This window comes from Miscanthus floridulus, chromosome 3 (genome assembly GCF_019320115.1).
Source record: "Miscanthus floridulus cultivar M001 chromosome 3, ASM1932011v1, whole genome shotgun sequence".
Lineage (NCBI taxonomy): Eukaryota > Viridiplantae > Streptophyta > Magnoliopsida > Poales > Poaceae > Miscanthus > Miscanthus floridulus.
Window position 1 is genome coordinate 143,220,926 of NC_089582.1, and position 54,630 is coordinate 143,275,555.

Consider the following 54,630-nt stretch of genomic DNA (forward strand, 5'->3'; position numbering starts at 1 on the left):
TACTTTGCATCCTCTTTTATTATAACCTATTCATCTAGGTAAGCACCTGTACTATAGCAATCACAGGTTTAACCGTTAACATCCAGTTACCGATTTAGCTTTAGCATGTCCATACCATCCAGATAACCATCATTGTTCCATAATAATTACTACGATGCCGTAGCTCGAGTCAAGTGCTCACTATCCAGGAGCGATGGCGATTCGAATCGATTCCTAACCAGCTGGTGATTTATTCCTCACACAAACCACACCCACCGATCAAGTGAGCTACAGATCACCAATGACACTTTTTAGGTAGCCGTGGGACAATCTGGAGCCGCAGTACCCAGGGACCGCCCGACTGCTAGGAATCAGGTCACACCTGCCCTTGGGCTCACACTTCGCGCCCCTGTCATACCCCCATCAGCACCAATATGCGCACTCGTGTAGATCCCGGCCCGAAATGTGCCACTAGCTTCGCGGTCGAAAGGTACTTTATTTGGCCAGCTAAATGTGAGGCATGCGTTCAACATGACAAGAGGGACGAGCAACGATCGGTCCTTAATCGACACAGACAGAAACTAACAGCACCCCAGAACCCTGTCTGGTTGCCTCCAACTTTCCCGCCCGGTCTCCAGTTTTCCATCACATATGGTTAATTCCAGGATATTATTCTTTCCATAGCAAATTTCTTCCAGTAACCACCTATAATGTAGGTGATCGGGTATCACCGATCGCTACCGATCTAAGCAAGGCTAAGCAGTTATTCGATCCTGACCTAAAAGGGAAAAGGTAATAAGGTGGGCAAGGATAGTAATAAATGCATCAATGGTTTCAATCAACTCCTACAACTTAATGCAACAATATATCAACTCATATATATAGAAAGAATTGCTTTTATAAAGTAGGAGACTTAAAATGCTCCGGGGCTTGCCTCGTTCGAACGAACTAGGTTGGTGATCCACGCACTCCGGCAAGTCCTCTCCTTGCTCCTCTTCCTCTGGCACCTCCTGTGCCTGGACTTCTTGTGGATCTGCCCCGGTCTGCTCTTCCTGAACTGCTACTAGCAACTCCTCCTGTGATCCTGTATGATGCAGATGTATAAGTGCTAATGCATAGGTGCATCGGAGAGATGACCTGTAATGATCATGATATATGCAATGTAGACGAACATGTTTAACTGAATTGTACATAGTAGTAGCAACGCTCTTCTACAAGGTAGTCAACATCATCCAAGAACATGTACTATTATCTACTACGAAAACCACTGTACTAACATGCCAAATCACCACGACAACTAAGATGCTTTAAAGATACACCAAATTGAACATTATTAACTAACTCGCATTAAAGAAGATATTTTTATTTTATTTTAAACTCGGGCTACAACAGCAACATACATTTCTGGTGTTCATAAAAATCTGAGAAAATTACAGTAGTCTAGTACTACTCTAAGTAGACTACCATAAAATTTTCATGGCATTTGGATAACTAAAATAGCCTACACAAAAATGACAAGGCATAAATGCTTAAAAGGGCATAAATAGGAAACCTTAGTTAAAAGTGTCAAACAACATATTTCATATTTTTCCTAGTATCATTCTAGCATAAGAATAGCACTCACCAAATTTTACCTTTACTGGATCTATAGAAAAATTATGAAAATTCACACAAGTATTAATCAATGATAAAAGTAAAATCTCTAACTCAAAAACCATACATGCAATGACTCTCAAATTTTACCAGAGCTTCTACTAAGCAAGACTAGCATACCCACAAAATTTCATAATTTTTGGACCACAGAAACTCAAGATAAAATTCAAACAAGTTTGCATGCATCTAAAAATACATTTCAAGTTCCTATTTAATTCATCCAAAAATTATACTATAAGTGCTGATGTTATATTTTTCTTAAATACTAGACTCCACTCAGATCCTAATAAAATTGGACTCACTCAAATTGGATCTACCAAACTTGAGATACAATTTTTACAAAATGCATTCAAAAACTGAACAAATGAGCTATCCTATTGGGTCTGAGTCACTGACGGTCGGGACCCACACGTCAGCGACAAGAAAACAGGGGATGGCTCACTCGACGGCGCGGCAACGGCAAAACTCACCGGCGGTGGCCTCTCCAGCGAAACCAAAGGCACCAGCGTGCTCTACGCGCTGAGACGACTCGATTGGAGCTACCGGCAAGGCCTAAGATCTAGCGGAGGTGGCTCGTCGCCGGTGATGGCGGCACGACAGTGCTCTGGTGCAAGGCGCCAACGACGGTGAGCTCCCAATGTCACTACCGAGCCGGGTACAAGCTACACGGGGTCACCACAGAGCTAACTACGTAGAGAAAGGAAGACAAGAAGGGCTCGGTGGGGGTTGACCGCGGCGAGGTCCGCTCCGGCGAGGTGCGGCCATGGAAACGGTGGCGGAAAAACGGCCAATGTGCCCTTACCGAAACCCAAACGGTGCAGCCTAGGGGTGGAGGAGGTAGAGGAGAACACGGCGGCATGGTGATGAAGATGTAGTGAGCGATTTTGCGACGGCGAGCAAGAGCGAGCTCGCCGGAGTTGCTGCGGCTGCTGCTGCGGAGCTGCGAGTGAGCGGAGAAGGCGAATGAAAATGAAAAACGAGCGGGTGAACGGGTAGGGCAGGCGCGCGGGGGATTAAGGCGAGGCCAGCGGCGCTAGAACGGCCGCTGCGCGTGGCCTGCACGAGCAGAAGACCGGCGATGCGCGGCATCCAGGCGGCGGTGTTCTTCTAAACCGGTCGGGTACTGTAGCCACGATTCAGTGACAAAGAGCTGACTGACAGCGCCAATTTGTGATGCTCTATCTCCTAATCCGTTGATACTTAGCGAAAACAGTATAAATGAAAGTTATAGCTCTAAGTACCAGCTACAAATTATGTTAAAGGACCAAGACCTAGATCTCACTGGATCACAAGTTATATCAAGCCAAAGTGGAGTACATGAAACTGGAATTTGATTTCTGACTTAGAAAATTCTAAGTGTTGAATCAGCCCCACAAATCTGACTTGTGGGACCATTTAGAGCATGTTGTGCACATTTTCATGAGTTGGTCATAAAACAACTTTTGATCCTTATAAAATTCGCTACAACTTTGCTTTAGGTTGCTCAGACATGCATAGACTCTAAGTTATACTTTTTAAACAGTCAAACTAAAGAGTTTAGGAGCCAAAACAAGTCAAACCACTATTTGAAAACTTAATTAGGCAAAATGGTCAACATGAACATTGTTCCTAATGACTTTATAAGCCTAGCTAAGGAGTTTGAAAATATATTTAGCCATACCACACATTGGTCACACAAGAATCAAGCATAGAATGCACTGAAACGATGAAAAACAATTGAAATGTTACATTTGTTTCATAGTCATGTTTCACATGTTTCACGTGATATAAGCTCATGAATGGATGAATGATGCTCATGTTCATGGAATGCAAGTGCAATTATGTAAGCATAACACCAGGGGTGTTATAGTTTTGTTCTTCCTTATCATAGAGACTTGCGTAAGAAATTGATGCGTTTAGAACAAGGAGATAAATCTGTACAAGATTACTATGGTGAGCTCCAAAAGGGATTGATGCGCTGTAGTGTTGTAGAGGGAAACGAAGATGCCATTTGTCATTTTTATTCTGGTTTGAGGCGTGACATTCAGGACATTATTGATTATAAAGAATTTAACACTGTCAACCAGTTGTTTCAGTTTGCTATGCTTGCAGAAAAGGAATTGCAGGGGCGTGAACAGCAGGGCAAGAGCAAGGTTAGCACCAGCACATACACGCCACGCTCGGCACCATCTTCGGGGCTGACCAAGCCAACCACTTTTCGGACGCCTCCACCAGCGAGCAAGTGACCAACAGCCTCTGGAGTTTCCGCTACACCTAAGACACCTCCCGCACGACCTTCAGATTCAGGTAAAAATTCTTTGCAGGTGCCTACCAAGAGTTCCTCATCCGTTGCATCGACGAGACGCACTTCGGGTATTCAGTGCCACCGCTGCCATGGCATTGGCCATGTGCAGAAGGACTGCCCAAGTCAGCGGGCATATATTGCTACAGAAGATGGTTACATCAGCACCTCTGACATTGAGGATGAAGAAGACCAAGATGCAGATGAGGAGGATGGCGAAGTCCTTGGTGACGAGGCCATGACGTCCTATAGGAGCATTATTGTACAGCGGGTGCTCAGCTCACAAGTCCAGCAACCTGAGAAGCTACAACGTCATAACTTGTTCTAGATTTTCTTCGTCATCAGCGACCGTCGAGCACGTGTCATTATTGATGGAGGTAGCTGCAACAATTTGGTGAGTTCTGATTTGGTCAAGAAGCTTAGCTTGACCACACGCCCACACCCACGTCCATATCATATTCAGTGGCTAAATGATTCTGGTAAAGCAAAGGTAACACAAACTTGCATAGTTTCATTTTCTATTGGTTCTTATGCTGATTCTGTTGATTGAGATGTGGTACCTATGCAAGCTTGTTCACTTTTATTGGGTCGTCCTTGGGAACATGATAATGATGCTACACACCATGGTAGAAGTAATAAATACACTTTTGTGCATAAAGGAAAGAAAATTACTTTGGTACCTTTGACCCCTGCTCAAATTGTACAAGCTGATAGAGAACGCACTGCTAGTTTGAATGATGTTCAATCTGAAATTTAGCAAGTTGCTAATTCTATTTTCCCACCTAAAAAGGATAAGTCTACATCTATTTCTAAGGCTGAGGGGATTAAATTGAAGGGTGGTGTTATGCTTGCAACAAAATGTGACTTTGCTGAAATTTCTGATGATGATATTTGCTATGCTTTGGTATGCAAACGAGCTATGTTTTCACTTGATGATATTATTAGCTCGGTACCTCCTGCTATCACTAACCTTTTATAGGAGTATGAGGACATTTTTCTAGCTGAGATACCCTCGGGGCTGCCACCTATGAGAGGGATAGAGCATCAAATCGATTTGATTCCGGGAGCGACCTTGCCCAACCGAGCTGCATATCGAACCAATCCTAAGGAGACTAAGGAAATTCAGCATCAAGTCCAAGACCTTTTGGACCATGGGTATGTACGTGAAAGCCTTAGTCCTTGTGCCGTTTCTGTACTTTTGGTTCCTAAGAAAGATGGAAGTTGGCGTATGTGTGTTGATTATAGAGCCATCAATAATATTACTATTCGGTATCGTCATCCTATTCCTAGGCTAGACGACATGCTTGATGAGTTGTGTGGTTCTATAATTTTTACTAAGATTGACTTGCGAAGTGGCTACCACCAGATTAGAATGAAACTTGGAGATGAATGGAAAACTGCATTTAAAACCAAATTCAGGTTGTATGAGTGGTTAGTTATGCCTTTTGGTCTGACAAATGCACCTAGCACTTTCATGCGCTTAATGAATGAGGTTTTAAGAGTTTTTATTGGTCATTTTGTGGTAGTTTACTTTGATGATATATTGATTTATAGCAAGTCTTTTGATGAACATATGGATCACTTACGTGCCGTTTTTAATGCCTTACGTGATGCACGTTTATTTGGTAACCTTGAGAAGTGCATCTTTTGCACGGATCGAGTTTCTTTTCTTGGCTATGTTGTAACTCCACAGGGAATTGAGGTGGACGAGATGAAAATTGAAGCCATAAAGAGCTGGCCGGTTCCCCAAACCGTCACACAGGTGAGGAGTTTTCTTGGTCTTGCAGGATTCTACCGCCGCTTCATCAAAGATTTCAGCACCATTGCTGCCCCATTGCATGAGTTGACGAAGAAAGGAGTGGTGTTTCATTGGGGAGAGGCACATGAGGAGTCCTTTGACACTTTGAAGGACAAGCTTACACATGCACCATTGCTGCAACTTCCAAATTTTGGTAAGACTTTTGAGCTAGAATGTGATGCTAGTGGAGTTGGCATTGGTGGTGTTTTGATGCAAGATGGTAAACCTGTTGCTTACTTTAGTGAAAAATTACATGGTTATATTCTTATTTATTCCACGTATGATAAAGAATTGTATGCACTTGTCCATTCTTTAGAGATGTGGCATCATTATTTGTGGCCTAAAGAATTTGTTATTCATTCTGATCATGAATCGCTTAAGTATCTTCGCTCTCAAAATAATCTGAATCGTAGGCATGCTAAATGGGTTGAATTTATTGAGTCTTTTCCTTATATTATCAAACACAAGAAATGGAAGGATAATGTGATTGCTGATGCTTTGTCTAGAAGATATACATTGCTGTCTCAACTTGATTGCCGAATTTTTGGTCTTCAATCCATTAAAGAACAATATGCCCTTGATCCTGATTTTAAGGATGTGTTGCTTAATTGTAGAGAGGGACGCACATGGAATAAGTTTATGATCAGTGATGGGTTTTTGTTTAGAGCTAACCGCCTATGCATTCCAATTGGTTCCGTTCGTCTTTTGTTATTGCAGGAGGCACATGGAGGCGGATTGATAGGACATTTTGATGCCAAGAAGACAGAGGAGGTGCTGTCCACACACTTCTTTTGGCCTAGGATGAGGTGTGATGTGGAGTGGTACGTGGCTCGGTGTGCCACATGTCAAAAAGCTAAGTCGCGATTGAACCCACATGGTTTGTATATGCCTCTTCCAGTTCCTTCTACTCCTTGGGCAGATATATCTATGGATTTTGTGTTGGGATTGCCAAGGACTAAGAGGGGGAGGGATAGTATTTTTGTGGTGGTTGATCGTTTTTCTAAGATGGCACATTTTATTCCTTGTCATAAGAGCGACGATGCTATTCATATTGCTGACCTTTTCTTTCAAGAAATTGTTCGCTTGCATGGTATGCCTTCTACTATTGTTTCAGATCGTGATGCAAAATTCTTGAGTCATTTTTGGCGCACGTTGTGGAATAAATTGGGGACCAAGCTGCTGTTTTCTACAACATGTCATCCCCAAACTGATGGGCAAACTGAGGTTGTGAATCGAACATTATCCACCATGTTGAGAGCCATTTTGAAGCGCAATTTGAAGATGTGGGAAGAGTGTTTGCCGCATGTGGAGTTTGCATATAACAGGGCGGAACATTCCACTACCAAGGTAAGTCCTTTTCAGGTAGTGTATGGTTTTAACCCCCGTGCTCCTATTGATCTTTTGCCTTTACCTACCACTGAGAGAATACATAGTGATGCTAGAGAGCGTGCTGATTTTATTCGTAATTTGCATTAAACAACTAAAGCAAATATTGAAAGCATGAATGAAAAGTATAGAATTGCTGGTAGTAAAGGTAGAAAAGATATTAAACTTGAACCGGGTGATTTGGTTTGGTTACATTTAAGAAAAGATAGATTTCCTAAGCTACGTAAGTCTAAATTAATGCCAAGAGCAGCTGGTCCTTATAAGATTATTGAGAAAATAAATGATAATGCATACAAACTAGAGTTGCCACCCGAGTTCGGGGTTAGTCCCACATTTAACATTGTAGATTTGAAACCTTATTTGGGAGAAGAAGATGAGCTTGAGTCGAGGACGACTCCAATTCAAGAGGGGGAGGATGATGAGGACATCACTCCTTTGGATGTACCAGCTGATCCTCCAATCGTCATGCAAGGTCCAATGACCCGGGCTCGAATGCGTCAACTCAATTTACAGGTGAGCTCGTTCTTAAGCGATCCTTTTCATACTTTTGAGAATAGACTACTACCTAATGATGTTATCTTGCTTAGGAACATTGGAGAGGGTCAAGAGGGACTAAGAGGACATGGAGGAGGTGATGATGACCAGCAAGGACGTCCAACACAAGCCGGAGGCCCAGTCCAACACGAATTCGAGTCTACCTCGGCCTCCAGGACCAGTCTGTCTTAAACTGGTCGTCCAAGACGCATCCGGACTCAGTTTTCGATGATCCACATATGGATGGAAAGCTAATTTGATAAGGAAGCCAATCCAAGTGGTTTCACATCAAAAGCTGTTCGGAATCAACGGGAATCGTCGAAATAAGTCAGCGTCCAGAATCTGCCAGGGTGCTGCGACACCGTCTTTTGGTCTGTTGGACCATGTATCGAGTTTGGGCCCATTAGGGGCGCTGAAGGGTCGAGATGGCGGACTAGAGGGGGGGGTGAATAGTCTTTTCTAAAATTAATCGCGTCGGCTAACCGATATAAGTGCGGAATAAAAACAATCGGTCTAGCCAAGACTACACCCCTCTATATATGTTCACTAGCACCTTGCAAAGATACTAATTATGCAACTAAGGTGCCGGGCTAGCTAGAGCTCTCCTAACCAATTCTAGGAGCAAGGTCACACAAACCTATGCCACTAGTACTTTAAGCAACAAGGGAGCTCCTACACATGCTAGTAAGCAAAAGCACAAAGCCAACTAAGCTCACTAGCAAAGCTCAATAACAAGGCAACCAATGCCTAATTAGAGAGCGCACATACTTAGCTACACAAACTAAGCAATGTGACTAACAAGGTTACTAAAACCAAATTAGCCACTCAAGGGAGCTACTTCTATGCTACACAAGCTAGAAGGTAACTAGTGAGCTACACAAGCTAACTAATTACAAGAGCAACTACACAAGCACAATGTATGTGAAAGTAATTACAAGCTTGTGAAAGGGGGTTGCAAACCAACGGGAAGAACAAAGTTGACACGATGATTTTTCTCCCGAGGTTCACGTGTTTGCCAACACGCTAGTCCCCGTTGAGACAAGCTTCAAGGTTGCCGCCGGTCCTCTTGCTAGTGGTGACTCACAAGTCACACTCTCCCACGTGGAGTGCTTACCACAAGCTCTAGCACTTGACCCGGCCGGACCACTTGTCGCCCTTCGCGTCTCGCTTTACTAGAGTTGCTCTTCACGGCTCCCGTGGGGCGAGCACAATGCCCCTCACAAAGCTCTTCTCCGGAGCACCGCACAAACTTCTTGCGGGCTTCGACGGAGACCACCACCAAGCCGTTTAGGAGGTGGCAACCTCCAAGAGTAACAAGCACCACCGGCTTGCAACTCGATCACCTAGTGCCACTCGATGCAACCTCACGATGCAATCGCACTAGAATCGCTCACTCACACAATCGAATGATCACTATCAAGTATATGTGTGATGGAGGGCTCCCAAGCACTCACAAGCATGGACACTAAGTCCCTTGAGGTGCTCAACACCAGCCATGGCCGAGGGCCACTTCTATTTATAGCCCCAAGGGCTAAACTAGCCGTTACCCCTTCACTGGGCAACGGTCGGGACGACCGGACGCTCCGGTCGAGTTGACCGGACGCTGGACCTCAGCGTCCGGTCGCTCGCAGATGACCACGTGTCCCGATTCCAACGGTCACTTGACCTGACCGGACGCAGCAGCTTCAATTGACCGGACGCTGGACCCTCAGCGTCCGGTCGTTTCCAGTAAGCTCCCGAGCATGACCGGACGCGTCCGGTCGAACGTGATCGGACGTAGCCTAGCGTCCGGTGCTTAACCCTAAGCGCTGTGCCGACCGACAGCCTGACCGGACGAACTACTTCAGCGTCCGGTCGTTTCGGACTCAGCGTCCGGTCACTGTCCAGCTACTGCTACACTCCACGTCAGCACAACCGGACGCAGCCTGCCAGCGTCCGATGCATTCAGATCCAGCGTCCGGTCAGTTGACCGACGCCAGCATCTTCTCCATTCTCTTCACCCTTGCTCAAGTGTGCTAACCACAAGAATTTGCATCCGGCGCAATAGAAAATAGGCATCCCATTTTCCCGAAAGCGCCTTTGTAAATGTGCCAACACCACCAAGTGTACACCATCATGTGTATGTGTATTAGCATTTTCACAATCATTTCCCAAAGGATGTTAGCCACTCAACTTGCCACGCCACTCGATCCTAGCGACAATGCAAAGTTAGATCACTCGAGTGGCACTAGATGACCGATATGCAAACAAGTTTGCTCCTCTTGATAGTACGGCCATCTATCCTAAACCCGGTCATAAACTTCTCTACACACCTATGACCGGTGAAATGAAATGCCCTAGGTTATACCTTTGCCTTGCGCATTCCATTCCATCTCCTTCAATGTCGATGCAACACATGCACCAACACGATCAACAATGATATGATCCACTTCATATCATCACATGATCATATTGGTTCATCGATCTTGACTCCACTTGCTCTTCACCGTTGCCATCGTCCATCGGCGCCAAGTCTTGCTCAAGCTTCACCGCCACGCGGTCCATCACTCCAAAGCCTTCGACTTGCCCTTCACGCTTGCAACCGGTCCATCAAGCCAAGTCATGTCTTGATCTTCTCCACCTTGATCACATGACTCAATGTCATGTCTCATGTACAATAAGCTCCTTCATCATCACATGTGTGAGCTTTGCAACATCTCCAAGCCATTTTCACCTTCATGGCATATGTTGCTCACACACATGTACCTGTGGACTAATCACCTGTGTATCTCACATGAACACAATTAGTCCACCTAGGTTGTCACTCAATTACCAAAACCAACAAGGACCTTTCAGGCGCGTCCAGGGGTCTTGCACGACCCTAGAGTCTTCATAAATAGCCGCCACCCCTCCATTAGGGTTTGGGTTTTGCTTAGATTATTCTATCAAGAACAGTTTCGCCGTTCATCGGTTTGTGAGACCCCAACTCGTGAGATTAACCATACATCTACAATTTGGTTGCGATCTTTCTTGTTCTTGCTTGTGTTCTTCGTTGCGCAGGCAGGGATTAGCCTTCTTGGCAAGGTCAACCTGGTTCGTGACTCAGTTGATAACCAGAGGAGCTGTGGTGCTAAGATTGCAGGGTTTGATCTTTCGATCTGAAGCCGGATCGGTGTGTCATTCTCCGCCACAACGATAGTTACCATCACCTGACGGAAGATCGGGATCCCCGTTCCCATTAAGGCCTTTGGCCGACACATCCTCAACGTCGTTTTTCCACCGTAGTACCGACCGCCGACCAACATCCTGAAATACTCCCAGGAAACGAACCCCGGACTGTGGCTCGAGGATTATCAGCTTGCTTGCCAAGCCAGTGGAGCGGATAATGACGATTTCATTATCCACAACCTTCCATTGTTCCTGACCGATTCGGCGTGAACGTGGTTGGAACACCTTCTGCCCTACAAAATCTAAAGTTGGGCGGATCTAAAAGAGATCTTTGTGGAAAACTTCCAGGGCACATACGCGCGTTCTAGGAACCCATGTGATCTCAAAAACTACCGACAGAAGGCCAGGGAAACTCTTCATGGGTATATCTGGCTCTTCTCCTAGCAGTGCAACGAGCTGCCTAAAGTTGCCGACGTCGACGTCATATGAGCCTTCCTGTCTAGGACCACCTACAAGTCTCTGGTTCACAAGCTAGGATGTAAGGGCCTACAGATCACCAAGGAGCTCCTCGACATCGCCACCAGCCATGTCTTAGGTGAGGAGGCGGTCGGAGCGATCTTTGACCGCCTCAAGGGCAAGGCAAAGCGGGACGAGGATGTTGGCAAAGGCGCCTCTAGCCGTCCTAGCAAGAAGAAGAACAAGCAGCGGCACGAGGGCTCGCTCGTGGTCGCCGCCGACCACAAGGGGGGTCGAAAGCCCGCCAAGGGCACCTCGAACCACTTCGAGAAGCTGCTCGAAGGACCATGTCCGAACCATGCTTTCCCCATCAAACATCTATACAAGGAATGCGGTCTCATAAAGCAGTTCTTGTCCGAAGGCTCCAACAAGGGGGAGCATAGGAAGGACCCCAAGCCATCCATAGATGACACCAAGGGGAAGGATGGTGACTTTCCGATGCTAGATGGCTGCCTCATGATCTTTGGAGGGTCAGCGGCCTATGACTCCAAGCGCCGCCAGAAGCTCGCGTGCCATGAGGTCTATACGACCGATCCGGTCGTGCCTACCTTCCTCTAATGGTTGGAGTCTGCTATAACCTTTGATCGGACCGACAACCCGAAAAGTGTCCCGCAGCCGAGATGATATCCGCTCGTGGTTGACCCAATCATTGGCACGAAGCGGCTCACCAAGGCACTGATGGATGGAGGCAGCGGCCTCAACATCATGTACGCCAAGACGCTCGACGCCATGGGCATCGACCGATCGCATATCCGACCAACTAGAGCACCTTTCCACGGCATCGTGCCTAAAAAGCAGGTCGTACCACTCAAGGATCTACCCAATTATAGGACAGAGACCCTTACCTTCGAGGTGGTCAGGTTCCATGGAACCTACCACGCTATCCTGGGACGTATATGCTACACGAAGTTCATGGTCGTCCCCAACTACACCTATCTAAAGCTAAAGATGCTGGGTCCATGTGGGGTCATCACTATTGGCACCTCCTTCCAGCATGTCTACGAGTGCGAGGTCGAGTGCTGCGAGCACGCTGTGGCAATTGTCGCCTCCAAAGAGCTCACGGCCATCAGGAAAGAGGTCGCTGAAGAAGCACTTGACCCCAAGCGGTCGGCTAGGTCTTTTGAACCTGTAGAGGGTGCTAAGGAGGTCCTCATAGACCCCAGTGGCTCCAAGGGCAAAGTGGTACGCATTGGCACCACGCTTTCCTCTGAATAGGAAAGCGCGCTCGTCGACTTTCTCCACGCCAATAGAGACATCTTTGCGTGGAAACCCATAGACATGCTAGGCATTCCTAGAGAAGTCACCGAGCACACCTTGAAGATCAAGCCAGGCTCCAAGCCAGTGAAGCAGCGCCTGCGTCGCATCGACAAGGAGAAACACAGGGCAATCGGTGAGGAGATTGCGAAGCTTTTGGTGGTCGGGTTCATCAAGGAAGTATACCACCTCGGGTGCTTAGCCAATCCTGTTCTTGTACATAAAAAGAGTGGGAAATGAAGAATATGTGCTGACTACACGGGTCTCAACAAAGCGTGTCCAACGGATCTATTTTCTTTGCCACGCATAGACCAAGTAGTTGACTCAACCTCAGGGTGCGAAACCCTTTGCTTCCTTGATGCATACTCCGGGTACCATCAAATCACGATGAAAGAGTCTGACCAACTCGTGATATCTTTCATCACCCCATTCGGATTGTTCTGCTACGTCACAATGCTGTTCGGTCTAAAAAACGCGAGGGCTACGTACCAACATTGCATGATCAAGTGTTTTGGGGACCTCATCGGGTGAACCGTTGAGGCCTACATGGATGACATCGTGGTCAAATCCAAATGGGCTGACTAGGTCATAGCCGACCTAGAACAGACCTATGCAAAACTCCAAGCAAATAGCATCAAGTTCAACCCCAAGAAGTGTGTTTTCAAGGTCCCAAGGGGTATGCTGCTAGGTTTTATAGTTTTTTAGCATGGCATCGAAGCCAACCCAGAGAAGATCTCAGCCATCATGAGGATGGGCCCGATTGAAAGGTCCTAATATGGCTAGATGGGAGGTGAATAGCCTATTTAAAATTCTACAAATCAACTAGAGCAATTTGATTAGTATGACAAATAGCGAAATGCAAACTTGCTCAGCTCTACAAGGGTTGCAAGCCACCTATCCAATAATTCTAGTTGCAATGATTACTAGGCACACAACTTATAATGTTACTACTCACTAAGAGCTCTCAATCTTGCTACTCTAAAGAGCTCCACTAGATGAACTTAAAATAACAAAGCAAGCTCTCAATTCTAATTACACTAAAGAGCTTGCCACAACTAGTTTGTAAGAATACAAATGAGTGAGTAGGGTGATTATACCACCGTGTAGAGAAGTGAACCAATCACAAGATGAATACTAAATCAATCACCGGAAGAATACCAAAGGGCAAGAGACAACCAATTTTTCTCCCGAGGTTCACGTGCTTGCCGGTGCGCTAGTCCCCGTTGTGTCGACCAACACTTGGTGGTTCGGTGGCTAAGAGGTGTTGCACGAATCTCATCCACACAATTGGACACCGCAAGAACCTACCCACAAGTGAGGTAACTCAATGACACGAGCAATCCACTAGAGTTACCTTTCGGCGCTTCACCGGGGAAGGTACAAATCCCCTCATAATCACCGGAGATGGCCACAAACAATTACCAACTCGTGCCAATCCTCCCCCGCTGCACCAAGCCATCTAGGTGGTGGCAACCACCAAGAGCAACAAGTGAATCCCGCAGCAAAACACGAACACCAAATGCCTCTAGATGCAATCACTCAAGCAATGCACTTGGATTCTCTCCCAATCTCACAATAATGATGAAACAATGATGGAGATGAGTGGGAGGGCTTTGGCTAAGCTCAAAAGGCTGCTATGTCAATGCAAATGGCCAAGAGGGTGAGCTTGAGCCGGCCATGGGGCTTAAATAGAAGCCCCCATGAAATAGATTCATTGTACCCCTTTACTAGGCACAACACGGGGTGACCGGACGCTCCGGTTAGTTCGACCGAACGCAGGACCCCAGTGTCCGGTCGCCCGATGCTTGCCATGTGTCAACGGCTTCAAACGCCGATCGCCCGATCTCAACGATCAAGTGATGACCAGAAGCGTCAGTTAGAAAGTGACCGGACGCAGGACCCCAGCGTTCGATCGTTTCCAGTAAGGTTCCAAACGCAAAATTTCACGACCGGACGTGTCCGGTCATGCTCGACTGGACTCACCCGACGTCCAGTCACTCAACGTTTCCTCTGTGTGCCTCTCGTCACCGTACGTCAGTACTGACTGGACGCACCCTGCCAGCGTCCAGTCACTCTTCGCGCTAGCGTCCGATCACAAGACCGAGATGCGTGCTCACTGCTGCTACTGACCGAACTCTGAACCCAGCATCCGGTCACTACACCACCAGCGTCCGGTCACTCTGTGAACCCCTATCTTTTCTCTCTAGGGTGCCGGTGAAGTTTCTAACCCTTGCTCAAATGTGCCAACCACCAAGTATATCACCTTATGCACATGTGTTAGCATATTTTCACAAGCATTTTCAAGGGTGTTAGCACTCCACTAGATCCTAAATGCATATGTAATGAGTTAGAGCATCTAGTGGCACTTTGATAACCGCATTTCAATATGAGTTTTACCCCTCTTAATAGTACGGCTATCTAACCTAAATGTGATCACACTCGCTAAGTGTCTTGATCACCAAAACAAAATGGCTCCTACTATTTATATATTTGCTTTGAGCCTTTTGTTTTTCTCTTTCTTCTTTTCAAGTTCAAGCATTTGATCATCACCATGCCATCACCATCGTCATGATCTTCGCCATTGCTTCATCACTTGGAGTAGTGCTACCTATCTCATAATCACTTTGATAAACCAGGTTAGCACTTAGGATTTCATCAATTAACCAAAACCAAACTAGAGCTTTCACTGATTCAGAACATAAAGGGGGTACAGTGAGTTATAGGGTGCCTCGCCATGCTCAGCCACTTTGTCTCATGCCTCGGTGAACAAGGTCTCCTCCTCTATCAGATCCTAAAGAAGGCCGACCATTTCGAATGGATGCCCGAGGCCTAGGAGGCACTTGACACGGTCAAGCAACTTCTGACGAAGGCCCCGATCCTGGTCCCCCCGACCGACGGGAACCGCTTCTACTCTACATCATGGCCACCATGCAAGTGGTCAGCTCCGCCCTAGTGGTATAGCAAGAAGAAGAGGGACACGCCATCAAAGTGTTGCGTCCCGTATACTACATTAGCGAGGTCTTGTCTAATTTCAAGACCCGCTACCCCCAGATCTAGAAGCTCTTATATGCCATCCTCATCGCCAAAAGGAAGTTGCATCACTACTTCAAGTCGCATCCAGTGACGGTCATGATGTCCTTCCCTCTCGGCGAGGTCATCCAAAACCAGGATGCCATAGGAAGAATCACAAAGTGGGAACTCAAGCTGATGGGTCAAGGCATTTTGTGTGCCCCTCGGATGGCCATAAGTCCTAAGTGTTGGCTGATTTCATTGCAGAGTGGACCGAGGTCCAAATGCCACCAGCAGTCATCGACCAAGAGTATTGGACGATGTACTTTGATGGATCGCTGATGAAGAAAGGCACCAGCGTGGGGCTGATCTTCATTTCACCCCTTAGGGTACGCATGAGGTAGATGGTTCGCCTCTATTTACCCTCCTCCAACAATGTGGCCGAGTATGAGGCACCCATCAACGGCTTGCGCATCACCATTGAGCTAGGTACCCGACGGCTCGACGTCCGAGGTGACTCCTAGATGGCCATTGACCAAGTCATGAAGGAATCAAGCTGCCATAATGCCAAGATGGCTACATATTACCAAGAGATTCGCCAGCTAAAGGACAAGTTCGATGGTCTCGAGCTCAATCACATCCCAAGGCATCTCAATGAGGCGGCTGACGCGCTAGCGAAAATGGTGTTCGACCGAGAGCCGGTGCCGGCAAGTGTCTTCGCTAGCGATCAGTACAAGCCCTCGGTCCGCTACGAGGAGCCAGAACAAGCCAGTGATGGAACGCCTGCCCTAAGCTCAGGAGCTAACCAGCCATTGGCTCCATCAGACCCCAAAGTCATGGAGCTTGACGAGGATCCAGCGATAGAGCCTGACCCTTGGGCCAACTAGAGGATGCCTTACCTCGACTACCTCCTCCATGAGGCGCTGCCGATGGACAAAACAGAGGCTCAGCGGCTAGCGTGTCATTCCAAGTCATTTGTCCTTATTGAGGGCGAGCTTTATAGGTAAAGCCACACTGAGATCCTACAGCACTATATCCCCATCAAATAAGGGAAGCGGTTGCTGAGTGACATCTACGGTGGGGTCTGTGGTCACCATGCCGTGCCTAGAACCCTAGTTAGAAATGTGTTCTGACAAGGCTTCTACTGGTCGACCGCGATAGCCGACGCTGAACATATTGTGCGCACCTATGAAGGGTGTCAATAATATGCTTGGTAGACCCACTTGCCGGCCCAAGCACTCTAGACAATCCTCATCATGTGGTCGTTCATGGTCTGGGGGCTTGATCTGGTTGGGCCTCTCAAGAGGGCACCCTAAGGCTATACGCACTTGGTTTTCACCATAGACAAGTTTATAAAGTGGGTAGAGGCTCGACTGATCTCCGTGAACAAGTCCGAGCAAGCCATGCTGTTCTTCTTTGACATCGTCCATCGCTTTGGAGTCCCGAACTCCATTATCATGAACAACGACACGTAGTTCACTAGAAAGATGTTCCTCTGATTTTGCAATGAATACCACATCCATGTTGATTGGGTTGTCGTGGCGCACCCCTACACGAATGGGCACGTCGAGCGCGTGAATGGCATGGTCCTACAAGGCCTCAAGCCTAGAATCTTCAACCGGTTTAACAAGTTTGGTGGACGATGGGTCGTGGAACTTCCCACATTGCTCTAGAGCCTGTGGATGACCCCTAGCTAGGCCACCGGCTACACGCAATTTTTCATGGTCTATGATTCCAAGGCTATCCTCCTAACTTAGCTCGATTATGGAGCACCAAGGGTCAAGGCGTACGACGAATAGGGAGCCGAGGCATCCCTCGAGGATGTCATGGACCAGCTAGATGAAGCACGTGATGTTGCCCTCCTCCGCTTGGCCAGGTACCAGCAAGCGTTACGCCGGTACCACAACCATCGAGTGTGGGGCCGGGCCTTCAACGTTGGGGACCTGGTGCTCCACCTCATCTAGAGCAACAGGAACAGCCACAAACTCTCATTTTGCCTTCCCAAATGGGCCATGACCCGTCACATGTAAAAGGGATACAGAGCTAAAAACGCTCCTACGGCCCGTCTAGGCCCAGGAGTTCGAAGGTTGGCCCACCGACGGGTTCGACAAACCATTCTAGGCACCTTTAGAGTGAGGGGTGGAAAGGGATGGGCCCGCTAGTGGCTCGAACCTAGGCGCACGAGCGTCGTGGGCATCCCATCCATGTTCGAGTCTCGGCTAGATACGATCCATGGGTTTTCCTCAAAGAAAGGCAGAGAGCCCTCGGGACCGGTCGAACAAACCTAAGAACTATATGGATTGACCACTGAGAATCTGGAGTTGGTCACCAAGCTGACCCAAGCCGGATCCCCATGAACGGGATGCCGGGGCCCCACTCGGACTAGTCCATTAACCGCTCACCGAGCACCATGATTCGTCCATAGAGGAAAATCATGACAGGCTCGACCCCTCCATTTTTATCAGAAAAAGCACTTAAGGGAAGATAATCGCAAAGACGAGCCGATCCTCGACTAGACCCCTGCTACGGGTAGGGGCTCGAGGAAAGTTGGACTCGCACGAAGACCAAACGCGCGGTCACAGAACGACAGACCCCCGTAGGGGTCGAAATCAGGAAATACCTTTTTTGACCCACCAAATCTAACGGCTATATCCCCGAGGGGTCCGATCTCGACAAAAGGGAATCATCGTCCCCAGGTCACGCTGTGGGTGACAAAAGAAGGCCAAGGCCCTCAGGATCCTCCCGTTCAAAAAAGCCTTCAAAGGAGTATTCTACTCCTCCACAGGCTCGAGGGCTACTATCGGGGACCAATACTAGGGTACCCAAAGAGGAGGAGCTAATGGTCATCAATATTGATTCATCCGAGCTATCAAGACCGCGACTAAAGCTCCAACCAACCCCTAGGCGCGTGGGCTCTGCCTTGCCCAACCTCTAAGGAAGGGCTTCGCCTCGCTCGTCCTCTGAGGGAAGGCTCCGCCTCGCCCGACCCCAAGGCCACAGGCTCTGCCTCATTCAGCCTCTAGGGGTGGGCTCCACCTTGCTCGACCTCAAGGCCATGATCTCTGCCTCGTCCAACCTTGAGGCCACGATCTCCACCTCGCCTGACCCCGAGGCCATAATTTCCACCTCGCCCGGCCCTGTGGGCGCGGGCTCCATCTCGTCCGACCCCTTAGGTTCGCACTCTGTCTCGCCCAACGGAGACCCATACCACCGCCAACGAGTCCAGGTCATAGCGTATGGGCCTGGGTCAAGACTATGACATCAGGGAAGAAACTGGCATGCCATGATGGGTCATACTAGAGGGTTCACATCAAGAATAGCGTCGGACGTGCCGGTGCTATTCTGCCTAACCCTCGTACAAACAGTGACAGGAGCGTCAGTTCACCATAACATCCGCTAGGATAGGATGGAACGCCATGACCGACAGACGGCGTCTGTGCATGGTGCCAGTGATGGATAGGGCCGTGATGTGGAGTTGTCCCTGTTGACATCTACAGGGTCAGTGGGACCCGCATAAAAGAGAAGAAGGACTCGGTGATCCTGAAAGCTTTCCTCTCTCTCTCGTTCTTCTTCTTTTCCTCCGTCGTAACCCGTGTTTTCCTTTGGCCTATAAAAGAGAAAGTAGGGTGTCCCCTGAAAAGGGGCCGCTCCGATTAAAACCGATCAATCAAGATCGACACAAGAAGCACGACACGAGCACTCGGCTGAGCAGCAATCGAGCTCAAGCACCCGTTCACTCCCTTCACCAGAGACTTGGGAGCATTTCCCTCTCTCGTCTGTTTGTACCCCATACTACAAACTTTTAGTGCTAGTAACACGAGCAGCAGCGACGAACTGGACGTAGGGACTTTCTGCCCAAACCAGTATAAACCTCTTGTGCTCTAAGCACGACATCCGAGCCCGACACGCAATAATACAAATTTACTCGTCGGTGGTAACTCGAGACATCGATAGTAGGTTTTACTATGCTCTAAACTATTTTCCTCGGGTCTAATAGGGCTAGCGCCCGGACGGCTAGACGCAGCTACGACGCCTACACTTGCGGCGCATCAGATGCCTCCGTGCTCGCACAGATCCTACGCCAGCGATCATGTCCAGCAGCCCGCGACCCATCTCGCGCCAGCGCCAGCGTCAGGCCACACGCGACCCATCTCGCGCCTGAAACCCATCCTGGTTGCGCCCCCGTGTCAAGGCCGCCACGCTCCTCCCCTCTCACCACGACGCCATCCCCCGCCATGCCCCTATCCTCCGCCGCACCCCTTCTCCGTCCTAATGTGTCATCTCCTCTGCAACATCCGTCCAACAGTTGCACATATGCATTATACTCTTGAAATATACCTTTATAGTCATTGCAATATCCAGATGAAACGGTTGCAACATGCATATGAAAACAGCTAAAACATTTGGAATATACATTTGCAACATACGTCTGAAACAGCTGAAACATGTGGAACATACATTTGAAACATACTCTCTCTGTCCCTAAACGTTTGTCGCTACGATTTGCGTGCCAATAACTTTGACTCGATTTATAGAAAATACGTGCAACATTTCTATCTTCAAATAAAATTATTAAAAAACTAGATTTAAATATCTATCCAATGATACTAATTATATATCATAAATATTAATATTTTTTAATATATATTTAGTCAAAGTTGTTTCTCGGAAAATGAAAACGACAGACATTTAGGGACGGAGGGAGTACGTGTGTAGCTATTGTAACATATGCAACGCCAGATCATTTTGTAACATCCAGATAAAACACATGAAACATACAGATGAAACACATGAAACATACATCTAAAACACGTGAAACATACGATTACAAAAGGCTCGTCGACGTGGAGTTCGATGCCACGTAGTGACGCGGAGGGCGGTGCTAGTCTAGGCGTGAGGCACGGGCCTCGGCAGTGGTCGCATCAAGTGGATGATGCGCGTGGCTACGAAGGGCGGCACTAGACCGGGCGAGAGGCGCGATTCCGAGCACGAGGCCCGGTGAAGGCGGCGAATCCGTGTCGGTGGGTCGCACGACGGGAGGGAACGAGCTCGTGGGTATGAGCCAGCGACCCGAGCGGGAGCAGCAAGGCGGACCGGGCCGTCGAGCATTATCGTTACCACTTTTGGACGGAGGGAGTACCTCCCAAGAGCGACGCTATCTTGACACAAATCTTCCCAATCTGTTTGTCTATTTCTTCACATCCACATCAGGGAATAACGAAAGTTGGATGAGTACGACCTCCGACGTACCTGGTCAGTCTTCTCCCCACAAACAAAAAACGTTTTAAACGTACATAAAATTCCAACCGAGGAGGAGCTGCAAAGATGCCTGCACCACTACAAATTCATATGGCTGCCAATGCTCTGTCTCTAGCTCATCCCATTTTCATGGCTTATTCATTCATTCATTTATTTACAAGGGTGCCGACGTGCCGTAGCGTATTATATCTTTGGAGTTTAGCCTAAAGGAAAGGGACAATTGTTCAGACTATAGTAATAACTAATAAGCGTGGCAGGAATTGGCAGCGGATTTCGGATGAGATTTGCAGCTGGTTTTTCTCACGCTGGGCTGCTATGATCCCAAACCTCGGGTGATCTCTGTCCACCGATCTGCTTCGCGAATCAGGATAGCTACGCGACACTGCTGCGATGGAATCATTGAGGGCTTCAGATGAGCCGTGTGCAGGTTATGAGTCACAACTTCAGGTCTTGTTTAGTTCTAAAAAGTTTTCTTAAAAAATACTACAATAGTTATCATATCGAATCTTGCGATACGTGTATGGAGTATTAAATGTAGACGGAAAAAAAAACTAATTGCACAGTTTGGTGGGAAATCGCGAGACGAACGTTTTGAGCCTAATTAGTCCATGATTGAACACTAATTGCTAAATAAAAACGAAAATGCTACCGTAGCCAAATTCCCCAATTTCACGGAACTAAACGCAGCCTTAGAACAAGGATTTACCTTTTCAGAAACTCCGTCTGAACTCAACTTTTGCTATAACAAAGGAACAATCTCTGACAATCTTCAGCTCACGAGTCACACCTTCAGAAACAAAGGATCTCCCTTTTCAGAAACTGCATATATACGACGCACGTTCAACTTGAGCCTTGGATTTGCCTCGAATGCAAAGTTTAGTTCCCAAAATTTTACAAAATTTTTCAAAATTCTTCGTCACATTGAATCTTTGAACGTATGTATGAAGCATTAAATATAAATAAAAAATAAAACTAATTACACAGTTTAGACGAAATTCACGAGACGAATCTTTTAAGCCTAATTAGACTATGATTGGACACTAATTATCAAATAACAACGAAAGTGCTACCGTACCATTTAAAAAATTGCCGAACTAAACAAGGCCAAAATTCCCGCGAAATCCGTGCGTCACACACACGACAAATGCTGACGAGTGGTGTCTGGTCGAGTGGCGGCAGGCTCTGACGGAAACTTAAATGCGGTACCTAGCTACTCTCTTGATTTCAAATTATAAGTCATTCTATCTCTTTTAAATATATTATTTATAATATATATTTAAATATAATATATATATAAGTAGATACTTAGTAACATGAATGTATCTGGAAAAATACTCCTTCCTTTCTAAATAATAAGACATTTTACATTTTCTAGATATATTGTATTTGTTATATACATAGACATACACTATGTCTAAATACATTATAAAAATAATATATCTAGAAAAACCCAAAATATTTTATAATTCGGAACGGATTTAGTAAGAAGTTACAATGAGTAGCCAAGATGGCACATCCTGCGCCAGCCACCTGCATGTGTGCATCGTCCTGATCGATCATGGCTCCAGCACAAATAGCACGGTCCACTGCACCGGCCTACGAAGGCTACAATTATTACTCTCTCTATTTAAAAATACAATTGTAAAATTTATGCAAGTTAAGCTAGTTTAGATGATTAAATTTATTAACACTTATGTCTTTAACTAGATGTATAGATATATTTTATAATCAATTTACTAACATTTATTTTATATCATAAATATGGGAGTGTCTAGTTATCTATCGATATATTTTATGTGGAAAAATCTATCAGATTTTGTAGTATATGTGATGTTTATATTGTATACATTGGAAGTTTTATGATGTATTTTGTGATGTTCATATGGTATACAAGTGATGTTCTATAAAATCTGACAGATTTAGTACCAAAAAAATCTGTCAACAGATAAAATAGCACGTATTATGCATGTAATGTTTATATAGTATAAATGCAATGTTCTATGATGTATTTTGTGATGTTCACATGATATACAAGTGGTGTTCTACAAAATTTGACAGATTTAGTACCAGAAAATCTGTCGACAGATAAATAGCAAAATTTCATAAATATTAATATTTTTATATAACTTTATTTAACAAAACCTTAAATATTTTTTAAAGAAAAAATAAATCATTTACTCTAGAAAAGTGAAAAAAGTGAGAACTGATCAATCAAGTAAGACTGTCTCCAACGAGACCATCCAAACGCAAAAATAGGTGATTCACAGTGTTTTGGGTACCAGAAACGAGCTCCAACAGAACACCCAATCGAAGGACGCATTTTGCGTACGAGCCAGATCGAAAGGCAAATAAGCGTCTCACTAGAGAGAGGACGCAAATGTGTGGCACCGTAGTGGTGGGCCCGCGGCGAGGCGCGGCCGGCGCTTCCTGGCGAGCCGGTCAGAGATGCTTGTCTTCGGTCGGATATGCTCGCCGCCGCCTAGATCCGGCCACCAGCGGCGGATCCGGCCATCACGAGCGCAGATCCGGCCATCAGCGGCGGATCCGGCCACCACAGTCACGGATCCGGTTGTGGAGGAGCGCCGCCTGGAGGGCCGCCGCCGCTGCTTGGTTGTGGAGGAGGGGCCGCACGCGAGAGAGAGGGAGGGAGGGAGAGGGAGGCGCCACGCGGCCGCGCCGTGCTCTCGCGCCGTGGTGGAGAAAGAGCGCCACCCGGTGCTCTCCATCCCGGGCGCGTCGTGCTCCGCGCGCCGTGCTGGAGAAGGAGCGCCGCCGACGTGGAGAAGGAGCGCCGCCGTGCTTCGTGCTCCGACCGGCGCGCGCCGTGGAGGGGAGGGGAGAGGGCGTCGGGCTAGGGGAGCCGCTGGGATGGGGAGGGAAAGGGAGGGGACGGTGCGGCGCTGGATGGAGGGGAGGGGAGAGGACGTCGGGCTGGGGGCAAGGGGGCGGAGAGACCGAGGGAAGGGGGATTTACGTTGCTTGTCTGTTGGAGATTCCAAATTTTAGGTAGAGATTTGTTATTGTGCATGACCTAAATCAAAGAATATGTGTCGTATTTAGGTGTTATTGTTGAGACATGGCCCCGTTCGCTTGTCTTAAAGTTTGGCTTGTTCGGCTTATTTTTTTCAGCCGGAACAGTATTTTGCTCTCACAACAATTCAGCCGAAACAGTGTTTTTCAGTCAGTTTCAACCAAAGTTCAGACCAGCGAACGGGGCCACTAGTGTAAAGAACCGAACGGAGGATGGTGTAGCTGCTAGCTATAGCTCGCGCACTACCACGTCCACGGTACCACCTGTGCGGGTCAGGGTGGGGTGGGACCCGCCCAGGCACGACCAGCCACTGCCGAGTGGGCCCCTCCACGCCTCTTGATTGCTTCTGCAGTTCCAACAGTGTTCAGATTTTCAGAAGCGCTGCTCACCTGACCCCCTCCACCTCCAGATGCGTTGCGATGCGCTTTAAAGGGACGGACGGAGCGGGATCGCCCGGCTGGCTGCCTCCTTTCTCCCACCTCCTCTCTATCCATCCATCTGCTGCCGTCCCCCTCCCCGCTGCGTGCGAGAGGCGCGCCACGAGAACGGCGCCCGAGATCGCTTGTCCCGTCCGCGGCACCTCCGCTCCTCCCACGGTGAGAATTCCGCGTGCTCGGTTGCCTTACCTGGCTGGTGGTGGTATGGTGCGGCCCGCGGCGGCGGGGCTGCCGTGTATTTTAATTTGCCTGCGCGGCAGCTCCGGCTGGGCCCCCTCAATTGGCTCCCGAGTCCCGAGTCCGGAAGATTCCTTGCTTTACCGGCGGAATTCGGGCTCGTCCTGACGGTTTATCCGCTGGATTTGAGAGGGGTTGTGAGTGAGGTGATCGGGGTCATCTCGGGCCCAAAGGTGGCGGCTTTACTTCGATTAGTCCCTGAACCTCTCGGGCTCTTGTGAATTCCTTGCTCGCTCGTTTGCAATCAGTGCCTGGTGCTTAATTGGGCATGGGGTACTGCAGAATTGGGATTCGGTACTCTGCGTGGCTGCCCGGGCTGCTGGTTGCGCCTGATTGTGACGTTTATCCTGCACCTGCACAGGGTTGACTAGTAGGCACGATAATGATTGGAAGCAGCCGCCCGCCTTTGTCTTGTTTTCTTTCTTCTATGTTCTCTCTACAGGTTGGATTGAAAGACAGATGCTTTGGACTTTGAAGGCTGGGTGCTAGTTCCGTTCATATTGGTTGAGATTTCAATAGTAAGACTAAGAACGTACTTGTGGTCAGGCTTGCTTTGGTAGGGGCTAAGACATCAGACATGTGCTAGTGCTTCTGTCGCTGTGGTCGCTAGTGCTTTCTTACCTGTGAATTAGGTTCTTGTCCTACTAATCTGAATATAAGCTTTTCATCGATTATTTTTGCTCAGACCAATTTCTATCATGTATAAGTCTCCGTCCTCCTTTTTTCCTCCTTTTGCTTTACTTGATGCTATTGTTCGGTGGGTTGTCATTTCTCAATAAAATACTGAACAATGATTGCCTTAGCATGTTCGAAGAATATGGTCGATGGGTGTCGCCTATCTAGGTGACTGCTGATAAGTGTGTTCCTGATTCTTGTTTGACTTTACTTTCAATGAACTCAGGTCCACGCATAGTATGCTGTTACTTCACCCTGTTGTCCTGTTATGAACATTCTAGTTTCCTTTCACAGTGTATCCAAGCACCTTTACTTGGGAAAGTCAGAGCTGCCTGCATAGTTAGGGGGTGTTTGGTTTCCTGGACTAAATTTTAGTCCATGTCACATCGGACGTTCGGATGCTATTTAGGAGAACTAAATATGAGTTAATTATAAAACTAATTACATAGATGGAGGCTAATTTACGAGACGAATTTATTAAGCCTAATTAATCCGCCATTAGCGCATATTTACTGTAGCACAACATTGTCAAATCATGGACTAATTAGGCTTAAAAAATTCGTCTCGCAAATTAGCCACAATCTGTGCAATTAGTTATTTTTTTCGTCTATATTTAATACTTCATGCATGTGTCCAAACATCCGATGGGACAGGGACTAAAATTTTCCTGTAGTAACCAAACACCCCCTTAGTCCGCTCCTTGGGATTTGATAAGTTCATATTGATGCCTTGACGGTCTTGCCACATTGCTCCTCCTTATTTTAAAACGGATTGCCACGTTGCCTTGCGTCTGGAGTCTGGTAAAGTGTGTGCCTTGCTAATATTCATCCATTTTCTTATCCTTGTGATTCGGGTTTTTGGAATATGGTTGTTTGTTGCAGTCGTTTTTCCATGTCTTAGGATTTTGTAGGTTTATATAGATGGTCTGCCTGCCACATCGCTCTGTTTTAACCAAAAAAAAAAGTCCCACTGCTTTGTATCTAGTAAAGTGTGTGACTTGCTAATGTTTATCCATCTATTGATCTTTGTTATTCAGGTTTCTGGAGGATAATTCTTTGCTGTTTAGCGTTCCTCAAAAGTAAAAAGGATAAATGGGATCAGAAGGACCTTCAGTTGTCACTGTCCATGTTACTGGATTTAAGAAATTCCATGGGGTTGCTGAGAACCCAACTGAGAAAATTGTGACCAATCTTAATTCTTTCTTGGAAAAGCGAGGGTTGCCAAAAAATCTTGTCCTCGGAAGCTGCACAGTTCTCGAAACAGCAGGGCAGGGGGCACTTCCCACATTATATAATGTTTTAGAGTCTGCTATTGCAGACAGAGGAATTGGGTCCTCGGCGCAGGGACAAGTAATTTGGGTGAGTGCTCAGTGCTAACCATATTCTTGATTTGATAGTGTGGTCTAGGATCACGTTAGATGAATCAGTATTCCTAACTTTTAGCTAAAATATCTGTTTCTGTTTTCCATGTCTTTATTCTCTCAAACTAGGAGATTAGTGTTCAAACTATCCAAGTTCATATAGCAAGTTCTTTCATGCATTGCCGAATGGAACCATGAATTCTGTAGTATTTAATGGTTATATAATGTATTATTGAATTACTTTTGAAGAGTATATATTTCTTTTTTGTACTTTATTAAAGGAACTTACCAATTGAGGAAAAGAACACCCACCATTTGCGTCATCAAGTATCATTTAAAGCATCATTGTTGGGCACTCATCAATGTCGATGCATATTGCTACTTGATATGTTTTGTCTTATGTTGAAGGCCTAATTTACAATTCACAAGAATTTTACCCTCTTATTTGACCATGTGATAAGATGGTCATCTTACAGCATTAAAAATATTGAGGAAAAGTAAAGCTTCTGAAATGATGATTGGAAACTGATGCTTCTGTTGGCTTTTCACAAGAATTAGTTTCATTGTGGATTGTCATGCTTTCTTCTCTGAAAATATATATATTTTTTAAATATAGTTTGTATTCAGTGCCACTGGAATTGATTCTATCATGGAATATATTTCAGATCCACTTTGGGGTAAACAGTGGCGCAACAAGGTTTGCCCTTGAGAACCAAGCTGTTAATGAGGCCACCTTCCGGTGTCCAGATGAGCTAGGATGGAAACCTCAGGTTGCTTTGTTGTCCAATGCATGTTATTGTTATCTACACTTGCAAATAAACCTTGTCGATGCATTTTGATCATCTTCTTTTGTTCCTGTGCAGAGGGTCCCTATTGTGCCCTCTGATGGAAGCATCTCCCGGACGAGAGTGGTAAAGATTTGATATGTTTGATTTGATGGGTGTTTGTTGAATTTATCTGTGCAGTCTTACTTCGTTTAATGTCTTGTCATATCTAATTCTGTATCTGGAATCTGTTTTCTGTGCGCAATATTTCCTTTCAAAGGTGTGCGAAGTAGATAACCAGATTTTCTTGATTTATTTGGTTGTACCCACCCAAAAATTCATTGATATGCAGGAATATTGTAATTTATCCCTTCCTATTATTTCTATTTGAATCCAAGCATCAATCTGTGAGAAATTAACAAATACTATGATAAACAACCTGGTAGATTTGCCATGGTTATCTATAGAGCATAGAAGACCTAGTCCCCAACAATATCACAATGGCTTCAATGTCTTCTCTATATCATCTTGTTCTGTTCTCCCCCGCCCTGATTTGTATTCTTCAAAGTTCTCTTTTTATTTATATGAATATATATTAATCGGTAGGGACTTGCCCCTCCTTTTTCATTAAAAGAACAAATAATCTGCTAGAGCTACTGATTTTACCTGTGCACCAAAATGTTGTTTATTGTACCAAACAACAACCTGCCAGAGCTGGATTTTACATGCACACACTTAACCCTTTAGGCTTTTTGATTGATCTTTCCCGTTGAAGCATTGCTGATCTTGATATTAATCACCCTTTTCATGACCAACCAGACCACCCTGCCAGTGAATGAATTGACCAAGTCGCTCCGGAAGATAGGCTACGATGTGGTGCCTTCCGACGATGCCGGTCGGTTTGTATGCAACTATGTGTACTACCACTCTCTTCGGTTCGCGGAGCAACACGGCATCAAATCTCTGTTCGTGCATGTGCCCCTCTTCTTGATGATCGACGAGGAGGTCCAGATGCACTTTGCCGCTTCCCTCCTCGAAGTCCTCGCTTCCTCCTCCAACTAGGAACAGCAGTTCTAAGGTGCGTCTGCTCAGCGACCGGTCCAGTTCATTGCTGTAGGACAGAAGAGCAGAGTGAGTGTAACACTGTGCTGTCCGGGCTGGTTTCCTGCTTGCAGATCAGCATTTGGATTCCTATCTCAAGGATGGATGTAAAGCTGGATGCAGACTGAATAAGGTGGTGTGGTCATTGGCGATAGATGTTGATCTTGCTCCAGAGGGTGGTGTGTTTGGGGAAAAAAAAGGGAATTGCTGCATAGTCAGACAGTAGGTGTATGTTCTTGTGGCCAATTGTGGCTTGTATGCCATCAATCAAGCGCTGTAAGCATGCCTGAAAAAAATTGGTGACCTGGATTTCAATAAGATTGAGTCGTTGGGGGCAGACGCATTGCATTACATGATTTACATGTGACGCGTTAGAAATCATGTATGCTGATGCAGATAAATATGCTGAACACAAATTGTTTGCATCGGCTAGTCTGACGGCTTTCAGCCAGATAAATATGCTGACGCACTAATTGTTGCTGGGTAATACGCTTCTGCATTTGACATGCTATGAACTGATGACCATTCGATTAACATCTTCTGCCCAATGTGCCTGGATTGGTAGATGTGTGCTTCTTGTACTGGCACTTGAGCTGGGCTGGGCTAATGGATAGGCCTGCTTGGCGTTGGTCTGAGACTTGAGAAAGAAGCAGAACATTGCATCGCAGTAGAAATGGCATTGAGGGATGATCCATAGATTGAATAGTGATAAAAAGAATACTGAGGTTTCTTCTAGCAAAGGGGTTAGAAAGTGACTTTCAGCTGATTGGGACCGAAAATGTTGTTTGCACAAGAGACAAGTGCTGATGCCTGCAACAGCAACATCCTTTATAGATGTTGTGTCGGCCTGGAGTATGCTGAGCTAATGAAATAGTACAGACTGACCAAGTCGTTCTCCAAAGTTAAGAGATTAACAAAATCCCCACTCCAAAGAAGAGCTAAATAAACTAATCTGAAGATCAGTTCCTGTGCAACCTTTCTGTGATTTGCTTAAATGCCATAGGAGTGGAACATAAGCTTATACAATTATTCTTGTGGCCTTTAAAAAAAATATTCTTGTGGCGCACGGCACAGACAAAAGTCAAAGTTTGAGATAGGAAACATGAATGAGTGAAGAACTCTTGACATTTTTCATAACCACTATAGTCACTTGAGCAAGACATACATATCTTAAATTGAGAGTTCTTTATGAAATTGCATGTACGGAGTAGGAGAGAAGAGAAGAGATGTAGTATATATAAATGCCATATGAAAGGAGATCAACAAAGCAGACAACAAATGAGAATTATTTGTGAAATTTCTTAATATGCAGGTAAGCAAATGTTAGCAGCAGAGAGACACAAGCTGAACGCCCAGCAGGCAGCAGCCAGTTCCATCTTCAATATGCAATAATAGTATAATAATACCATATGAAAGGGCAAAAGAGGTGAACAAAGTAGACACAGACATGAGAGTCATCAGGTCCAGTTCACTTTGCTGAAAAGTCATATCTAAAAAATACTGTTCATTGATTGGTTACGAATGAAAAATACTGTTCGTTTGCTGAAATAGTACGGCTCATGAGACCAGCGAACAGGCCTAAGCAGCAGACCAACGCCCTGTTCGTTTGGGCTTGTTTGGCTTATAAATCGTACTTTTTCAGCCAACGAACAGTATTTTTCTCTCACAGCAAATTAGCCAAACAAAGCTCGTCGGTTTCGATTACAGGCCCCAGACAACGAGATTGCATTGCATGACTACAACTCTAGAAGCGGGCAGAACCAAACGCTGAGCACAGCTCGTCCTCCGATCTGGGCACGGCGGCAGCGGCGGCGACTGAAGATGACGACGATGCTCCCACATCGCCTTCGTTGGTCGGGACCTTCTGCTCCCCATCTGGGGTCTCCCGCACGATCCTACCCCTCGCCAGGCAGTACGAGATGCGTCGCCCTGGCACTGCCCTCCTGCTCATCCCGCAGGCCCGATCCATGGCCACCCAGAAGGACCGGAGCTCCTGGATCAGCTCCCGTTCCCTCTGACCCATGCGGGCGTAGCGCCACGCCGCCGCCTCCGTATCAACATCCAGCTGCTCTGCAATACTCCAAACCTCCCTATTGCTGAACGGATAGCGCTTGTTCGTTACCTTGGAACCCTCGATGGTCTCGCGCTCTGCTTCCTCCGTCCCAGCCCTCGACGTCCGTCCGAAAAAGACAGTAAAATTCTGAGTTTTGATCGACTAGTAATAAGTTTATAGTAGGATATCATTATTAATATTTATTTATGACTCTATAGATAGATATCTTATGAGTTAGAGTTCTATTTATTTATTTATATATATATATATATATATATATATATAAGTTAAATTTCAAAACTTATTGTGATCATATATCAGTTAGTTAGGTTTCTTATGGTGGAACCTGTCCATCCGGATTTAAGTCTTCGACTTAGCACAGGTACTCGTATTTTCCAGGATTTAACGACGCTACTATATAATTCTAAAAAACATCTAAACTTATTAGAACACCTAACGAAAGATGTAAATTCAAGAGGTTCGTCGACCCTTTTTTTATTTCCTATAATGCCCCGTTCCCCTCCAAGTCCACATGCTCCTCCCATGGCTGAGAGCATCTCCAAGAAGACTCTCCATATCCTTGCTAAATGCTAGAAATAGAGATTTTTGTGAAAAACTATCACCCAACAACTTTTCTAAATAATTATGCAAATATAGTCATCTTCTATTCCGGATTTTTCGCTAGCCAAAAATAGAAGACGAGAATGACTCTCTAGAGTGCGCATGAGATATAGAAAAACGGTTGGAAAGTGAAAAGATATAGCAAACGATTTTTATGCAAATGGCTCTCCAAATGATAATTTAGAGAGTGAGATTTAGAAAGGCTCTTGGAGATGCTCCACCTCCTATTTGGACTATGAAAACATTAAAAAGTAAAACACAAATATTACTAAACATGCATTGGGTAGGAATTCAGATTCTTATAAATATAATTTAGGTTTAGAATCTTTCAAGAAACATATTCAGAAGATAAATCAAAACCATGGTATGAGACCGGTTGGCTAGTTTTTTTTTTTCTAAAAAGTTGTATAAATTAAAATATGTTTGGAAAAAATCAAGATTCAAACCAGTGGCCTCTAGTCTCACATGACCTTTCTCTACCATCACACTATTTATTATGTTACATATTTTTCTCAAACATACAAGAGAATTACATATCATTTCACTAAGGCCTGTTTAGATCCTTGGAATCTAATAAATTATAATTTAGACACATATTAATTAAGCTAACATGGTTGTATATGGAATATATTTATATATTTTTTTTCTTAATCACGTAAAAGGTTTGCGCGTCTTTGTATTAAGGTAGAGAAAAAATTCAATACAACACGCCTTTGAGGGCTTAGGGGATCACTAAAGATTTACATAGAAGCTCAGTAAATATATATGAAATATATTTATATATTATTATTAGCCATGAAAGAGATATGCTTATATGTTTTATTTCTATTATAAGAAAGCAAGTTGAAGAGATTGCTATAAGTTGCAGAGTAGAAATATAACATGATGGTCTATAGAATCAATTTGCATCTCTCCATCCTATGAATTTAAGATAGGATTATATGTAAACTTTGAAAAATTGTGGAATCTCAAATTCTATGTCAAATAGCCTAATTCATCAAGTAGATTTCAATTCTTTTAAAATGAAGGGATTTAAACAACCCCTAATGAAACGAACTAGGATTTTAGAAATGAAATTTCGACTCTCTTGCCTCTCTGTGATAGTTCCAGGATACCCCAGGTATCACCGGCGTCCACTTTTTAGATGAATACAAAGTCATACAACACATCAGAGTACAAAAATTTAGCTTATTACAGTAATCTAGTTACAAGCCCTCTGGACTAAAATCAAACAAAACACCGGAACTCTAATCATATCAGCGAAGCTTGACGAGTCTTCAATCCACATGCATCCTTGAGAATAGATCCGCAAACCAGCTATCATTCACCACACCACTACGAGACAAGAAATCTACACACCACTAGATGTGTGCAGGTCATGATCAGCACCGAATGAGCTTTGGTGGAAAAGAAAAAATAAAAGGATCTGTTGATCCTAATAGTTTGGCTGTAGTTGCATCCTTAACACATGCATAATTGCATCAAAAGTAATAATATCTTCTCAAGTCCCAAATGTGGCAAAACCGACCAAAATAACACGTTTTCAGAAACGCTCGTCTTCCACTAGACACTAAGCACCTCAAAAGTTAGCTACATCGGACAGTTCCGTCGAGCACACCCCACAGGAGAACTCGAATCAATCTATGTTTTACCTCCAGAATCCAATAATGAGTACGAGCTTACAATACTTAGTCCATTTCATATAACAAGAGTTCTTAAAAATTATTTATTACAATACTAGGGTTCAGAGTACGATAATTAAACAGCGGAATGAAAATAAACATCTAGCGAAAACAATACAATGATCCATTTATGCCCACCAGAAGAATCTTCCATACAAGAGCTACTCCTCAAGCTGCACCTGCAACAGGGTAAAATTAACCCTGAGTACACAATGTAATCGCAAGACTTACCCGACTAGTGGGAATAGTTTCCCGTCTCCAAGGGGTATGATAGGCAATATGGGTTTGTTGTTTTCTTTTTGTTTGTGAAAAGCATTACTAATAGTATGTCCTTAAGATCATGTTTTATTAGCAGTTATGATTACTTCATTTGCTAACCATTCTAAGTAAGCACATGTTCTACTTTCAAGCAAGGATTGAGCAATCAGAACAATTTCACCATCTTTCATCTTTCAGTTCTTACTACGGTGCTAGACCATAACCAAGTCGTACCGTCTCACAAAAACAGCGATTCACGAACCAATGTATCCCAGCTGGGTACCCCGAAACACACGCCCTATTTGTACCGTAGGTACAAACAAGACCAACCCATTTCACTCCTGTCACGGGGTCTAGGTCCTCATCCAAACTTGGACTCCAAGCCCCCACACTTGAGACCCGATCTCAATATGGTGCTTAGACCTCCACTTTTTCCCGCCTCCAATAAGTCGGTCCAAAAAGAGTCAGAACCTATGATAAGAGCATAACGAGCCTTCTCGCTCCCATAAGCAAGTATGTGCTCAGGATAATAAGTCTGTGACTTGACTACCATCCACAGCAACGGACAGTCCTTAATCGATACGGACAGAGAAAATAGTGTAACCAAGCTAAGCCCTATGGCTGTGGGCCACAACTCATTACACCCACTAATACCCATACCATATCTCTACTCGGTCTTCATTTTTCTTTCATTATTCTTATCATGAGAGTAATTATAATAATCATCTATTATGAGTAACGGCAGGTTACTCACGCTACCGAAAACCTAAGCATAGCAGCTACTCGAACCTGCACTAGTAAGACTTATATGACAGATATATCTATGCATGTGGTTTTCATAAAAATCCTATAACGTAAATGCACATAACATATATATACAGTGATTATAAAAAATAATGGGTTATGCACCAGGGCTTGCCTTGGGCAGGCGTGGTGTCAACTGCGTCAGTCAGTGGTGACTCTGGGATCTCCTCCTACACGAGAATCTCCTCCTCGTACTCCTCGACGATCTCCTCGAACTCGCGATCATCGGTGGTCACTATCTCCACCAACTCGTTCTTTACATGCATGCGATGATGATGCAACCATTTAGCATTTAGACAACAACAATTCTTAAAATAAGAATGCGCATACTAAGTTACTAAGCTAGCTCTAATGACTAAGATACTAAGCTAACTTTTATTTTCATCAAGTAAGGTGTTGGGTTCAACTAACAAACATTTAGCTTAGCAAACCAAGGATATATCTTTATTTCTACTAATGATTTAATGTATGCTTAGTCTATTCTAGGGCTACAAAAATTACAGTGAACACATAATAATACAATAAAACTGCTGTAAAAAATTAGGATCAAAACTATCACCAATTCACCATAAAAATTCCTACAATAATCAACTTAATAATATTAAGCATTCTTATACTATTTAATAGGTCTTAGTGTCAACACATATAAACATGAACTAAATATACCAATAGATAGATCACAATTTTAGCAACCTAACAAAATTTGTTTCATAATTTTTGGACACCTACATGATTTTATATTAATTATCAAAGATTAACTCAAAAATTAAATTAGAAAACTATTTCTAATTCCTTAGGAAAATGAAAAGTGAATCTCCCACGTGGCCCATGTGGCCCAATGCATGCGCAATGGCTCGCTTCCGTGGCCCACGCGAGGCCGGCCCATGCGCGAGGTGCCCGCGCGCTGGCGCTTTATGCAAAAGAGGCCTCGAACTTCTTCCAAATCACAACTAAGTACTAACAATATTTCCCCCTTTCACATGCCTTCTCACTTAACCCCCCTGACCTTTACCTAATTCATCCACAAGCACCCCCAGCGACTCAGCGCACGGCGCCTCGGTGGGCGGTGACACGACGCGACCGTGCCGGCCATCAGAGGCTCGTGCTGGCCCGTCGATCGGGCCGACCTTCAACTACGGCCCAACCGCCTACACCAAGCAGCAACGTAGGGCAGCAGGATGCACTAGAGCGAGCTGTAGCGACGTGTTGCCGTCTGTGGTGGCGGCGCACCTGCTCTTGTGAGCTGGGGCTGCTACGGACCTAATTGGCTAGCGAATGAGTATCAGGAGACTACCGTGGACCAGGACAAGGTGACGGTTGGGGTGGACGATGGCGGAGGAGGGGTGGCCACTTGTGGCTGAGCTGTGCGGCAGCGCACCGTGGTGGCACGGTCGCGTCAGCGGCGACGGGGAGGTGGTAGCGATTCCTCTGGCGTGCGCAAAGTGGAGAGGAGGGCAAGACAAAGCTAGTAGTGTAGGTGAATTGGTTCAGGGTGGCGGTAGGAGGGCTACCATCGGCACCTACCGATCACGGCCTTATCAGCCCGGCGGCGGGGAAAGCTCAAAATTGGAACTTGGCAGTGTGTGCTTCATGGCTAGGTGGGGTTGGGCAGCTGTAGAACTCACTGGCAGGGCCGTAGACGGGCAGAATTGATTGGAGATGACCTTTCACTATCTAACGTGCTGGCGCGGCTCCGACGGCGACAACAGAGGGAAAGAGGGATGGGTCCAAGCTTTGGTCGTCCTCACATAGGCAGCTAGCGGTCGGTCGAACTCGCGACCGTGCCTGCGCACTCGCTACGTGACACACGACCAGACCACATGCACATGCAGGGAGGCAAGTGGAGGTGTGGCCTGCGCGGTCGCAGCGCCATTAAGGCGAGGTGATGGTGCGAGCGCAGCTAGGACAGCCCACATGCCCGAGGTGGCAGAGCGAGCGGCAGCAGCGCAGCACAGCATCACGGTGGCGTCGATAGCAGCAATGCAATGCAAGGCAATAGTGTGTGGACGCGACGATGAGGTGATGGCACCGGCAATGGCTTCATCACGGCGCGAGGCGGGGCAGGCGGCAGCAGCAGCTCTGCGCGGCGGGGCCAGCGGCGGCCGGGCCACAACCAAGATAGAGGTAGCCACGGTCGGCCACGCGTGGCAGTGCGCGCATGGGTGACCAGCGTGGTTACATTGAGCGCTCAAACTTGGTGACCGCGTTCACCCGGCGAGCCAGCCTGAGAATGAGTTGTACACGCATTTTAAAGCACCCATAACACCTAAACGTTTGCTTTAGGAACCAAACCATCTTCACCATGCTCAAGATGGCATGTGAGGCTACCAACCCGAGCTAAAACACGACACCACCTCCTAACTCGATTTCACAAAATAAATCGCCAAACATTGTATTGTCTTGCTGTTTATAAACTTGAAAATATTCTAAGCCTGAGTTGAACTTGATTCCAAGTTGCATTTCTAGGCTATTAGAAATATTGGCTAGCAATGTTATTTTTCCACGGCAAGTATTTTATTGTCATCTACAAAGTTCATATTTCAAACTTTATTTAAGTGCTACATATATGTTCTATATTGTTTTTTCAATAAAAAGTAGTTTTAAATCCTACTTGATACATATGAGTTATGGAATAGCTTCTCATTTAACATTTTTATTAATCATCTTAAGTTACAAAAATATTATCTACACATTCCATCACATGCATTATTACATAAACATGATGCTCATGACATGATTTGGTAATTTGTTTAGGGCATAACATCGAGGGTGTTACACCAAACCACACTCTCATTCTCACCATCCACTCATCGTCATCACAAGTCACCACTCATCATCACTCACAACACCCTCAGTCTCTCAGTCTAGTCGATGAGGTGGCCTCCACACATCCATCGTCTCAACGGCCTCAAGCCAGACCCTAGTTTCGGGGGAGAGAAGCAAAGCACAAGAGAAGCTAGTGAGCTAAACTCTGCACACAGGTAAGTGATCATAACCGAGATCATGGCTATACGTATAGATTATTAACCTCTACGGAGAGTACACTATTACCCCAGGGATGCAGGGACTCACGTAATTAATTAACGAAGTCGGCACAGGAGCATGCATGAACGTGATACGTGCTGCGCTGCTGGATGCTTCACGTAACTAAGGAAGGGGCAGAGGAGCATGCACGCTTATGCAGCCTGCTTGCTGGCCGTGCGGCCAAGAGGGAGGCCACGGGATAGGCTGGAGGCAGGTATAGGAGGGAGCTTTGGCCCAAGGAATTAAGGAGATGTTTTCTATTTCCTATACAAGGATTTTAGGAGAAGGGCTCCCTCCAAGCACAACAAGACAAGAATCAAATCACACGTGCATCTTACTCTAAATGGTGCACAAGATTATTGTAAATTCAGTTGAATAAGATTGAGGAAAATTAGGGTTAGTAGGAAAAAGGTTGACTTAAGTTGACTACACGTTATATGCAACACACATTCATCAGAATTTTTTTTGAAAATCGGGTTTTTTATTACACAGAAACACGGGATGTTACACCTAAGAGAAAAAAGATGAACAATAAAAAGGAATAAGGAGAAGAACCCCTCACATGAAAAAAAACACTAGCTAGAGAAACTAGCCTTCCACGGCTAACATGATAAGGGACCAGTTCTAGCTTATAATCCGATTGTTGGTGTGAGAAAGAAGAATCTCACCAAACACTTCGAGTGTGTTTGATTCTTTAGATCGCCGCTTTCGATTATGTTTGATTCTTTTAACCGCCGCTTCTGAACTTTAAACTAGCATAATTAAGAATCAAAAAATTCTCACGGTACGATGATTATAATTGAGTCAAATAAGTGGTCGCAAACAGAGTCAAGGCCAAAGAAAGTAGTCCACTACAAGTTGTAGATAGCAGCTATCAAGGCCAAAAAAAAAAGTAGTCCACTACAAGTTGCAGATAGCAGCTACCACTATAATTTAATATTGACCATATCAACATGTGATGTTATTCGGTAAATTTTCAATTTAAATTGAAGCCTAAAAATTTAAAACATATATTTGATATTCTAAATAACTTTAGAAATAATTATCAACTACAATTTGAGATCGCATTGAGATCTGCAACATTGATGTAGACTATGTTACCATCTAATTTTTTTTTTGGAAAATTTTCAATTTAAATTTTAAAATCTAAAATTTAGAACATACATTTGATATTCTAAACAACGTTAAACAAAAAATAATTATATCCACTACAAAGCTCCAGATCGCATTGAGATCTGCAACTTTGCTATAGACCATGTTAACATCTGAAATCGTTTGAAAATTATAAATTCAAAATTATAAGATCTAATAATTCTAAGGGGGATCATTTTGTTTGGAGGAATTAAAATCTACTTAATAAATTAAGTTATTTGGCTTGGACTTTAATATTCCACCACTGTCCAAAGTTCATATATATAAGCCTATCTCAAATTCATAGATAAGAGATGAAAATTGATTCTATAAATCATCGTACTATGTTTTTAATTTGTAACTTATAACACGCTCTTTAACTTGCTCCTCTATGGTAGAAATACAACACATAAGTATCACTCTCGTTTAGCCAACAATAATATACAAATATATCCATATACAACCATATTAGCTGAGTTAATATGTGTCTAAATTATGATTCTTAAAATGAATTCAATTCAAGGATCCAAACGGGGCCTATACAATTATTTTACTCTAAACAGCTACAAATTTTACCTCAACTCTTCAAGCCTCCTAAATTAAAAACTTAGAAGTCACAGTTTTCATCAATCGCCATTATCTTAAGCACCTCAAAAAAGCTCTTGTACCTTGAAAAAGTCATGAACACCTTGAAAAAGGAGGCGCAGAGCACACCAAACCTGTGGCAACTTCGTTCAGCAGGAGAAGCAAAACCAGAGCACCTCCAGAAGCATAGCTTATTTCATTATCAAGGTACACAGCATATATTAACATGACCACAACTGCTTTCGTCTAGAGCTCTATACTTCACTCAATCCATGGGACCATTCAACTGCACACATACACACATCTGATGTCCAAAGGTTCAACAGAGTTTGTTGCATTTCATGCACTCACAGGACCTGACCTTAGTCACTCTTGATCTCCACAGAGCGCAGCGGGGTCGGGTACAGCAGCTGCTTGCCGCCAGACTCGGCCATCGTCCTGCTCGCCGTGTCGGCCTGCCTGGCGCCATGGCCGTGCATGTACAGGAGGCGGTAACAGGCCTCGACGACCTCTGGCGCGAACACCCGCCACAGGTACATCGCCCCGAACCACGCCGGCACGGTGAGGTATGGCTCGCCTTGCTGCGCCGCTTGCACCATGGCCTTGGCGCAGTTCTTGGCGTACTCCACCGGGAACAGACCAATCTGAGCCTGAAATACGCATAGCCATGCTCGTCATCAGCATATCAATGTGTAATTAGTTCCAACACGATCGCAGAGCTCATCATCACTTCATCAGCTGAGTATATATCAGTGTTGTCACTCACGTCGCGCATTTCTTGATCAACCTCCACTTCGCCATGCTCCTTGAGGTATTTCCCTTTCGACATCTCGGACTCGATCCACCCGGGCGTCACCACCGTGATCCCGACTTGGTTTCCCAGCTCGGTCCGCAGCGTCTCAAAGAAGTTTATGAGGGCAGCATTGGCAGCCTGAACATGTAGTAGACAAACAAATACACATGAAACTGATAGAATTTCCAAGTCATTCCAACATGCTGAAATGAAATCAGTTGAGCGGATGAAAGAAATTCCCTACATTATAGAAGCTCATTCTAGGAACTGGATTCCATCGGGTTGCAGATGCAGTCACCACGATTCTCCCTCGGCTCCTCTTCAGATGAGGCAGGGCAGCGAACGTCGTTTGAACAGAACCCCAGAAGTTGACGTCCTGAAGAACCAAGTAGATCAGTTCAGCACCTGCGCATATATATTTATCTATCTAGGAAATGAAAAGCAAACAAACAAGGCCAGCTCCAGGGATTTAGGAAACATTACAAGCTGAGAGCTGTATTTTGTGACGTCTGGAATCTCCTGAAACGCGCCTACGCTCGCGATGCCGGCATTGCACGCTAGATGGTCCACTGAAACAGACAAAGGAAAAGCTTGCAACGACAGACCTAGCTTTCACAAGCCAAGCTGTAACTGTTCGGTAGTCTCATGCACTCACATCGGTCGTAGTGACTGATCGCGGTCTGAACAAATCTGTTGCAGTCATCGGGGGCAGAGACGTCGCCCGGGAGGACGATGACGTCACGCGCGCCGAGCTCTAGTGCTCGACTCCCTTCTAGCGACGAGGGCTAGAGAGGCCCGCTTCAACGCGTATTGGTAGGTCAGTTGCTGCAGAGATCAAATGAGCTGAATCTAACTAGTATTGGTCAAAACTCGACACAGAGAGCACCTGAACATCCTCATGATGTGACACCTACTAGTCGTTATATTAAGGATGGACTTATGGTCAATAACTTAAATCCGGCTTGATCCGTTTCTTTTTTTTATTTGAAACAGTATTTTCCTCTCACAAATTTTTCCAAAATTCCTCCAAATCATCCGAATTACTCCAGAACCATACCATCCGAACGGGGCCATAATCTTAGATCCTAATCCCTTGGTGATTCAAAGAGCAATGGACAATTAAACAGTAAATAAGATGCGAGGAACATGAACAGTCGCAAGGCAATCTAAACATGCAAAACTGATCGATGAGCAGGTAAAGAAAAGTAGTCCACGTTTTGTGGCCTTGCATAATATCAGTAGTACTGTAGTAACAATCAGTAGAAGACAGACATTGGGTGTGTGGGTGTCACCTCGCCGATGCCGGAGGAAGCACCGGTGATGAGCACGACCTTGCCGGTGAGGTCCTCGGGGAAGAGCCAGGAGAGGAAGGAGTAGCACGTCTTGAAGAGGTAGTAGGGCGGGTAGAAGAGCAGCAGGCTGGCCACCATCGCCGGCGTCCCCACCCAGTGGAGCACGCCGTTCACCAGATCCATGACGACGACGCGGCCTCTTCGCTTGCTTCGCCTGCTCTTGCTCAGTTGCGCAACTATATACGAAGACGAGCCTCGCAGTCGCTCCTTGCCTTCTTAACTTTTAATGGATGTGCAGTGGACGTCTCTCTGACTCCCTGTTATCATCACCAGTGAGGAGCGCGAGCAGGATCGATCGCCTGCTGTGCTGCGTGGATAGAGCAAGCTCCGCGCGGCGACACGTAACCTGTGCCGCCGGCCGAGACGTGGAGACTGGAGAGCAACTACAGGATGATGCCGTCCACGCGTCCGTAGCATTCTAAACGGCACCTGATGCGCTGGAGCGGGGCTCAATGTATCTTTTTTTTTTTTGAATCGCTCAATGTATCTTTTTGTTGAACCATGTATAAATATGTCGATCAAGCTTCTTGTATTTCATTCAAATAAAAATATCTCTGTGTACTCACATTTACATTGGATATTATGGTGATGCAATGCTAGCATCAATGCTTCGGGGTCCGGGGATTGGATAGCAGTTTTTTTGCCCACCTCTACGTGATACCTTGGCGATGAGTGGAAACGATCCTGAGTGTAGAGCACCTGACAAACCTATGACTTGTAACTGTTTAAATTCCCTGTCACCCATGGGGATGTAGCTCAGATGGTAGAGCGCTCGCTTAGCATGCGAGAGGTACGGGGATCGATACCCCGCATCTCCATTTCTTATATTTTTATTATTTTTGTCTTTTTTTTTGGCTTTCCCAGTTTCTGCAATTTTTCTTCCATTTTTTTCTGGATTTCCTTGTTTATGTTTTTTGAGACCCCTGAGATATAAACCGATTTTTCTCCCTTTGTGTTTGGCTTTCCCAGTTTGTGTTTTTTGAGACCTTGAACCTTTTTTTTTGTCCCCTTTTTTGGCTTTCCCAGTTTCTGCACCTTTTTTCTGGCTTTCCTTGTTTCTGTTTTTTTTAGACCCCTGAGATATAAACCGATTTTTGTCCCTTTGTGTTTGGCTTTCCCAGTTTGTGTTTTTTGAGACCCTGAACCTGTTTTTCCTCCATTTGTTCTGGCTTCCCTGTTTCTGACTTTTGAGACACCTGAGCTATATATAAGCTGTGTCTTTCGAGACACTGCACTCCAGACCGCAGTGTTAGGTTTCAGCATGCCAATCAACAAACACAGAAAGATCTCCATCATTTGCCATGATCCGAGTTTTCATGCACTGCACGTCTGCACCTCTCCAAGTCTTTTAAGATGCAAAAGAAACAACTTTCAGTTTGCCAAGTACACACACTGCCTGTCTCTCTCTCCTCACTCTCCACTTCTCCAGTCTCCCCTCCCCCTTCCCTTTTCTTCAGAATGCATGCATCGCAACGGTAAAAAGAGAAAAAAACACCAAGACGGTTTCACCGATTTATGTGCAGCCTGCTCTCCAAGTACAGTAGGACACCAACACTGAACTGTGCCTGTCCATCCGTTCCAAGCGTCATCAGGTTTTACAGTACCATACAAATACATCCAAACAGGAAAGCAAACAAAGCGTCAATCCGATCGAAGCTGTGTATCTTGTCCATTTCACATGGTACCACATGCCAAAACGCCCAGCCGATTTACTCACCCACACGCGGCTGTAAAACAATCCCGGGCATCCAGACAAGTTACAGTAGCTGATAAGTGATAAGGGTCAGGCTCTTGAGGAACAGATGGCTGATGCTATTCTATTTTGACCATTGCTGGGTAGAGATAGAGTTTTACTCTGCTTGGAACTTCGTCTTTCTCGGTGACGGTGATAATTTGGTGTCCTGGTCATCCAAGCGACAGATCGCGGTTTCTCGTTCCAGTGTAGAGGCGGAGTACTATGCCGTTAATCATGCTAAGTGCTGAGTGTTGTTGGCTCATGGCAGGCAATGTTAGATGATCTCTATCCAATTGGCCCAACGGCTAATTGGGCCCTTGGATCCGCACCCTGATCGGGGGCGCCCAACCCTACATGGTTGGTGGGTCCTCGTCACACTGCGCTATAAAAGAAAGGTGGGGGCCGGTGGCTTAAGACACGAGGTTCACCTGAGCTACAGTCGCCCCACCGACATAACCCTAATTCCGATCTAAGAGAGGGTGCGCAGCCAGTGACGGGAAGCACCGCCACCGGCCAACGCCGCTACTGCACTGCCGCCCTCCGACATAGCACCGCCATCGGGTCTTCACCAAGCACCGCGATGGCGAGCCCGTCTTACTCAAAGGCGGCCGATGGTTTGCACCTCCTTCACCCCTCTCTCTCTCACTCTATCTATCAATTCTGTACTAGTAGATGTTCTAAGACTCACTGTTTATTCTCAAAACAAGTAAACATGCTAGATCTATGGCTAGTGATCCTGTTCTAAGTCTATCAATGGTATCAGAGCCCTAACTAGGTGTAGATCTAGCCAATCGGAAAAGAAAACCGAGTAGCAACATTTAGAAGGAGGTGATCGATTCGTTTTCGGATCTAAACAGAGGGTTCATCGAACCCTAAACCCAAAATCGGGTGAAGAAAAGGAGTAAGCAGGGTCTCGGTTTTTGTAAAGCAACTCAAACTCTAACCCTAACCCGTGCAAACCGCTCGGGGAAGAAGAACAGTATGAAACCCTAACCCTAACCCTAAATCGGACAACTTCCAAGAAGAAGAGAAAGAAAATCCATTCAGAGGGAAGAAGGGGAAAGGGGAAGGGCTTTAGAAGATGGCTTACCTCGCCGCTGAACCGCGTTGCTGTTTTGCCGGCACGCGGGAAGAAGGCCGAGCCGTTGCTCGTCAGGTGAGTGTGAAAGTGCATCTAGCCCTTTAGTGGGTTTTGGATGGTTGAATGACAACGTGATTAAAGGTCTAACCCGTTTGCTAAGTGTGGACAGGTAATAGGATATCTCATAAGTACTTAATGAAAGCCAAAATGATGCGTTGTTGTATAAAATAATCTAGTTCAAGCACAAGACAACAACGTAAATGAAATTCATGCAAAGGCTTATTTATTGTGGGATTTCCATGCTTTATGTGAAAGCAAGCTCGTAAGAATTAATTAATGAGACATGAGGGTTTGCATATAGAATGGTCTCATATTTGAAGCTTGCTAAATTGAAATGAAAAAGATAACAATACAAATGAATGGTTGATTCAACACAAGATGTGACTTGATGGCTTGAGATGGTGAAGATAGCAAGGAAAGGCTTCGAGGTACTAAGCAAGGGTGAAGGGCAAGCGACGGCTTGGCGGCCGAAGAACCTAGCTAGGGTGAAGAAGGGAGTACTTGCATTTAGTTGAGGTACTAATCAAGCTACGATGGTCATATTGATGTGGAGGATCAAATCTATATTGGACAAAGTGTTTGAAGTGACTTGATGCATTTGGAGTTATTTATATTTGATGAATGGAATCCAGTCATGTGCTCAAGATGGCTATGCTCAAGTAACAAGATCAATATCAACATGCTGGCACCCTTACTTGATGAAGATTGAAAGAGACGGCATTAATTCAAAAGAGGTCAACTCAAGCGGTATAAATTCGTTTTTCCTTTAATCTTGAGTTTAATAGGTATGTCGTACTATTAAGAGGGATACATCATGTTGATAGATAATGTTTCATAAGTGCTCAAGCCAACCCATGTGAGTTTTGAGTATTTGAGAGACAAAAGAGCTAACTGATTTCTTGCTGGTCTGGCAATACCGGACGTGTTCGGTATTTGCCCAACAATGGTAAAATTGTTGTTCTCGGTTGGTTCGTCGGGAGTTCCGACATAAGTCGGGAGTTCCGATGTCTCGCGCTTTAACTAACTTGGAGAGTTCACTGTGGTGGTCATACCGGACGTGTCCGGTATTACCAGAGGCCAACGGCTAGTTTTCAAATGCCTTGAGAGTCGGGAGTTCCGATGTAAGTCGGGAGTTCCGACTGTCGGAAGTTCCGGCATGAGTCGGGAGTTCCGACAACTCACAAACTTCAACTCAGTTACTTAGTTTTCAAATATGCTGAGGGTCAGGAGTTTCGACGTGAGTCAGGAGTTCTGACTGTCGGGAGTTCCGGCATTCATCGAGAGTTCTAACGCCTCACATTGACACTGTAACTTAGTTATCGTTGGCACAGTGTAAGTCATACCGGACGTGTCCGGTATGCTATGGCAACGGCTAGTTTTTCTAAGAGGGTTATAAATACTCCCAAGCCTTCACCTTTGGAGGCTGCTGATTCTGCTGATACACATACACGTTTTGAGCCTTGCCAACTCTCCCAAACCCTCTCTTAGTGAGTGTGTGATCCAAATAGCAAAATCAATTTGTGGGTTAAGAGAGAATTTGAAAAAGAGAGCAAGCCACCACTTGAGCACTTGTGCATATTGTCTATTTCATGATTCGCATTTGTTACTCTTGGACTCTTCGGTCCTAGACGGTTAGGTGTCGCCGGAGAGCACCCGAGAGATTGTGGTGTGCCTCAGAAAGTTTGTAACGGTCGATTCCGCCGCCTCGGAATCAACTAATGGAATGAGGAAAAGGAGTTGGAAAAGACTCCGGCTAGAGTGACCTTCATGGTATCCTCTAGGGCTCACCTTCGTTGGGTCGCCCGTAGCCCCCTCAACGGAGAGTAATCACTTCAAAAGCAAGAATTGTTTCTCATCTCTAAGATGGAAGAACTAAAGGCTCTAAGTGAAAGGTATGAAAATTTGTCAATTGAGCATGCTTTAGTTACTAACTCCTCTTCTAGTGTTTCACAACAAGAGAAGGAAAACTTTGAGCTCAAGGCAAGGCGAGATGAACTATCAAGGAAGTATAATGTGCTACATGCAAACTATGTTCATCTAAAGTGCTCTCATGATGAAGTAGTAGAATCAAGCATCATGCGTAAGGTAGCTCATGAGGTTGTGATCACATCGGTAAAATTTTCTCAACCTCTCACACATTCACTCACTAGTACACCATCTCAATTAAATATTTCTTGTATTAATGAGTGTGCTCCTCAAGCAAGCCAATCTTCGATTGAGCTAAATCTTATAGAAAACATAGAGCTCAAAGAAGAGGTGAAAAGGTTAAAGAAAGATGTGATTCGGTTGAAGGGTAGGGAGAAAGCACAACCTTCTCAAGATAACCGTGATAACATGGTGAAGAAGCTTGAGAAGGGTTCAAACCTTGCTTCCTCCAAAGCCCAACAAAAGAATCACATTTCAAGTAAGGCCAACACAACCAAGAGCAAGAAATATGGAAAAAGGTTATGCTATGGTTGTGGATTATATGGACATGAGTGGGCAATGTGTCCACATAAGAGTTGGTCCGACAAGTGTGAAGCGGCCGAACAAAAGGCCTCAAACAAGTTGGCCAACCAAAAAAAAAGTGATGGACAAAGCGCTTGTCTCATGAGCAAGAAATTGGAGCATCCTACCAAGAAATGCCCAATGTACAAAGAGGCAAGAAAGGAAGCCCAAGTTGCAACAAGAAGATGCTATGGATGCAATGAGATGGGCCATAAGGTTGATAGATGTCCATACAAGCAAAACAAGCATAGAGCAAACAAAGGCCGCATATGCTATGCTTGTAGAAGAAAGGGGCATCTAAGCTATGAATGCCCAAATGGTAACGCTCCTAAGCCGAACACATTTGTTTATAATGATAAGCTTAGGAAGACCACAAATGGAGTTAGCACTAGCAAGGTGATGTGTTCACCATAAACTAGTGCTAAAGCCATTTGGGTGCCTAAGCACTTGTTGACTAACCGAAAAGGACCCAACAAGAGTTGGGTACCAAAGTGTGCTTAGATTAATGATGTAGGTACTTGGTGATGAGATGAAGGCTTCGGGGTGGTTGAGCAAGCAATTTGATAATATTCACTCAATCTATCAACCAATTCTTATTATAATCTCTTATATGGTTGACCCGAAGATAATTTAATGAATATATCATTTACTTCATCTTCACCATTGGTAACAAGTACCTAAACCTTATAGGATAGCCACTTTATTTGTTTTGTGCTCAATAACTCACAAATAGGCATATTTGTGAAAAATTGAAAGTGACTAATTAGTTTTACTTAATAATTATCATGTTTGCCATATGATGATTTTAATAGCTCTCTAGTAGAGCAATTCATTTGTTGAGTTGCAAGTATACAATAAATAATAGAGCTAAAATGAAGAATCACAAGCAGCGGATTATTTGCTTCTGTCCTGCACCTATCGGACGTGTCCAGTATTACTATCGGACGTGTCCGGTATGGATAGGGACAGAAAGCAAGTGTTTCTATTTTGCGTATTCCGGACGTGTCCGGTATACCTACCGGACGTATCCGGTATTGCAGGAACCAGAACACTAATAGGATTACAACTGAGTCTTTGATCCATATATTTTCATATATCCTCAATTTACTCAGAAGCTTGTGGTTTACCAAATCTAAGTGGATTGTGAGCATCTCTTGAACTCAAATTTAAATATGGCAAATTATTTGTTTATGGTTCAAAATAAAAAATTGTCTCCCATATTCTTAATAGAATAAAGTACTAGTTGAAAGTCATTCAAATTACTTAAAGCACTTATTTAGGGGGAGCTCAGTTTCTATTTTGCACCCTTGTGGACTAACACATTTATCTAGCATTATTTGTAGTCCTTTGAATGAAAATGTATCTAGCATGATTATTTGGTAATTAAGGTCAACATAAATATTATCATGCTATGTATCTTCTTAGTGGTATTCTTGTGGGCTCAAGGCAAAGGTATGTCTTTACATACATGCATTATAAGTGCATCTAAGGCCCTTTATATGTTAGAATGTGCATTTGTGTGACATAGGAGAGATGTTTTTAAAAAAACTCATTACTAGCATGTGTAGGTGGTGTGAATTTGAAAAACTATTTGAATCTTGGTCTTTGTGACCTAGCCTTGTCATGTGATAACTATAGCTCTCCTTGATTGTTTGATTGGCTAATTATACATGACATGGCTTTCTTAAGTCCACAATCTACTATGTCTCACAATATCTCTCTCAAATAATCAAAATCTATATATGCCAAATATTTAGAAAAGAGAAGTGATACTCATGGCATTTGGATAAAAAAAGTATTTACACCTTGTTTGGATCAAGAACATACATGTTTTTGGATCAACAAATGATAGAGAAGGGGATTGGAATTAAGTGAATGAAATTTAGAAAAAGATTAGCCAGCCCACAAATACCGGACATGTCCGGTATGAGCGGGGTTATAAAACGGCCGGTACCCCTTCGGTCAAGATAGTTTCTCCTCCTTCCAACCAACCTAGCCGCCTCTCCTCAACCTCCATTGACGATTTCGAGTTTCCACCGTGAAAAGAAAGAGAGGGAGATTGGATCAGAGGAGATTTGCATCAAGATCGAAGACTTCGGGACTTGGATTTCCAATCGTATCTTCATTCACTCTCACAAGGTACCCTAATCCTAGACCTCATCCGATCTAAGCGGTTAGGGCATGATTTTAGAATTCCTTCGGTAGAGATGCTACATTACCTGTCTAGAAGCAATGCCCAAAGTTTGGATTGGATTGGTTGAAGATTGAGCGAAGGACCCCGGTTAGGGTTGCTGTCCGCTCATACCGCATACCTGATGTGTCCGGTATGGAACAGCAGAGCATATTTTGCTCCCTTGTTTCAATCTTCTCGGTGGTTGATTCTTAGGACTAAGTTTAATTGTCTATTGTGTTTTGTGAGCCTTATTGACCTAGTTTGGTTGAGGTGATTACAAAGCATAGGATAATTACTCTTATTTCTATGTTTCAACTAAAATAAGCTATCGTTTGGGCATGTATCTAAAATTCCTTGCAAATCTTTGGATACAGGACAGCAGCTATGAGCGGAAGACTAGAGCCTAGGTCCAAGCATAGGCATGATCCAGCACTAGAAAAACATAAGAAGGCAAGACAAGAAATGCATCCCAGATATAGTCAGTAGCAGCAGGGGACTCTCCAGGGCTACTAGGGGTGATCCACAGTACAAAGAGGGAGACAACAGTTCTTCCTCTGACACAGATATAGAGGAGTATAGAGTGGAGCCCAGTATTAGAAAGAGGAAGAGCACTGACAGAGATTCAGATGGTGGCAGCTCAAATGATGAGCAAGAGATTGAGGAGGAGCAGGCTGTACCTCCAGCTCAGCACCAGCTAGGTCAGAGTATGCACTATGGTTTACTTGAGCCACATCCACCTAGTGTACCCTCTTATGTCACCAGAGTTGACTATCGAGGGAAAGGCACGACCAGAAGGGCCAGAGATGAAAGAAGAATTGATCCAAGGGGCTTGTCTAGGATTCAGTTTGATCATCGATTTCAGACAGCCTTTCATATGGACTTCTACACCAGTGTGATCCTCGCCAGGATCCCAGTGATTGCCAGGTCTCAGTGGATTGACTACCAGTATGTCAGAGATTTGCAGAAGGCCTCCATTGATCATGCTATTGCCATTTGTGAGCATATAGGGGTTTATGAGATTATGGAGTTCTAGCATGACTGGAACACAGAGGTGGTAGCTCAGTTCTATGCCACCCTGTATGTTGAGGAGGATGAGAGGCGTATGCACTGGATGCTTGAGGGCCAGTGGTACTGTGTTGATTATGATGCTTTTGCAGCTCTACTTGGCTTCTTAGATGATGATCTTCAGAAAGATAGGATCCACACAGAGCAAGTATTGCCTCCAGAGCAGCTTGCCTACATGTACCCACCTGGGGGTGAGAGAGGAGTGGTGGGGAAGGTTCTAGGTCTTCACCCTACTTATAGATACCTGGACAAGATGTTCAGGAAGACCATTGATTGCAAGGGTGGAGATAAGGGAAACATTGTAGATTACTCCAGAAACCTACTCCACATGATGGCACCTGATGCACGACCTTTTAGCGTCTTTGACTTCATATGGTGCGAGATCAGGAGTGTCGGCAAGAGGCCCCTCAAGGGCTGTGGTTTTGCTCCCTACATCATGCACATGATTGAGCAGGTCACGGGGCATACCTTTGAGTATGACAAGGTACATAAGGCCCTAAAGATTGTTGTAGACTTGCCTGAGGTTGGGGTACCTCTAGTAGGACCAGGAGGAGGAGCAGCAGCACTAGAGGCAGATGCACCTACAGGTGGTGTAGCAGTAGGATGAGCTTCTCCTCTACCACATGCTCCTTCACGTTCTTCTTCACATCACCATAGTCCTCATTCTCCTATTCGCAAGATGTTCAGTGCTATCTTTGGGATGTGCAAGGACATACGGACCTGTCAACAGAAGGAGAGGGAGCCTAGGAGGAAGGGTACTCAGACTTTGAAGCAGATTGCTTCTAGACTTGAGCTTGATCCTCCAAGGTCTCCACTATCAGATGAGGCAGCTAGTGAGCCTGAGACTGAGGAGCAGCAGTAGGGCAGATACGACGCAGAGTTTGTTGAGTTCCTTCAGCGACAGCACCAGCAGCAGGCACCAGAGCACCCTGGCACTTTACCACTATAGGCTCGTGTGCCTACTCACTCTCAGCCACGTCCTAGTGCAGCAGACGAGTATGCTTTAGACTGGTGGAGTGACCTCACGGGTAGTTTCTATGACCCGTCTGGTGTGGGTGGTTCTCGTCCAGTCAGTGCTACATGCTCAGATGATGAGGATGTTGGTAGAGATGAAGATGATGATGAGTGATGATAGCTGTTAGAGACAACTTGCAGCCCCTTTGTCCTTAGTATGTCATTGTTGGACCTTTGTGGTGATAGATGACAAAGGGGGAGAGAGACTGATTAAAGCTTCAGGATATTTGTTTCATTTGCTTATCTTTGTACCTGAAGATATGTACTATAGGCTATAGTTTTTGTTTTTGAGCTTCATTGATGTATCTTGGATTTGAGATAGATTGTATCCTATGAGAGATGAGACTCATTTATGTTTTATCTTTGTATCTCTTGAGACATGATCTTTATTTATATATTAGTGGCTTGTGGACTTGAAAAATGTGTAATGAGTGCTATGTGTGACATACATGTGTTGTATTTATTTTCATAAGAACTATGCATGTTAGAATAAAAATAGTTGATGTGATGTCTTTATATTTATTCTTGTGTGATATATCTTAACATATGCATCACGATTTTACTTTGTCACACACACACATGCACTCCACGGATGCAATGATTTAGGGGGAGTCTCCTATATGTTTTAGTATGTGCAAATGACATTTGAGGTCATTTCATGAATTCTAATCATAAGCACATATTAAGGGGAGCCTCTCATAAATCATTGAACCCAAAAGTTTAAATGTTTATATTCTTTTGTAAGCTTTAATCAAGTTGTCATCAATCACCAAAAAGGGGGAGATTGAAAGTGCATCTAGCCCTTTAGTGGGTTTTGGATGGTTGAATGACAACGTGATTAAAGGTCTAACCCGTTTGCTAAGTGTGGACAGGTAATAGGATATCTCACAAGTACTTAATGAAAGCCAAAATGATGCGTTGTTGTATAAAATAATCTAGTTCAAGCATAAGACAACAACGTAAATGGAATTCATGCAAATGCTTATTTATTGTGGGATTTCCATGCTCTATGTGAAAGCAAGCTCGTAAGAATTAATTAATGAGACATGAGGGTTTGCATATAAAATGGTCTCATATTTGAAGCTTGCTAAATTGAAATGAAAAAGATAGCAATACAAATGAATGGTTGATTCAACACAAGATGTGACTTGATGGCTTGAGATGGTGAAGATAGCAAGGAAAGGCTTCGAGGTACTAAGCAAGGGTGAAGGGCAAGCGACAGCTTGGCGGCCGAAGAACCTAGCTAGGGTGAAGAAGGGAGTACTTGCATTTAGTTGAGGTACTAATCAAGCTACGATGGTCATATTGATGTGGAGGATCAAATCTATATTGGACAAAGTGTTTGAAGTGACTTGATGCATTTGGAATTATTCATATTTGATGAATGGAATCAAGTCATGTGCTCAAGATGGCTATGCTCAAGTGACAAGATCAATATCAACATGTTGGCACCCTTACTTGATGAAGATTGAAAGAGACGGCATTAATTCAAAAGAGGTCAACTCAAGCGGTATACATTCGTTTTTCCTTTAATCTTGAGTTTAATAGGTATGTTGTACTATTAAGAGGGATGCATCATATTGATAGATAATGTTTCATAAGTGCTCAAGCCAACCCATGTGAGTTTTGAGTATTTGAGAGACAAAAGAGCTAACTGATTTCTTGCTAGTCTAGCAATACCGGACGTGTCCGGTATTTGCCCTGCAATGGTAAAATTGTTGTTCTCGGTTGGTTCGTTGGGAGTTCCAACATAAGTCGGGAGTTCCGACGGTCAGGAGTTCCGACGTCTCGCACTTTAACTGACTTGGAGAGTTCACTATGGTGGTCATACCGGACGTGTCCGGTATGGACGACCAGAGGCCAACGGCTAGTTTTCAAATGCCTTGAGAGTCGGGAGCTCTGACGGTCGGAAGTTCCGGCATGAGTCAGGAGTTTCGACAACTCATAAGCTTCAACTCAGTTACTTAGTTTTCAAATATGCTGAGGGTCGGGAGTTCCGACGTGAGTCGGGAGTTCCGACTGTTGGGAGTTCCGGCATTCATTGGGAGTTCCAACGCCTCACATTGACACTATAACTTAGTTACTATTGGCGCAGTGTAAGTCATACCGGACGTGTCCGATATGGCAACGGCTAGTTTTTCCAAGAGGGTTATAAATACCCCCAAGCCTCTACCTTTGGAGGCTGCCGATTCTGTTGATACACATACACGTTTTGAGCCTTGCCAACTCTTCCAAACCCTCTCTTAGTGAGTGTGTGATCCAAATAGCAAAATCAATTTGTGGGTTAAGAGAGAATTTGAAAAAGAGAGCAAGCCACCACTTGAGCACTTATGCATATTGTATATTTCGTGATTCGCATTTGTTACTCTTGGACTCTTCGGTCCTAGACGGTTAGGCGTCGCCGGAGAGCACCCGAGAGATTGTGGTGTGCCTCGAAAAGTTTGTAACGGTCGATTTCGCCGCCTCAAAATCAACTAGTGGAAGGAGGAAAAGGAGTTGGAAAAGACTCCGGCTAGAGTGACCTTCGTGGTATCCTCTAGGGCTCACCTTCGTTGGGTCGCCCGTAGCCCCCTCAACGGAGAGTAGGACTCGAATGAGTCCAAACTTCAGTAAAACAAATATCATGTCTCAATTCGCATTTCATTCGATATTTGTGTTGCTCTTGCTCTTATGCAGGTTATCTGTGTATATTGTCATATCTAGTAGGTACCTGTAATTTGATTTGAAGTTAGAAATCGAAAGAAGCAAGTTTAGGGCTGTTCCACTGAAACCATGTATACCGGACATGTCCGGTATAGCTACCGGACACGTTCGGTATTGATCACTATGCCAGGCTGTTCTACAAAACACGTCCATACCGGACACGTCCGGTATTTCCTGTCTGTGCTGAATATATATATTCTTTATACCTTATTTACTCTGTGGCTAACTTGTGAGGGGTGGTACTACACTTAATTTAGAGTTTCCATTTTGGAAGCTCTCTTTACTAATTGTTTCCATATTTAAAGGTGTTAATTTTCAGAAACGCCTATTCACCCCCCTCTAGATAGCATCCTACGTCCTTTCAGAGTGCGAGCTCCGACCAAGGGAGCCACCACTAGTCCGCTCGACGACGGCGCGCTCACCCACGTGGGGAGCGCGGGTGCCGACGAGGGGGCCGGCAACGGTGCCATGGTCTCTCTCTACGCTCTTGCTCTTTCGCTCGTCGACTGCTGCACTGAGGAGAAGAGAGGGGCGAGGCGAAGAGAGAGAAAGGTCAGACGCGAATGAGATAGGGTTTCGGGGGAGGCCGTGGCGCCGGGGTTTTGTTCGGCCGACGCGCGCGCTCGACCGTCCGATGCAGATGGACGATCGAGAACACTCGGACCAGATTGAGCCTAGGCGGGCGCGTGCGGCAGGCGGCTTTGCTGGCCCAGGCCCAGGTTGCGGCCTGGGAAGGCACAGCGTGCGCGAGAGCAGAACAGGCATGGGCCAATTTGTGCAGCTAGGTGGGCCATCACTGTGCATAGCGTGCCAGTATTTCGGTCCATATTGCACAGTAACATTTTTCATTTTTGTTTTATTATTTTCAGAAGTAGATTTCGATGAATTTTGTCCAGTTTAAATCTCTGTCAAAATTTGAACCAACGGGATAATTTTTTTAAAGAGTAGATTAGTACAGTAAATGCTTCTGAAAAATAGATAAATAATTTTTCATGTTTCCGCTGCAATATTAAAGTTTATAATCTTCTAATTAAATTCGAACCCACGGGAGAATTTAATTTGAAGAGTAGTCAATTTTAATCAGTAAATTATAATATTGTTATTTTTCTGACCAACGTTGATAATAGCAATATTATAATATTTATTCATAAGTTTTCCATGCATTAATTCTATTTCTGCCCAACGGTGATGTAGAATTAGTGTATAAGAATATTCTATGTTTTAATTTTGACCAACGTTAAATTAAAGCATGCAATTATGATGTTATATTTTTTCACTATCTCTAACGGTGTTTTTCAGGACTCAACCCAATAGCATTCATCTCGCACATACCACCTCTTGAAGAGGGCAACTATAGGGTATGGCGAGAGAAGTATGAATTAGCACTTGCGCCGTCTAAAAATGACCTAGCACTTACCTCCCTGTGTTCTACTGAGCCAATGGACCCGGTGAGGGAAGAAAACGAGTTTGATGCTGATTTCACTGCTCGGCAGCGAGATCATACAGAAGTGCGGATGAAGTATGATCTCAAACGCAAGAATTGAGATATTTTAAACCGCAAGTGCTTGATGGTGGCGAAGTCCACAAT

At 44.9% G+C, this 54,630-nt stretch overlaps 2 protein-coding genes, 1 non-coding gene and 1 pseudogene across 4 annotated transcripts; 3 read left to right on the forward strand and 1 right to left on the reverse strand.

Moving 5' to 3' along the window:
• Positions 1 to 11,972: 11,972 nt before the first annotated feature.
• On the forward strand, positions 11,973 to 26,247 carry LOC136544609 (uncharacterized). Its single transcript, XM_066536710.1, has 2 exons — positions 11,973 to 12,476; positions 26,233 to 26,247. Exons 1-2 carry the CDS (start codon positions 11,973 to 11,975, stop codon positions 26,245 to 26,247), a joined length of 519 nt encoding a protein of 172 aa, XP_066392807.1.
• On the forward strand, positions 24,250 to 28,758 carry LOC136542668 (uncharacterized). 2 transcript variants are annotated; one of them, XM_066535197.1, is made up of 6 exons: positions 24,253 to 24,443; positions 26,233 to 26,554; positions 27,222 to 27,326; positions 27,420 to 27,467; positions 28,140 to 28,398; positions 28,496 to 28,758. In XM_066535197.1, exons 2-5 carry the CDS (start codon positions 26,288 to 26,290, stop codon positions 28,380 to 28,382), a joined length of 663 nt encoding a protein of 220 aa, XP_066391294.1. In that variant the 5' UTR covers positions 24,253 to 24,443; positions 26,233 to 26,287; the 3' UTR covers positions 28,383 to 28,398; positions 28,496 to 28,758. The 2 variants fall into 2 exon arrangements, with proteins under 2 accessions (XP_066391295.1, XP_066391294.1); XM_066535198.1 differs by having other exon boundaries at positions 24,250 to 24,443; positions 28,140 to 28,758.
• A 10,183-nt stretch (positions 28,759 to 38,941) lies between these two features.
• LOC136547336 (11-beta-hydroxysteroid dehydrogenase 1A-like) lies at positions 38,942 to 40,847 on the reverse strand (annotated as a pseudogene).
• Positions 40,848 to 41,469: 622 nt separating this feature from the next.
• TRNAA-AGC (transfer RNA alanine (anticodon AGC)) lies at positions 41,470 to 41,542 on the forward strand. The gene has a single exon. It is a non-coding gene; the product is annotated as a tRNA-Ala (tRNA).
• Positions 41,543 to 54,630: the final 13,088 nt, after the last annotated feature.

Coding starts and splice junctions, on each gene's coding strand:
- LOC136544609 (XM_066536710.1), top strand. CDS start 11,973: ATGGATGGAGGCAGCGGCCTCAACATCATGTACGCCAAGACGCTCGAC.
- LOC136542668 (XM_066535198.1), top strand. CDS start 26,288: ATGGGATCAGAAGGACCTTCAGTTGTCACTGTCCATGTTACTGGATTT. Junction 26,555..27,221: donor CGCAGGGACAAGTAATTTGG/GTGAGTGCTCAG, acceptor AATATATTTCAG/ATCCACTTTGGGGTAAACAG. Junction 27,468..28,139: donor GCATCTCCCGGACGAGAGTG/GTAAAGATTTGA, acceptor ATGACCAACCAG/ACCACCCTGCCAGTGAATGA.